This window comes from Heloderma suspectum, chromosome 3 (genome assembly GCF_057233095.1).
Source record: "Heloderma suspectum isolate Gila_16-S chromosome 3, 16-S_ref, whole genome shotgun sequence".
Lineage (NCBI taxonomy): Eukaryota > Metazoa > Chordata > Lepidosauria > Squamata > Helodermatidae > Heloderma > Heloderma suspectum.
The window spans coordinates 155,226,185-155,282,440 of record NC_139460.1 but is presented as its reverse complement, the minus strand read 5'-3'; the positions used below and the strand labels follow the sequence as shown (position 1 = coordinate 155,282,440).

The 56,256-nt window shown below is 45.1% G+C and overlaps 1 protein-coding gene across 2 annotated transcripts; it reads left to right on the top strand.

Annotated features, from left to right (window-relative positions):
* Positions 1 to 2,181: 2,181 nt before the first annotated feature.
* On the top strand, positions 2,182 to 55,091 carry SLAIN1 (SLAIN family member 1). 2 transcript variants are annotated; one of them, XM_084841831.1, is made up of 8 exons: positions 2,182 to 2,678; positions 14,179 to 14,318; positions 33,709 to 33,858; positions 36,023 to 36,172; positions 38,158 to 38,505; positions 44,048 to 44,203; positions 46,970 to 47,273; positions 55,016 to 55,091. In XM_084841831.1, exons 1-8 carry the CDS (start codon positions 2,182 to 2,184, stop codon positions 55,089 to 55,091), a joined length of 1,821 nt encoding a protein of 606 aa, XP_084697957.1. The 2 variants fall into 2 exon arrangements, with proteins under 2 accessions (XP_084697957.1, XP_084697959.1); XM_084841833.1 differs by lacking the exon at positions 33,709 to 33,858.
* The last annotated feature ends 1,165 nt before the right edge of the window (positions 55,092 to 56,256 follow it).

Here is a 56,256-nt window from a genome sequence, read left to right as displayed (position 1 = left end):
ACCTGGTGCTGGCTATGGATGATGGGAATTGTAATCCAATATATCTGGAGGGTGCTGGGTTGGGGAAGGCTAAACTAATCGTATTGCAGAGTCTGAATCAAGAAAATTCAGCGTTCTAGCATTCCATTCCTAACGTACAATGGAAAAGAAAAATGATGTTATTTTGCAAAAGCTTACAACTAATCTTTGAAACCTGTTTTAACTGTGTTGTTGGATCCATATCAAGTTAGTCACTCTTTATTCCCATGGAGATCAGCGGGACAAGTTAGTCACGACTAACTTAAGTCCCACTAGTTTCAATTAATGTATAGTGCAATGTTATACATGTCTATTCAGAGTTCAATGGGACTTACTCCCAATTCAGCAAGGACTTTCAGCCTAAGTTGGGATCCAACTCTATGTAACTTTTTTTCTGTAATTTTGTTTTTGCAGTGGCCCTGTGCATGTGCTTTCTACACAGACAAGTGTATCCATCACTTCAGGGGCTTCAAGGTGGACAGCTCCCAGTCCTACCCAGGAAAAAACATCCTGCACCTATCCCCGTCTTTTCTTCCCTAATGGATTTTTTTCTGGTAAAGAAAAAAGACAGAAAAAGCTGTGGGAGAGCACAGGAGGTTTACAAATGGAAGACATCATTGTCTGGACACTCCATAAAACTCCATGAGCAAGGCAGGGCTATTCCACCATGATAACCTGGTCTGGAAGTACCCTTTATCTTTCCCCATCACCTTGTCTCTAGGGTAGAGACAACTCTGCTCCACTTCTGAATGCCAGGCTGCTGCTAACTACACAGAAGCAAGGCAAGAAAAGAAGCTGCCAGCCTTCAACAGGTGGCTCTTCTCATAGAGGAAGTTGATCACTGTTGGCTCTAGCCACACACTGAGCCGAGAGGAAGTGCCCTGTTTGGTTGGTGGAGGACTGGCAATGCTGGGTGCCCTGCACATGACCAAGCCAACTAGCCTGTTGTTTAAACACCATTTCTAAACAGTGACCGATGGCTTGAGCAGCCCTTTTGTTTAATTCTCAGAGGAAGCAGAGGAAGGCGGCCACCTCAGGTGACAGATGCTACAGGGAGGGTGGCAGGGAGCTGCAGCGAGGGCTGTGTGCCACGTGGCCTCCCCGGCACCCCCTAAGCCTGCTGCCAAGTTCAGTGGAGGATGGTGTCCTATGGGCAGTGTTTAAACTAGATTCAGCTGCCAGCAAAGTGTCTTGGGCTGGCCCTGTATATCGCATGGCTCAGCCTTGTTTCACTAGCAATGGTCTTTGCCAGTCCTCTAGTTTTCCTGGAGTTGCTCCTACTAGGAAGGGTCAGAACGTTGTCATAATGAACAGCCCCAAGTATCATCTCCTCCATTCTATTCCCTGCCACCACCCCTATACTGGGTGATTTTGTTGTTGTTCAGTCGTTCAGTCGTGTCCGACTCTTCGTGACCCCATGGACCATAGCACGCCAGGCCTTCCTGTCCTGCGCTCTCTCCCGGAGCGTGCTCAAGTCCATATTCATTGCATCGGTGATGCTACCTAGCCATCTCCTCCTCTGCCGTCCCCTCCTCCTTTTGCCTTCAGTCTTTCCCCGCATCAGTGACTTTTCTCTTCGCATTTGGTGGCCAAAATATTTGAGCTTCAATACTGGGTGATTATCTCCAGTCTTTCCAAGCAGGTGTGGGCAACTGGTGGCCCTCGGGATGTTTTGGCCTACAACTCCCGTCAGCCGTAGCCAGCATAGCCAATGGCGAGGGATGATGGGAACTGTAGGCCAAAACATTTGGAGGGCCACCAGCTGCCCAGCCCTGGACTAAGCCTCCCTCTCTAAATCTTGTTTCCATGCCCCGTTCTCCCCCCCCCCCCGCCTCTCTCTCTCTCTCTCTCTCTTTCACACACACACACACACAGGGCAGGAGAAGCATTTTCCCCCGACGGGGCGGAGCCTCCGGGGCCCCGCCCGCGTCTCCCCGCCCCGCTTTGTTCCATTGTGTGCCCGCCTTCCGCCCGGCAGCAGAGGGGAGGGGGCCGGGGGCGCGGGCTGGCGGGAGGCGCGCCTGGGCTGGCGGCCGAGGCGAGGCGCGCGTGCAGCCCGGCGCCGGAGCCGGAGCCGGCGGAGGCAGCGTCTGCGCGTCTCCCCGGCCGAGGCGCGACGAGCCGCTCCCGCTCGGCCCGCCGCGCCGCGCCGCGCCGCCGGGGATGGAGGCGGCTCTGCTGAAGGCCGCGGTGGCCGAGGGGACGCCGGGCGCGGTGAGCGCCGAGCTGGAGGTGAAGAAGCTGCAGGAGCTGGTGCGCAAGCTGGAGAAGCAGAACGAGCAGCTGCGCAGCCGGGCGGCCGCCGCCTCGCCGTCCTCGGCGCCCGGGCCGGGCCCCGCGAGTCCGCCGCCGCCGCAGCTGCCGCTCTCCCCCGCCGCCGGCCAGCCGCCGCCGCCCGCCGCGGCCCCCGGCAGCCCCCCGCCGGCCTGCGCGCCCAGCGCGGCGCCCGCTCTCCTGTGCCAAGCCGAGCCCTTCGTCTACTTCAAGCCATCGCCCGCCGGAGGAGCCCCAGGCGGCGGCGGCGGCGGCTCCTCCGGACCCCCGGAGGCCGCCGCCACGGCCATCGTCATCCCCTCGGCCACCGTCTTGGACGAGGTGGAGGTGCTGGATCTGCGGGGGCTCAGTTGCTGCGACGGGGAAGAGGAGGAGGAGGAGACGTGGTGGGTAGCTTCCTCATCGCCCCCCCGCACGGTTTCCCCATTCCCGAAAGCCCCCCACAATCACGTCTGCAAGCCCGCCCCCCAACCGTTGGACGCGGGGGGGGGCTTCCAACCTCCCCCTGCTCATTGCCTGGGTCCCGTCCAGGAGAAGCGCCCTCCCCATCTCTTGCCTGTCTCTCCCTCTCTTCCCTCGTTCAGGGGCGCTTCGCTGCTCAAGGCTGCCTTATTAGCATTAACTCTGCAATCCCCCTAGATCCTGTTTTGCTGCATTTAAATCTGCCTTTTTTTCGCCTTCTTCCTTCCCCCTCCCTCACCTCTGTTGTCATTGGCTCCTTCAGCTGCCAAAAGGGGCCCCCTTAGGAGACCCCCTGTTGTCATCTCCTGCGTCCCAAGTCCAGCATTTGTCTTGAGCCTGCCTGTTTGGAAAGGATCTCCTGTTGCTACGTTCTTAAATGTATGTTTTTTTTAAAACTATTTTAAAAAAAAGAAGAAGAAATCCTTTAGAAACAGTAGGATACAAAGACATCTTGTGGCACCTTAAAAACTAACATTTATTCTGGCACAGCATAAATTTCGTGGACGCTGCCCACTTCATCAGATTTCAGTCTGGATGTAAAGAAATGTGGTGTTATCTTCAATACTAGATGCCTCTGATTGATGAGTAGGTCCCACTCGTAAGCGATGGGATGCACTCATTAGTACAAGATTCCAGGATTGTTTCCGAAAACAGGAAACTATCCAGTCACTTGTGCAGATTCCAAAAAGGAAATTAGAATGGAGTCAACGTCTTGGAACTGGACACATTTTTCATTCTTTGTTGCGTTCTCTTGGTTGTGCGTTTGAAATGTGTTGCTGAACTGCTGAAGATAGGGCATTTAACGCTGCTCTAAAATAAGACCATTCTGAACAGGTTGATGTGAGGATGGGGGAAAAAACAAACACAAAATCGTGGTGGTGATTCCAGATCAGCCAGCCCGATTGCAGTCAGTGAGGCTTATGGCTGAGTACTTTAGGCATGTTAATGAAAGAACAGTGGAAATCAACTGGCATGGCTTGAAAACTCTGTGGGAGGCGCCGCGTGAAATCCCCTTGCTTTCAGGACTGTGGTCAGCAACCCTGGTCTTTAAGGGATGGCATTTGCTCTTGAATAGATGCTTTCAGCTGTAAACTGGGTCTGGAAGCAGAATGAAAATAGAGGTAGTACTTGTGATTTATACAGCCGCAGCAAACTGTATAAAGGCTGACAGTCGAAATAGCTTGTGGGGTTTGGGGGGGTGTATTTTCATTGTTAAGAAAAGACTGCAGTCATTGTATCTTTTCTCAGGCAGGATCCACGTTTAACCCTAGCATGCAACAGGGAATCCATTTTTATTTTTGTTGTTGTTTTCTTTTACTATATATGTCAGCCTTTCCCCTGTGTCTTTAATTTTCCTTCTCTCTCTGGGCCAAACTACATGTTACACACACATGTTTAAATATTTTAAACCTGGCTGGCTGCTGCTTTTAGGAACAAGCAGCGTTGGGAGGGAGCAACATTCAGCAGAGGGAATGTGGGGGGAGGATGCTTCAGTCCTCCTTCACCACTTTCCCACAGCCTTTTTCCCCACCTCCCCAGATGTCCCCCCCCCATTTGAGATGCAACATTGCAAAGACAAGTGCATCTGGGATCCCATGGAGGGCGAAAGCATCTGTGGTAAGCTGTAGCCAAAAAGTGATGGATAGAAAAGCTACATATATATGCAGCAGAGTTTATTTACTGAAAATGGCTCCCTCCCAAAGCCTCTTGTCCTTTAGAAGCAGCTATCAAGGTTTAAATACAATCTTGTGTTGGTCTTTTTCTCTATCTCCTACTCTTGCCCTTCTTCTCTCTCCCTCCTCCATCTTTTTTCCTTCTCTTAGGCTGCAATCCTATACATTGCACCCCACCTGGGGGTGGGGCAAATTCTGTTGTTAAAAATCTTGACTGTGACATAGCTGAAGACTGATGCATTATAGAAAGGAAAAAATGCAGATATTTTAAGAAAAATATGGAGGGTAATATTTTATCATCATCCAGGGTAAGTTATGTTCCTTATGTGGCTTTAAAAACAACAACAATGCAAATTAGTTCTCTTTGCATGAGCACAAACCCATGTCTTCTATGGTGAATGGGAACAATCCATATAAAGTAAAATCCTATTGATTTCAATAGGAGAGAATTAAGCACTTGTTTAAGCAGTGGCATTTACATGTGCTTAATGGTGGCTGGCCCAATGTAATTTAAAAATCATGAATGTATCCATTAAATTCACTAGATGTTTTAAGGGACTGTTTATGATGGTACAAGTAAGCATCACTATAACTGGCGGTAGGACTGGAAATTGACCATCTCTAGAGCAACTGTTTTGTATGTGCATCAGTAAAGAGAGATACGAGATAGTGCCTTTTAGTTTTGCAAAAATCTAAAGGATCCATCACATGCACACACAAATGACTGAGGTTCTTTCTGTACTGTAAAGTATCTAGATTTAAGGCTGTAATTCTAAGCATACTTAATTCTAAGCAAGACTGAGTGGGGATATGATTAGAAATGGGCAAACTCGCCATGGTCCAGGTCATGTGCCACTTGCCGGCCCCCCACTGGCCAGCTGCCCCTGCTCGCTGTGTGCAGTGAGTTGCCAGGTGGTCTGTGAGCGCCTGTCTGATCCTGCACCAAGCCACCATTTTGCATAAAAATGGCAGCTCAGCCTTTTTCATAAAGGTCAATTTTAGACAAATAGCAGCCATAAAGCAGACATTTACACAACATTACAGGTGTAAATAGCCATTTACACCTGTAATCTTGCATAAATGGCTGCTTTACAGCCGCGATTTGCATAAAATTGGCCTTTACAAAAAAGGCTGAACTGCCATTCTGTGGCTTGGTGAGGGATTGTCCTGCTTCTGGGTTCCTGGTCAGCTGGTTGGCCACTGTGTGAACAGAATGCTGGACTAGATGGACCCTTAGTCTGATCCAGCACGGCTTTTCTTATGTTCTTAACTCGCATAAGCCCCATCCAGCATGATTAGGGGCCAGATATGATGGGAGTCCAGCGGCATCTGTAGAGGCAGAGGTTCCTTGCCCTGCTCTTAGCCCTATACCACATTCCCACTGAAATCAGTGGGGCTTTCTTACAAGTAAACGTGGTCAGGATTGGCCTGTGACTATGGTTGTGTAGCCACCTTCTACTTTTCCTGTACAGAGGAAAACTAGGTTGTAACTATGTTTAAACAACAGTGCCCTCCATTTGTAAACTTGGTTAGTTAGCAGTAAACCCTGCTGATATCTGTGAGTTTGGGGAAATAACTGTGCAGTGCCAGCTAATGTTCTCAATGTAGCCATTTTACAAGGTGATGCATTATTAGATAGAGGGGCTTGTACTTTCTCTGTTTATCTTATAGAACTAGAGCATGAGTAGGTGATAACTAAATCTTGGGGAAAACTGGTTGAAAATATACTCTACTGTGAAAATATCTCACAGTAAAGCTATCTTTGCTTGAAATATGGGTGCAGAATGTGTGGCCCTCCAGATGATGGACTGCAGTTTCTATCAGCCTTAGCCTGCATAGCCAATGGTGAGGGGGAATGGGAGTTGTAGTCCCAACAACATCTGTTGTTGTTGTTGTTCAGTCGTGTCCGACTCTTCGTGACCCCATGGACCATAGCACGCCAGGCCTTCCTGTCCTCCGCTCTCTCCTGGAGTGTGCTCAAGTTAACATCTGTAGGGCCACACATTTCCCATCCCTGGCTTAAAAACATTGCTATTTTGCTAGGCAAGACCCTGGCCTCAATCGGATACATGCTTACATGGGAGTCTGCCAGACTGAACTCAGTGGGACCTCTGAATAGAGATGCATAGGTTTACGTTGTGAATCCCTTTTGTTTGCTTAAGTGTATTCTTCTGGAACTGCTATCATTGAATTCTACTCTGGTTCCACATTTAGGTCTTGGCATTAAAGCTTTGAACTTGGCAGATTATCAGCAATTGTATACAGCTAATTGATGCTTGTTTACCTAAAAGGCTTATCAGTATCTCTTCATTCAGCATATCTTTAGTCTATGGCATTTATTCTTTTCTGGGCATATGTGCAGAGATCTTGGGACTCCTCTGTTGGAACTTGGCTGATATATTTCAGTGAGGCTTAGAGTGGAATAGATACATTTGTCTGAGGTAAATCTAGGGCTGCAATGTTTAGTTGACTAACCGGTGAGAATAACCCCTTTTAAAAAGTTCCCTGAGTAATCATGTAGGCGTTAATTTAAAAGTTAATTATTTTTAATGCAAGTACTAAATCTGTGGGTGGTAAGTACCACCTTAGAACCATTCCTCTCACAATCTACTAAGGGCACAATCCTATGCATGTTTAGATAGAGAAAAGGCCTACAACTCCCAGGCCTTTTTCCTGTCAAAACATGCATAGGATTGTACCCTAAGTATATTTAGGACTCCAGCCTTAATCAATCTAAATTCAGGTAATTATTCAATTAAAATGCATCTGATTAGTCAATGAAGATTTCTTTATTTGGGTGACAGGTCCAGATAAATCGGTTGTAAATTCGAGATTTACCATGATACGTAGTATAGAAGGTAATTTCACTGAGATAAAGGTGTCAGTTTCTGGGCCTATTTTTGAATATTTCCTCTCTGCCTCTCTAATTGCAGCAATTGAGATACTGAACAGAAAGTTCCTTGAATGCTGTTCCCTCTGGCAATAGCTGCCAGTTCTTGACTACCATCCTGTGGCTACTACTGGACATTGCTATTAATCCCCTGAGATATCCCAGCCCATTCTTCCCTGCCGCCCCGCTTACTAAACAATAGTTTTTTCATGCGAGGCATTTGTATCCAGTTCTGTGATAATTTCTCAGGGCTTTGTGCAAGCAGTTTTGTTTTGTTTTTAAGCCAAAATCTATATATGTTGACACTGAAATTCTGCAAACTTTATTTATGTAAAGTAGGTGTGGTCTCATATGATCATTAGTTTTTCACCATTTCTTCTGCTTCCCCTTCTAGATTCAGGCTTTCAGTGAACTTTTGGGGAGAGGGCAGGGCAAGGTCTGTGGGTAATGAAAGGAGAGGGATATGGGGATAGCGCTTGGGGATAAATGCAAGCACAGCGATGGGTGAGAGGCAAGGTGATGTACGGACCGGGCCAGCATCAAGGGTAGGCATGGTTGAGCACCTGCCAAGGACCCACAGCCCAGCAGGGTCCCACTGATAACAGCCCCCTGGACTTGCTCCTCCTCTTCACCATTGCAACTTGCTTCTTCACTTGCTTCTCGCTCTGGCCCAGACGAGGGTGGTGGGGAGAAGGGGCCACAGTCTACTTGCTCACTGGCTCTTTGCCTGTCAAGCAAGCAAGTGGGACCAATGATGAGAAAGAGGATGAGGAGCATTAGCGACTGATGACAATGTAGCGAGAAGGTAGACTCACAGAGGGAGGGCCCCCACTCAGGGTGACTTGCCCAAGGGCCTTCAAAACCTGGAGCTGGCAATGTGTGCAGACTCCTTGGTCCAGCCAGCCTAGTCCCCCAAATCTTCCTCTTCTCTGTGTTCCAGACTCCTGGAACGTCAAGGTCAGTGACACGTGTGGAAGTTGCGTCCTGTTCTTCCAGTGTCCCCCATCTTTGCAGTTGCAGCCCTTCTTACCTTGTTCTTTACAAACGTACGGAGCAAAAGTATGGAACAGGGAAAAGGCTGCAGCTGGAAAAGCCAGACAGGCTTGTATGGGTGCAGGCTGTCCCAAACGGCTTGGGATTTTAAAGGCCGAAACTGGAGCTTCAGATTAGGCCTAGAAGCAGAGATGGGCGTGGCTTTGTCACAGTTTTCTTCATTTAGCTCTTTTCCTTTGTTGATTGCTCCACTCAGTTGCATGGAAAGAGAGCTCTGATCAGAAAAGCACTTCAGAAGAAAACACAAGAATCTCCCCCCACTCCTGCCTGCCAAATATAGCAGCATAGCAGGCTGGAAGTAATTTTCTTCTAGGGCAGTAAAACAATAACTTGAGTGAGAACTGTGTGAATGAAAGACACGTATTTGGAAATGCATGTTTGGAGTTCAGATTGACAGCAGCTTCCTGTCTGGTATACGTTTAGCCACTAGACTGGATTGGTGGCTGTGTAATGTCTACAAAGTTTCTTCCGTGTCTTTTAGTGCAAGTTAAGAATGCCTCACTTTCTCTGGGTATTAACATGGGTGCCTGTTTGCTTATATTGAAATCCTTAACAGACAACTCTTTTAATATGGGAAAAGCTGAAGTGAAGAGCTATTATTAGATGGAGGAGATACTCCTTCACAGTCTGGATTTATGCCACAGACAGACTATTACTTATTGATAGAGAGTTAGGATTGGCACCCTAAATAAGACAGCAGTCCCAGAGAGGGGACTGAAAGGGCAAATGCAGAACTAAGGAGAGGATCTTCGCACAGCCACCCCCTTCCCATTGCAGCCTCTTGTGCTTCATCCCTTCCCAGCTCCTGAAGGTCAAGGATCCCTTCAGGGTGGGATCCAGCATGGTGCAAAGGATTGCAGTTGCAGAGGGAAACCGTAGCCCCCCAACCTTTTTGAACCCATGGGCACATTTGGGAATTTGAGAAACTGCTGTGGGCATCACCACGCAATTGCTCCCATGGAGGATGTGGCTAGTCACATAGTGGCTGCCATGGGGGTTAGTCAAAAGTGAGCTAAAGAGGTGGTGGTGCAGGGAGAGAAATAGTGAGACTAAAAGCTGGGAGGGAGAAATAGCAAGGCAAAGGGGCAGAGGGGAGAGAGAGAAGACTGCCTTAAAATTTCCCGAGGTTTTTCTTAAAGCGTTTTTGGGAGGGTGCAGGGAGGGGAGAGCTTTGTGGGCGCTGTTGGGGACCCCTGCCACAGCCTCTCCCTCCCAAGAGGAAGTGCTCTCCACGTGTACTATTTAGAATCCATCCTGGCCAATATTTTTTTAGGTGAACATTGAAAAATATAATGTGTGAATTGGCTCTGTGTGCTTGAATCACATTTATTTAAGTGGAAGACCTCACTTTCTGCACTGCAAGTTTGGGTTATGAAACACAATTCATTGGGGTCAAGAAACATAGGTAGTGAGGACCAAACTAATTGCATTGTTGCAGTTAATGTGTATAAGAGAGCTTCGGCTATTGGGCGGTATAGAAATGAAATAAAAATAAATAAATAAATGAGATTAACATGTCTAGTTGCATACATTTAAATAGCAGCCACAGGGGTTCATGACCACAGCACGTGGGGGATGGTAACCCTCCCCCTGTGCCACTGTCCCAATCCGGATTGCCTCCCACTATGGCTGCTATTCACCCTGGGAGCGAAGCTTCCTTTGGCTCCCAGGGCAGATAGCTGCTGGGGGAGGGGATTTTCACTGGGACTACAACAGGGGAAAAGAGGGTTTAACTTTAACCCCCTCCATGCACACTGTGGTCTCAGTACTGACCCCACCCTCCCACAGCCCTTAATTAGTTTCAAATATACAGTTAGCATCACATCTGTACTTTGACCCAGAGCCTCCTGCAATAACCAGCAGATAACATTTGCAGTCTGCAAAGCTTAAATGGTGTATCATGTGCAAGGTGACTGACTTAATAAAACTAGTGATATAGAAAGGCTTAAACTGTGAATTCTAAAAGATGTTTAAATTGATAATAAAAGATTAAGTTGAGCAGTATTATAATGTTGAGGGTACTGAACACACAAAAAGCAATATAGACTACAGGACTTTATTGATCTTAGGTTTCAGCCATCCACATCCTTGCCAGGAGGATGTCTCATTGACCACAGGGGCACTTGACTGCTGAATGAACATGCATAAGTTTTGTGCTGCCAGGATTAGACCAGTATGGTTAGGAACAGGTGCCTCTTCTGTTCTACCAACCTTGCCTGCAGGATTGTCATAAAGGCTGCAGTGAGTGCAAACTCTTAAGGCAAAAACCACACTTTAAAAAAAATAACTTATATGAAGGGTAAACAAGAAGAACACATACAGCTTGAATAATATCCAGCTTGACTGCATTTATAACAGCAACTCCCATGAACCCCAGCAGGGGGAAAACATCCTGCCATTATTTTTATTTATTTATTTATTAAATTTATTAATTGCCCATCTGACTGGTCACCCAGCTACTCTGGGCGATGTACAACCCACCATAAAACAATTTAAAACAATAAAATTTTACCATAAACATTTTTTTTAAAATACCCTAACCCACCCCAAATGCCTGCCTGAACAACCACGCTTTTAATGCACGACGGAAGCTCATTAAAGAGGGGGCATGACGGAGTTCCCTAGGGAGGGAGTTCCACAGAGTGGGGGCCACCACAGAAAAGGCCCTCTCCCTCGTCCCCACCAGTCTAGCTGTCCTGGCTGATGGGACAGAGAGAAGGCCATCCGAGGCTGATCTTGTTAAGCGGCCTGTCTGGTGCTGCTGGAGGCGCTCCTTAAGATAGGCTGGGCTGGAACCATATAGGGTTTTAAAGGTCAAAACCAACACCTTGAATTTGGCCCGGAAAACAACTGGTAACCAGTGCAACTCCTTCAGCACTGGAGTGATGTGATCTCGCCGGCGGCTGCCTTTAATCAGGCGAGCTGCCACGTTCTGTACCAGCTGCAGCTTCCGAACCGTCTTCAAGGGTAACCCCATGTAGAGTGCATTACAGTAGTCTAAACGACTACTATTATAACTCTGCTGCCAGCACTATCTTCATTTTATGAATGGTTGGTTACGGGGGGGGGGGAGAAAGAGATGCCCCACAAGAGCTGTCACCTCCAGCCCTGTCCTAGCCCTTCAGGCAGGGGTGTTGGACTCCTCTCAGTCCGAGGGCTGCATTCCCCTGCAGAGAAGCTCTCAGGAGCCGCATTCCAATGGTGGGTGGGGCTGAAGGGAAAAAAGGCAGGACCAAAGACAAAAGGGGGCTGAGCCCCGAACACCAGCCTATTGTAGTTTAAAGCTCTTATTGCCAGAAATTAAGCCTTGGGCATTTCAACCTTTCAGAATGGAGGGGGGGGGGACATCACAAAAGCTGGGAAACCAAAAGATTGGTGGGTGAGAGGAAGGGGATGGGGCCTGGGGAAGGGAAAGTGGCCCCCTGGGGAACCCTGGAGAGTTGGATTTGGCCCCGGGCATGAGGTTTTGCACCCCTGGCCTAAGGAAGCTTTCCCACTCTGCTTGTGGGGAACAGAGTGGCAGATAGCAGAGGGAATCAGGGCCCTTGAAAAATCCCTCGTGGGTTTCTGGGCATTCAAATTGAATGTTCAATGGCTCTGATTCCTTTTTGGGGGTAAGCAGCAGTTGGATGTTTGTGCGTCTCCAGATATAAGAGAATACTTCAGCATTTGGCCAGGACTGTAGCGAAACAGCAAGTTAGATCTCTAGGCCACCGTCTTTGTGCCATTTGTTTTTGAAGTTATTTGGGCTATACTCAGGAAAACAATGCAGTTGTGCCAACAAAGAACCCACTTTAAAAATGCAGAGTTATCCACAGTCCAGGCTGACCCCAAAGCTAACATGTACCTAAAAACAACTATTAGGAAAGCAGGCATTTGCCTCATCTCTGACATGGAGCAAAATAGGTACTCCATCAGCCATGTTCCAAATGGCAGAGAGTTACCCAGAATTAGGGATGTACAGATTTTGTAAAATGTGTTCTGTCTGCTTCTCGCAGATTGTCAGATGTCTTTTGTTCCGTTGTCTGCTCATTGGCGGAATTGGATTTTTTTCCAATTCCCTGAGTTTGCACAAGTTTTGTATGTATGTATGTATGTTTTATTTATTTATTTATTTATTTATTTATTTCTATACCACTCAATAGCCGAAGCTCTGTGGATGGTTCACAAAAAGTTTGCATTTGTGCAAATTCACACTTGAGAAAATGCAGATTCCCCTAAAATACACATTTCTTGCTTTAGCCTATGTGGGAAATGCCCATTTTCATCCAGTGTTTTTTTACTTTAAGTATTTTTCTATGACTACATTTTGTAAAATTCCGGAATGTAAAAAAAAATGGTACACAAGTGCACAGAATCCATGCGACACAGGAAAAGCTGGTCCGCTGTGGAATTTGTGGGTTGGATTCATAAAAATCTGAACTCATTTGATTCTATTGTGGATGTCTCTGACATCCCTACCCAGAATGAGGCCAAAGTCCTGTCAGCCAATGTCTTGGTGAGGAGAAGGGTTCCTATGTGGGACTTTCATCAGAGAGTTTGGAAGGGGCTTACACCCTCCCTTTGGGTGTTGTCCGCACCTGCAGCTCTGCCTTTCTCCACTTCTTCTGCTTCCTGGGTCCATGCCTTCTATGGGGAAGCCCTGAATGGTCCACACCTGTGTAGTGCCCTATGAATAAATCATACTTTTAATGCTGAAGCAAATAAGTAGACATAGCAGTGAAATTAAGGCAGCATCTAGGTCAGGGGTGGGGAACCTCTTTCAGCCCCAGGGCCGAATTCAATTTAGAAGCGCTCAGGAGTCACATTCTAGTGGTGGGTGGGGCCAAAGTACAAAAAATAACCGCATATTGTAGCTTAAAGCCATCACTGCCAGTAACTAAGCCTTAGAGAGGGCATTTCAACCATTCAGAATGGGTAAAAACTGAGCAAACATTGGGAAGCCACCCAACAATCAGTGGTTGGGGGAAAGGGGGTCAAGGGAATCTGGGCCATCTGGGGACCCCACAAGGGCCAGATTGGGACCCTGGGCTGGAGGTTCCCCACCCTGGGCAAGGCAGTAGCATCCCACTTGGGAAATTCTTCTGTTATTTTAGCCCAAAGCTATATGGGTGTGAAAGGCAATATTGGGAGAAAGAGATATCAAGCTGAATAGGAAATGTATGCAAGTAATCCCAGGGAATCCCACGGTTAGAACTCAGCTAGCAGTCCTGATCCCACCCCTCCAGTCTGCTGTCTGAGCTAGCAGGGATCAGAACAAGGAACAATGTACTCCCTGGTTGTCTTTCAGATATTTGGTGGGTGGGCTAAACTGTCTACGGAACAGTCCCCCAGATAAGCCAGAGGTAATAGGTAACCATCTTTACTGATACCAGATTAAGCACTCCAAATGTCTTGCAGTACCACATTCTTACTGGCTGCAGCGAGATAAAATATATATTTGACTCAGCATGTGGCTAAATGCTTTGCAGGATCTGGACCAAACTCTTAGCACCTTGCTGACATAAGTAGTATTGTAGTTTCCTCTGAAACTCCATTATTTTAATTACAGTTCCAGGTCTGCTAAGGTTTCATGTATTAGGTGATTTTAGTGCACATTATTAGCTTAGAGATTGTAATCTGCATCATTGGGAGGGAAGAAAAATAGGTGTTGTAAATGCCTCCTAATTTACAGTAACTCTAATGATGATGCCTTGGACTTTGCTGTTGTAGTGCCTTAGGGCTTGCACAGTTGGAAGCTGGAGATGGAAATTCATAGCATCAAATAAAGTATGTATTATTCTAAAGCTTTTCTTTGGCTCTTTTTAGGTTGTACGTTGTGCCTGCTAAGAGCATCATAACTCAAGAAAAATCCCTGAGCCCTCTGCAGTGGTGCCGACATGTTCTGGATAATCCAAGCCCTGAGATGGAAGCAGCAAAACGCTCCTTGTGCTTCAGGCTGGAACAAGGTCATTCTAAGTTTCATTTGTTTCATTAGATATTTCAACTAATGTTTTTCCTACTTGTTTTATGCCAGTCCAGTAACATACTGAGACAGGACTGTCCATTTGCAGGATGTTTTCTACCTAATTGTTTGTTGTGTATAGGATAGGGCTGTGCAGGGACACCCCCCCGATCTGCCTCGGAGTCCACTTTGGGGCTTCCGAGGAGGGTCTGATTTGCTTTGGCTGATTCGGAGGGCCCCTGACCCACTTCGGCCTTCAGAACTGAAGCAGGATTCGGATGGCCGAATCCCACTTCAGGTCCCCCTGATGCCCCTGCCGCACAAGCCCCCAGCTCTTTACCTCGGCCCTCAGCATGAGCCTCCAGCTCTGTACCGTATTCTGGCAGCCGTCTTCTTGTCCAGGGAGGCGCCATTTTTAAAATGACACCTCCCTGTATTTCTGGAAAACGATCTTCCACCATTTGTGCAGGGTCTATTTCTGGAAATACAGGGGGTCGACATTTTAAAAATGGTGACTCCCTGGAACAAGAAGATGGCTGCCGACGTGTGTCCCAAGGGCCCAGGTAAGTTGCTGGGTTGGGCAGCAGCATGGCTGGGCTTCTGGATCGCACCAAAGCACTTCAGAGAGACTCGGCCCACTTCGTGCCGCCTTGTGCCTCCTTGTGCCTCCTCAGGTACCTCAGAAGCAGCATGATGCAGCCCGAAGCGCTTCAGCTAGGAGTTTGGGCTTCAGGCCGAACTGGTGCACAGCCCTAGTATAGAACATATATTAGGGACCTGGGCAACCTGTTGCTGTGTTCCTGTAGAGTTTTCCCACTTTTCTGCCTCATGATCTTCAATATCTACAGAAACTCTGCAGAGTGTCATGGATAATCCATGCTTTTAAGGAATTGCAGCTGAAAATCAGCTGCACATCTAAATATGGATGTTGTCCTTTGCTTTCAGTGCACATTTGCATGGACATCTCCATGCTTAAACCCCCAGTTAATTTGTGCGAGAGTATGTACACCCACCCACCAAATGACCCCATCCCCTGAAATTAAGTTGGACAAAATCAGATAGAAGGTGGCTTCAGGATAATTGCACTGACAGAACAACAGTATTTTTAAATGTTAATTGCTGATTCCCTATATATTTTTAATTCTTTAAAATTGTAAACAGTCTTGTGAGGGCTTCCTCTAAAACAGGGGTGAGGAGCCCCAGATGTTGCTGGACTCCAGCTCCCGTCAGCTCCAGCCAAAATGGCCAATAGTCAAGGATGTTGGGTTGGAGGGCTGCAGGTTTCCCACCCCTGCTCTAAAATGTGGGATATAACTAATTCAAATTCAAACCTGAATTTACCACTGTATCCCTAATGTAAGATCTGCACAGGCCTCCAACATAGATCTACAATAAGACAAGACCCAGGATCTCAGCTAAGCACTAAGGACATGGAATAGCACCACCTGTTGGTTTGAGGTGTTGCTTATATAATCATTACAATATACATGTTCTATAATAGATGAATGATGCATATGACAACTCAGAAAAGCTAAACTTTAAGTGAATTCCTTAACCATTGGTTCAGTGGTTAGTGGAGAACCTCCATTTGGACCTGGCACATACGGCAGTGGGAGAGTGTGATGCCCTTGGCGATGGTGAGGTGGCTGCCTTCAAGCCACACTGCAGCCCAGGCCCAATCCTGGCAGCCAACTAACTGCTTGGGTCAGCTTGTGTGTGTGTCTGTGTGTGTGTGTCCTCCAGAGAGGACCAGGGGGAGAACCTATCCACTCTGGTCTGCACCTGGTGTGTATGTTAATATCCCAAACGTTTACAATATGTTCTATAACAAAGGAGCAGACTATATAGCAGTCCAGAAAAAGCTGGAACTTGAGTTCATTCGTTCTTCATTTTGTTGTTTTTTAAAAAAAATTAAAACTGCTAAACTTATCTTAGTAATATGTAACATGTAATAAAGCTTAGCAAATATATGGCCAGCTATTCATAAAACCAGGAGTTTGTGAACTAAAACCTGTCAGGCTTCCCAACAGAGAGAATCATCTTAGTGAATTGGAGATCATTTTACTTTTAAATTTCCTTTGATCTTTACATTAATTGATCTCATTTATCATTTCTTTTGTGCTTTCCAGCAATACCCGAGGGGCTGTAGCTAAACCTAGTGTGTGTTCACAGTCATTGCTTTTTCAAGGGTTCCTGTTTCCATATGTCACTTTCATTTTTATAGTTTGTATTTGACTTTCACCCCAAGACGCTGGGGTTTCAGAACCAAATACTGAGGATGAATCCATGTTACCCTTATTATGAGAACTTGACACTCAGAAAGGGGGAAATACTCTCTTCAGGGTTTTTGTTGTTTGTTTGTTCTTGCAGGTATGTTGACATGACACTGTTACCGAATCATTGGCATTTTCTTTGTCAGCAAGATAGTGTTTTAATTGAGCCACCACACCATAAAATGTTTAACTGAGCTCAAGAAGCTGCCATGAAGCATCCAATAAGAATTGGAATAGTCCTATTTGTATGAATCATATATACATGCCAGGTGATTTAACCAAGTGTCTTCACCACAGGCATAATCTAGAATGTTACCAATAACATATGTATTCCAATTCTTGGCTCTGACATGGGGTGTGGTTGTGGTGATGTTTAGGGCCAAGTATACTGTTTTTAATAAGAACCTGCTTTTAATTAATTTAATTAACATTTTAATTTAATTAACCTAATCTATCTTAGCTGTTTGCAGCTGTTATTTTATATGTTATCTTTAAATGCCTTATTTTATTGATCTTGGATGTTTTCATTGTTTTTAAATTTAGAAGTTATTGTTGCTGCTATTGTTGCTATTAGTGGGATCCCTGAGGTCTTACGGTGCCAAATGTTATACGATGCTAATAGGGCAGTGAATGGTATTGAACAGCTCAGAAATGCTGTACACAAGGAGGAACTATAAAGAGCCGGGGCTTTTGCCCAAGTCCTTGCAGGGCTCAGTTAGACCACAAGTAACAGCATAGGCTGAAATTATAGTTTTTTCCTCTAAGCTGGAGATTACATCTAAAGTAATCTGAGTAGCTTTCTGTCATAAATTTCTTGAAAACCTCAAGCTAGAAAAGCCACAACTTTTCTAGGTGCTTCTTACATTACTGGCTTGCCCTTACAGAATGCAATCCAACCATATTAAAAATCAATGGGAATGTAGCTGCTGACACCAGTGGGATGCAGCTCAAGTCAAATCTACCTCCTTCTGCGTCTGGGGTGCAGAACCTCTTTCAGCCCAAGGACCAAATTCCATTTTGGAGAAGCTCTTGCGGGCTGCATTCCAGTGGTGGGCGGGGCCAAAGGCAAAAGGGGCGGGGCAAAAATACCGACCTGTATCCGCCTGAAAGCTCTTCCTGCCAGTAACCGAGCCTCTGGAGAGGCATCTCAACCTTTTAGCATGGCTGCGGGGGGGACACGCAAATGCCAGGAAGCCACCAAGTGACCAGTGGTCAGGGGGCATCTGGGGAACCTGGAGGCCAGATTGAGACCCCAGGTGGGCTTGTTTTGGCCTGCACACTTGAGGTTCTACACCCCTGGTCTATAATGACCTGCAGCGGCTCTCCTGGATTTTGAACGTGTGTCTTTCCCAGGCTTGCCTGGAGAATGATGTGAGAGACTGAACCTGGGACCTTCTACATGCAAAGCATATGCTCTGCCACTGGCCTTGGGTAAAGGGTCTTCCCCACCTTGCTACCTGAGATAATTTTAAATGGATGTGCTGGAACCTTACGCCTACCAAGCATGTGCTCTGCTCCTGCTCTATGGGCCTAATGATTGATTAGCAAATGCTATGTTCTAATTATAAAGGCTTATTTGTCACTGTAACACAGGAGGGTTGTATTTTGCCTGGTGGTCATAATCCGCAGGGATGTGCTGAAGTGTTTGACTAAAGTTTTTGGGCCTTTGTTATGTTCTTGGTGAACCAGTAAATGAATGTCAAGACCATCTGTAGCATGTGGCCATTCTGAGGTCCATTTCATGGACTCTTATATGGCAACAACATTTTTTTAATGCATGCCCAGCATTTTGCGTATCTCTTGGTAGCCTTCCAGTAACCTGTCTGTTGCCTGCCAGCATCCCCTCCCACCCCCCCATTACTGGGTAATGGAGTGCCAGGCTTCTGAATGAATCCACCATCGGCAGAGCATGTCTGTTTTGAGGGGGGCTAAAGGGTAGCTTGGCTGGAGAAAACTCACATGGGGTCATGGGCTAGGAAAGGCTGAATGTAATGTACAGGAAGCGGGGTGCAGGAGGGTTTGTATACTGAGTGGCAAGAGGGTCTGAGAGTAAGGGAGCTAAGGAATAAGGGCCTCAACCAGCAGGCTGGCTGAAGAAAGAATGGAGAAGCAGCATACTGGGACACAAGGACCTGTGGCAAGAGTGTCAGAGTATCAGAGCGTGGGGAAGGAGACTCAAAGAGACAACTCTCTCACATCAGGTCTAGGGAGAGGAGAATTGTGTGCTATTTCTAGGACAGGGATGAAGATTCAGGGAAGCTGTGGAGGTCAGGGAAATTGATTTGAAGTCGTCACCGAGACATTTGGCTGCAGGTCTCTGTTACATGTAGTTCCCATGTCAAAGCTGTTTTGTGGAAAGTGTTATGTACTGAGGGCATTTTCAGGCACACCAAGTAAACAGCTTGAAGACCAAATTGCAGATGTTAGTGGAGGGGAAGCAGTGTGATAAAGAAACTTTTCTGGCATGTCGAGAAATCTCTTTGGTTGCTGTTAATCATCGCCAAAGATTTGATGCTGATTTTGCCAGAGTTGCTGATGATTTCTGGCTACTTTGACCCCTCCTTGTACACTCTTGGGCATCCTGAGAACTACTGTCTTGCAAATACATGCAAAATGCTTTTCGTGGGGAAGCCTTCATGGTGGCAGAGCACCTGCCTTGTATGCAGAAGGGTCTAAGTTCTGTCCCTGAAAGGAGCAGGTGATAGGAGAGATATCTGCCAGCCCGAGTAGGCAGCACTGAGCTAGATGGGCAAATAGCTTGGGATGAGGCAGCGTCCTCCGTTCCCCTGATACTTTATCAACATAAACCAGCCCCCAAATCCATCACTACAATGGCAGTTACCAGTGGAGGCTGGTGGCTCCAATTTTGGTAGGGCTGTGAATCCATTCCGGGTTTCAGTCAGGACCAGATAGAACTCTAAAGGAGCTATCCAAGGTGCTGAATCTATTTTGGGGATAGGATTCAGCACCTTGGATATCTGATGTCATACAGCCTGTGGAGGGCTGGGTAGGTGGTCACATAACCCCCCCCCAAAAAAAATCTGGTTCAGCATCACTGCTCTATTGGAAGGGCTGTCCAGTCCAACTCCAAATTAAAGATAAAGAACCATCAGAAAGGAGAGCAGAGGCTTTGAAGTTGCCCACTGACAGTTTATTAAAAATTTGCATCCATATACATCCTCATATGCACATTTTATGTAAATCGGTGTCTTTTTCCTGGGTGGCCTTGGGCAAATCATGATCTTTCAGGCTAACTTATCTCACAGGGTTATTGTGAGGATAAAATAGGGTTGGGAATGAACCATGCATGCTACTTGCAGCTCCTTGGTAGAAAAGCAGGATATAAATGAAAAAATTAAATGAAAAAAGTAATAAATGAAAAAGTAATAAAATAGATACTAGAAAAATGAAAAAAGTAATAAAATAGATACTGGACCAACTCATATCAATCCAGCCTAATCCAGGCTCCAATTCCGTCACAAGGACAAAGCAAGAACGCAAACTGCATATATACATCAAGCCACAGGTATAACTGTCACATAGGCAGCATATTAGAAGATATCCTAGAAATCTGGAAATCCTATTTTACAGATGGGAAACACTGAGGCTATGTCTTGAGTCCAAAAGGCAATCGAATGAATCTGTGGCAGAGAATTTGAAAAACACAAGGCAAAGTGGCAATTAAATGATCAAGTCTGTGGATCAGATAATGGATCACAGATGTAGTTTGGAATTTATTCAGATTAAAGTGGCAGCACACTTCAGAGAGATTTGTTTCCATTCGGATTATGTGGTCTTAAGTGTTCATCAGTTTATTTTATCTTACTGTGTTTCACTGGATCTTTTTTTTTTAATACAGAGGTTTCATAACTATGGTGATGGTTTCCTTAGCTGTCTCGCTAGCAAGGGGGACAAATGCCCTCAGCTGCTTCACACACTTTTACAGTTGCTTTGTATGTAACACTGTCATTAATTGCTCTTGGGTCTGGCTTGCTGTTTCTCTTCTGTCTCAGTCAGAAGGTGCATTCAGGCAAATGCCAGTAAGGAACATGGAACCCACTTGCCCCTGACAAGTCTGTCCAAGTTTCATCAGAGAAGCATGGTGGACAGGCAGGATAAGACAACTATTTAGCAAGTTTTGTTACCCCAGGTGCCACTTGCTCCGTGCCTCTTTCACTTCCTAGACTGGCAATAGAAGGGAGGAGGAGCACCTCTCAAAAGGCCAGATTTGGTCCCGGGTCTGCCAGTTGCTGACCCCTAACTTAAAATACATGATACAGCAGGTATTGTGAGGTTAGTTATTTGTGTGTGAAGCTGTTGCCAAATTCACATCCCATCCTAAGCTTCTTTTCTTGGTAAGTGATGAAGAGAGATGTGTGATAATAGTATTACTCAAGGATAAACTACATGCTATGTTAAATACATACTGTGCAGATGATCTTAGCTTTCTTTTTTGCCTTCAAGTAGGGATGTCGGAGAAATCCACAGCAGATTCAAATCATTGTGGATTTTGCAGCAGACTGGCTTTTCTCAAGTCACAAAGTACAAAAAAGGGCCACAGTTGTAAAAACCAATAAGAAATTAGTGAACAAGCACACAACTGTAAATGGGTCAGGTAATACTAGTATAATGTTGTATCAATATGAAAACACGTAATGAGTGGGTGTTAGTGATCTATTTAAAATAGGATTGTTGTTGGAACAATATAATTTTACATATGAAAACAATGTGAATACAATTGTACATATATTGGAAGATAACAGAAGCATCTGTATCACAGGTATATACATATTAATGTTATAGATTGTTCAAAGGATCTTAAAGTCCATCCAAAAAGTCTTTACAGAAATCCGGTGTAATCCTGTTTTGTATATGAGTTGCTTCTTCAGATAAATAATAACTGTAAAGATATTAAGATATTAAGATCTATAGTCATATGCACACATGTGCACATACATACACACGCATGTGTGTGCATGCATATGCACATACGCACACACACATTATTTATTATTTTTATATTCACATTAGTTGTCAGTTATTATCATAATATGTACATGTACAAAAACATTATTTCAAATAAACACAAATGTTCTTATTGAGAATTGTTACCATAATCTTATCAAAAATTATTTACATGAAAGCGGGGCTGTACTTTATAAGCAAGGAAAATGTTTCAACTCACTGTCCTTAAACTCAACAAAAAACACTGTGGCAGTACTGTAATCTGAGTAGTTTTTTGAATGAGGCCGCTTAATCCGCTGACATAGCTTGCATTTTATCTCATAGAGCTTCACAGAGCTAAGAAAGAACAACACTTAAAGCATATTGTATCGGTACACTACCGAAAAGTTTCTTTGAAATGAGACACAAAGTAACCAAACAAACCTCAAACCACAGGATGATAATTTCTCCTGCTCTAATGTCAGTAAATTGAGTTGGCGGCTGTGAGCATACCAATTCGTAACAGGTTTTAAATACCCAGTATTTAAGAACTCCCTCAATTTTAATTGTCATATAAGTTAAAAAAATCAACACGGTTATGAAAGGCATTATATCCGGGTGTGGGAACAAAACTCAATCCCAAATTCAAAAGTCTAATTTCATCCTGCGATAATTCCTGGGATGATAAATTAACGACTAAATCCTGTTGTGTACCTTGCGTCGTGGACAGAGGAAAAATTACTTCTAGATCGGTGTGATCTTATCAGTTGAGTGCTTCTACTGGGACCTTAATCACCTGAAGTTGCGGATGATTCCTCACCTGCGTCACTGGCATCTAAATCCGTGGGGACATTCGACAGATCAAACATTATATCGCTGATATCTTTCTAATATTTTTGAAACAAGACATTTTACATAAATTTTTGACCTGGATCAATACCATACATCCTACTATAAAATTTTCTTCTCATTTTGATGCACTGTGTGTTTGATTTTTAGATACAGAGGTATACTGCAGACAAAATCATCTATATATTAGAGGATTCAAAAAACCAACTGACAGAAATTCTCTTTTGCGTTTTGAATTTTTCCACCCAGTGCATCTGCATAGGAATTTACCATATGGACAATATTTATGTCTCAAGAGGATCTCCTAACAATATCATGAGTATGTTAATCAAAAAATACTATTTAGGCAACAATTGGTGGATAGGGGTTACCCAAGGAATATAATGATGCTGAAACACGAGCAGATGCAGTGTCTAGACCTATATTATTAAATCCACCTGATAAGGGATCTAATAATAAGATTACAATTTCTTTGGAGTATTCTAATTTATCCTTCTTTATAAAAAAAAAAATACATAAATATTGGCATATAGTAAGCCATATACCTGGATGCAGCAATGTTCCATGTATAGGATTTAGACGGGAAAAAAACCTTAGAGACTATCTAGTACACTTGGATACTGATCCATCTGCGCAACATGCAACATCACCTTATGGGCATTACAAATGTGCGGGCTGCTCTGTATGTGATCTTTTTCCAAGTCATGTCAATTCTGTGGACTTGCAGAACGGTTTTTCACTGGGGGGGGATTTGTACTAATTCGCATTAGTGTTAATGCGTATAAACTAATATCCATTTGCACAAGTGTACACTTGCCAATGTGCGAATGCACAGTTGCGCTAATCCGAATTAGTGCAAGTAGAATGAAATTCTAGTAAAAAATATGATTCCGTCAATGAGCGGACGATGGAACAAAAGATGCCTGACAATATGCAAAACACAGATGGAACTGATTTAACAAAATCCATACATCTCTACATTTATGTAAGCATGTCAGACCCTGATCTGGATTGGGACCAGCACATGTGGGTAAGGGAGGTTTAAACCTTCCCAGTCAGCCACTTCCCCTCCTGATGGTTAGGATCTAAAAAGAGGGTGGGGGAAACCTCCACTGGCACCAGAAGAGGTTTTATTTTTTATCTTTTTGGCCCCTGTGCTTGGGGTGCAGGGTGGAGATTTGTGGGGGAGGTAACTGGGTAGGAAGGTTTAAACCTCCACTACCCATGTGTGCTGGTTCTGATCCAGGCCAGGTCCCTGTGCACTTACTTGAAGGTAAAAAAGAAAGTTAGGATCATCTGCATGCATATTTAACACAGTGTGTAGTTTACCCTTCAGTCCAGAGGTAGCCCAAAACATTTTGGTGCCTCAGTATGAACCTCCAAATGGTGCCCCCCACCTAATCCCCTCTCTCAGTGGTGGTGATGTATTAAACTAAATAACTGACAGATTAGTGCCCTTTAATGATATCTCAACTGCAAAGAGAAAACTCCTTGGAAAAGACCCTGATGCTGGGAAAGATTGACGGCAAAAGGAGAAGGGGACAGCAGAGGATGAGATGACTAGATAGCATCACCAATGCAATGAATATGGAGTTGAGCACGCTCCGGGAGAGAGCGCAGGACAGGAAGGCCTGGCGTGCTATGGTCCGTGGGGTCACGAAGAGTCGGACACGACTGAACGACTGAACAACAACAATGATATCCCAAAATGTGCAACCCAAGCTTCTCCCTGCCAAATGGTAGGGCCGGGCAGTCTTAACTTTCTCAAACAGTAGATGCAGGTTATTGCAGTTTTAAAATCAATGTATTGCTTCTTGGTAAATGTATGTGCAGTACATTTTTGTCTGCATTAAAAGAATTAAATGTAGAGCTGTCCATGAATTTCAGCTAAAATGGAGGTTAATTTTGAGGTTCCTTCTCAAGTCAAGTGGGCATGGTGATTGACGCTAACTATGGTTAATTTTTAAAAGCTGGCTTCAGAAACCATAGTTTGAAGGTGGAAATTAACCATAGTTCATGTTAACCACAGTGTATTGCATCAGACAATGCAGCTCCTGGGGTTGGCATAGCTTGCATTGCAGGAAGCCCAAAGTACATCCAGACTTCATCCCCCACAGTGACTAGAATATCTCCTTTAGCTACTAAATACAGCTCTGGAGCTGGTTTAACCACTCTGCACTGTAATAATACCAGGTACCATTCTGCATTTTATACTGACTTCCCTTCAGTATGGAGTCCCAGTTTCAATAGGTGTCTCCTCCCAACATGTCCTCAGTTGCTTCTGCTCCCACTGTTGTTCTCCTTTGCTGAGCCTACCCTGTAGGCCTAGTGCAAGTTGCCACACTCATGCCTGCAGGCTACCCAGGGAGTCATGCCTGTAGGCAGCATAGACAGGTGCTGCAACGTGATTGTGTTGCCTGTGAGAAATGACTTTTTTTATAAGAAAAAAGAGAGCTTCGGCTATTGGGCGGTATAGAAATGAAATAAATAAATAAGAGCAAGATCATCCTGGACACATTAGTACAGGCTCTTGGTTTTTTTTCTCTTGTTTCTGTCTGGCCCGAGTGTCTCTGTAAGTTATATATTCATGGTTAAGCTTCCATGCTTGAGCTGTCCCATCAGTTCAGTTGACTTAGCAGAAGTCGATATGGCAAGTTTTGTGTGTGTGTTTTGAACTGTCCTATGCTCTGAGGGGAATGATTGTTTATACATTTGCCCTTTTGTCTGTGTGAGAAAAGTCACTGGAAGCTTTGAGGAAATATATTTTTGCCTTTTAACTCTTTCTTGCAAAGAATAATTGATTCACATTTCTAAAGGTTTAGAGAACAGGCATTCCTATTAGAAGTATAAAATGTAATAAACAGAACATTTTGGTATAGAGTCATTACAAGGTGTCTCAAGTCTTAGATGGATCTGGATATACCTCAGTCAGGGCCCAGGGCTCAGCAACCCAGTTAAGACATAATGCAAAACCATTGTGTGTTCAACGATGGTTTATTTTCGAACCTGAGCCTTCCTACAAACCATGCTTTGTTTGAAGCCAACAATCCAGGAACTGAACAAGTAAGAGAGAGAGAAAGGAATTAAAAGGGTCTAAAGGGTCCTTTCATGATCTTTTACTTGGAACAAAGTCAATGGAAAGCATAGTACAAAGCCCTTCTTAAAACACTTATTGTTCAACATTTATAGTCTGCTCCCACAATGGTATTTCTTCCGTGGGGGAAAAACACTTGTAAATGCTCACCATCTCACTAATGTCTCTCTTGAATAACCCACTAGTCAACAAGGTTTTCCCTGCATGTCAGGAGTGGGGAACCATATTGGCTCCAGAGGCCAGATTGCCCCCCAGAGCCCCCCGTGGACTGGATGATGTCAGGGGGCAGAGCCCCACCCTCTTGGCATCATGGGGTCCCTGGCCAGAGTGCTGCCTGGAGTTCCTCCAGCCAGCACCTCAGTCAGGGAGCTTGTTTTGTTCCACGCTGGCTTACTTTAGCTAGCTCCCCAACCAAGTGCTCCTCCAGCCGATTCCTCAGTTGGGGAGCCAGCTTCGCAAAGCCCACTGAGGTCCTGGCTTCACTTGCTTTGTGCTCCCTATGTGAGGAACGAGTAAAGTGGACTCAGCTTGCACCCTGAGGAGCTGGCTGAGTACACAGAGGTATCACTCCTGCTTTGCCTTTCCATGAGGGGAAGGCAAAGGAGGAGTGAAGCAACTGAGCTGTGACTCAGTTGCTCTTTCATTCCCTTTCCCTTCTGGGGGGCAGGGTGGAGAGGGTGCAGGGCCTCGCCTGAGGCCCCACAAGCAAGATAGGTCAGCCAGGTTTGACCCATGGGCTGGAGGTTACTCATCCCTGCCATATGTTATATCTCTGGCCAGTCAAGCCCCACCCCAACAATTGGATTTCAAGTGAGCAAAGAGTCCATGCCTGGCTCGTGCACAAACTCCTAGTGGTCTTGTGGATTTTGGGAAAGTTCACACTCCACAATTTCACTTGTGTCCCATCTGACCGTTGAACTTCCACCTATGCTCAAGTGCTTGCAGGAGCAATACCTGCCCTGCCAAGGCATTTCAGACCCCCTCCTTTTCGGGCAATGAAATCACAAGAGACTCAGCACTTCAAGGAAGTTACAGCCACGATCTGGATGGACTCTGAGACGGGTGTACCTTCAGTGATGTATGGGTCGGTGAATATGTTTAAAAGGGTATATCAGCCTTCCCCAACCTGGTGGCCTCTAGATATGTTGGTCATACTGGCTGGAAGTGATGGGAGTTGTAGTCCAACACATTTGGAGGGTTGGAAAGTTGATGTAGAGGAACAGCATAGTGGTCTACAATTGGCTCTCTTAATGATGCTAAAGAGGACCTTTGACTGCACCACATCACAGTTCAGGGAGAAGGTCATGGGCACCTATGCTGGAGCCTTTATTACTGAAGCAGAGGGATTTGTGCCTTTCACATAGATATCTAGTACATGGGCCCATTTAATTGTTTAAGGCAGTCATTCTTTTGATTACATAAAACTAGTGACGTGGCCAGGGAGTCAGGAGCTCCTGAGCTGGAAGACAGTCCATCAACTGGTCCAAGCTGCATTTATAAGGAGAGGAGTGGGCAGACACTCCCCACTCCTGTTCAAAAGACTCGTGTCAAAATTGTGCCTAGGATGGGTCTTGCACCTTTCCTAAGGACAGCTGATGAATATATCATTACCTCCCTCTCCCATTTCCTCTGCCACAAATCCCAGGTTCTTATTATTAGTGCAGTTCTTACAGCCACAGCTGCTGGCAATAACAGGCGCTTTGTTTGTGATGGGTCCTGTGACGGTAGTTGCTGTGGCAAAATAATGAATGCTGCTTAAACTTGCGTTGTTGACCGCATCTGTGGGTGAGAGCATCCAGGCCATTAATTGGCCTTGGCAAACAATCAGACTCTTACAAAACCACATCTTCTGTTAAAGAAAAATCACAAAGGCCTTTTTGAGGCCATCTTTTATGTTTTGCTATCCAGTTACGACTTTTAATGAGAAGTACAAAATGTTGGTAATCGTTTTTATTAAATTACAAGTATACCTTTTGCTTTCCTTGGTTTTTCTTCTAAGACAGGAGTTGCCTGTTTGGTCTTAAGACAGATGTTCTATTGAGGTACTTGGATAATTCATCCAGTCATTCATTAAAGCTGGTGATGTGATAGACCTGGCATGATTTCGGTAAAGCAGCAGGCCTGCACAACTTATGACCAAGATATAAAAAAAAGGCCCAGTGGACTGCCTTGCATGGCCAGTGGGCTGCATTCAGCTTGGGAGGCCACAAATTGTTTCAGTTAGAGGTAGTGTCACCCACTACCATGATTACCATGTATCTCATTGATGGGGTTGCCATATCAAAACTTCAAAAGCAAGGAACACCATAAGAATTGCATTTTGTGGCCTGTTGAGTGTAATGGGCAGTATGCAATATTGCCCGTGTGCTACCAGGACCTATCCCTAGTTCATTGGGGACCTAGTGTTTTGCGAAGCAATTGGAATGTGTGGAAATGCTCATTTCCAGAATGGCATACGTCAGTGTAGCTCGCAGAAGGGAGCACTGCGGACCTGTCCCATTCCAGAAATAAGCGTTTAAGATTTTGAAAGCTGTAAGGCTATCATATATTTCCACCCTCGGAATGTTACTTCTCTCTTTAGGGTTCATATGTACTTGAGTCCTATAACAGTGACACCATGAATGGTTGGTGGTGCTGACTTTTTTATAAAGAGAGCCCATGTGAAGGGGGGTGATTTGTATGACAAAATACACTTCTAGCTTCCAGACTACTGTCTCGAGAATAGAGTGGGCTGTGTAAATACAAACGTCACCTGTTCATACTTCATTCTAGTCATTTATTTTATGTTATTAAATTTAATCTCACCTGTCCTCCACAGAGCTCAGGGCAGTATACATGGTTCTCTTTCTTCCCCATTTTATACTCCCAACAAGCCTATTAGGTAGGTTAGGTCTAGAAATGGTGACTAGCCCAAAGTCATTCAGTGAGCTTCTTGGCTGAATGGGAATTTGAATCTTTGTCTCCCGGGTCCTAGTCCAACAGTGTAACCACTATACTGCATTGGCTCCCTTGTTTTGTGTCGTATGTGTAGTGCTTGTTTTTAATGCATAAAGTTTATCTTACCCTTAAGAAACATGTTTTGAAGGACATTTCTGTATACATGAAAATACCGTAACGGATGTGACTTTGGAGTTGTCACTGGGATGTAAATGTAAGATGCCTGTTCTGGAGTGTGCAGATATGCATTAAAAATATTCATGCTTACGTAACTTGGAATTTCATGTTGGTAAAAGGAAGAAATATTTATGTCTGGTGGCTTAAAAGCTTATGAAGGAGATTAAGTTTGTTTTTAGCACTTGATGAGTGAGTCTGTCCTTTACTGTCCTGTAGCTTAACTCTCAGCACAGTTATGTCCCAATTAACCAAACCTACTAATAATCTTTTTTTTTAATATTAGTAATCATTTAGTAAGCAGAAGAGTTCTTCTAGTGGTTGCCGCAGCTTTTCTTTTCTTTTTTACATTGACTTATACAAAAGGAATTAAAATATTACAAGTAAAAAGACAAAAACAGCCAGAAAAACGTATGATATGGCTTATCTCTTACCATATTATATACAAAGAGAAAAAAACCCAAGAAGATAATCCAGAATATTGGATAAAGATATTGTCAAACTACAGAAAATATGTAAATTGCAGTGTGAGAAATTAATTATTACAATAAGTTCAGTACCAGGGCTCTGTTTTTTAAATGTTTATATTTATTGTTCCAGTATGGAATAAACTGTTTCCATTCCATATTAAATCTATTAAATGCTTGCACATTTCCAGCTCTACTATGTACAATGAGTAGTTTTGTCCATAATCAAAAATGTTTTCATAATCTCATATGTTCTTGTGTATGTTAATTTACATTTGCATTTTTATATTTAAATATTTGTATCCTGCCTCTCCAGCCTTGAAGTGGCTAACATTATCATTACTGGAATGTATTGGATGGGAAAGATGAAAATCTAAAACATCGTACTTTAAACGTATCTCATTTCTGCAGATTCAGATCATGTCTTTCCCCTTCCTTCCTTCCTTCCTTCCTTCCTTCCTTTTTGTTTCTAAGTACCAGCTATTTTTCTCTTGCCTGCAACAATTGGCAGCACATTGCAATACAAGCACTTCAGGCTGCAATCCCATACCGACTTACCTGGGAGTAAGCCCTGCTGAACTCATTAGGACTGGACTGGACTGGAGCGGCGACTGTCAACCCTCCGGGGAATAAGAGAACACGAAGAGTTCTTGGACAGAATGGGGGAACTACAGCAGCAAAGGGCAGACCAGAAGCTTGAAGAGCAACAGCAAGATGAGGCAGAAGTGGGAAATGCTGAGGAGAAGAAAAATGGAGTAGAGGATACTCCTTGGAAAACGGTGACAGTTAGGAGAAGAAGAACTAGACGCCACTCTGCACCAGTGGAAGCGGTGGAGCTGTGGAACCGATTCCAGGTACTTGCAGATGAGACTGGAGGACAGCCTGCAGAGGAAGAATCACAGGGGAACCTGCATGAGAGTGAGCAAGAGGCTAAAGGTCAGTCAAACAGAGGCGATGAAACCCAGGCCTACAAGAAGAAGAAGAGAAGAGTGGTAGTAGTGGGAGACTCCTTGCTGCGTGGGATCGAGACCCAAGTATGTCGTGAAGACCCGTGGACTCGCCAGGTATGTTGTCTCCCGGGAGGACAGATTAGAGACGTGACTGAAAGGTTGCCTGCACTCATAAAGCCCACTGACAGGTATCCCTTTCTTCTCATCCATGTGGGAACAAATGATACCGCCAAGCGGAGCTACGAAGAGATCACGTCAGACTTTGAAGCTTTGGGAAGGAAACTCAAGAACTTTGGGGCCCAGATAGTTTTCTCATCCATCCTTCCAGTAGTTAGAAGAGGGATAGAAAGGGAACGAAAAATACTCCGGGTGAATGACTGGCTACGAAGGTGGTGCCGACGAGAGAGATTTGGATTCTGGGACCACGGGCTATACTTCCTGGAAGATGGGCTGTTGGCTAGGGATGGGTTGCACCTCACAAAGGCTGGGAAGAATGTGTTTGGCCACAGCATGAAGAACTTCATCAGGAGGGCTTTAAACTGAATCCTACGGGGAAGGGAGATGTAATGTTGGGGGTAACAATGGACGTAACAATGGACATTGCAGGCGCATGCACTGCAATGGAGAGAACAGCGCTGATAGCGCCCAATAATAGTCTTCAGAGACATGTAGGAAGAAAGCCAGACTATGAAGCACATGGTCTTCGATGTCTATATACTAATGCCCAGAGTATGGGAAACAAACAGAACGAACTTGAACTCTTAATACAGGAGGGAAATTATGACTTGATAGGTATAACTGAGACTTGGTGGGATGACTCTCATGACTGGAATACAGCAGTTGAAGGATATAACTTGTTCAAAAAGAACAGGAGGAACAGAAAGGGAGGCGGGGTTGCTCTGTATGTGAAAAATACATATCTCTGCACAGAAATACAGGAGGAGGAGCTTGGTAGCCCCATCGAGAGCATCTGGGTTGAAATAAATGGAGCAAAGAATAAAAGGAACCTGGTGGTCGGAGTCTACTACCGGCCACCCAACCAAGGAGAAGACAAGGATGAAACTTTTGAAAAGCAAATAGCCAATGTTTTAAGGAAGCATGATGTAGTAGTAATGGGGGACTTCAATTTCCCCGATATTTGTTGGGAGACAAATTCTGCAAAACATGGCCCCTCCAGGAAATTCCTGACTTGTGTGGCGGATAACTTCCTCCTACAGAAAGTAGAGGAAGGAACTAGAGGATCGGCTATCCTTGACTTGATCCTAACCAACAGAGATGACTTAGTGGATAAAGTAGCAGTTACAGGAACTCTGGGGGAAAGCGACCATGTTGTACTTGAGTTCTTGGTTCTAAGGGAAGCAAAAGCCGAGTGTACTCAAACGCGTACCCTGGATTTTAGGAAAGCTGATTTTAATAAACTCAGAACAATGATCAGTAAGGTCCCATGGCAAACAATGCTAGCGAGAAAAGGAGTCCAAGATGGGTGGGAACTTTTAAAAAAGGAAATTCTCAAGGCACAATCACAAACAATTCCAACAAGAAGAAAAGGTGGAAGACAACAGAAGAAGCCAATGTGGCTTCACAAAAAGCTTAGGGATGACCTGAAAACAAAAAAGGACACATATAGGAAGTGGAAAGAAGGCCAAGTAACAAAGGAAGAGTACAGGCAGGTAGCACAGAATTGCAGGGATGGCGTCAGGAAGGCTAAAGCGGAGAACGAGGTGAGGTTAGCGAGGGATGCTAAAAACAACAAAAAGGCTTTCTTCAGCTACGTGCATAGTAAAAGGCAGAGGAAAGAAATGGTTGTTCAGCTATTAAATAAGGATGGCAAAATGATAACAGATGACAAAGAAAAGGCAGAGGTGCTCAATTCCTACTTTGGCTCAGTCTTCTCCCAAAAGAGGGTCTATGACCCCCCTGGCAAAGGCGAAGTACAGGCTGAAGGGGCAGGATTGCAGCTTGAGATCGACAGGCATATGGTCAAGGAACACCTCATTACTTTGAATGAGTTCAAATCTCCAGGGCCAGATGAACTGCATCCTAGAGTCATAAAGGAACTGGCAGAAGAACTCTCAGAACCGCTGTCTATTCTCTTTGAGAAATCATGGAGGACCGGGGAAGTGCCAGATGACTGGAGGAGGGCTAACGTTGTCCCTATCTTCAAAAAGGGTAAAAAGGAGGAACCTGGGAACTACAGACCAGTCAGTCTGACATCAATCCCTGGGAAAATTCTGGAGCAGATCATAAAGCAATCCATCTGGAAGCACCTTGACAACAATGCCGTGATTACTCGAAGCCAACATGGATTTGTCAAAAACAAGTCCTGCCAGACAAATCTGATCTCATTTTTTGATCAAGTCACCTCCCTTGTAGACCGTGGGAATGCTGTAGACATCATATACCTCGACTTCAGCAAAGCTTTCGACAAAGTGCCCCATGATATCCTGATGAGCAAACTTGCTCGAAGTGGGCTAGATGAAACAACGAACATGTGGATCCACAGTTGGCTACAGAATCGGACTCAAAGAGTGCTTATCAATGGGACCTTCTCAAGCTGGGGAGAGGTAACGAGTGGGGTACCGCAGGGCTCAGTCCTGGGCCCAGTGCTCTTCAACATTTTTATTAATGACTTGGAGGAGGAGGTGCAGGGAATGCTGATCAAATTTGCAGATGACACAAAATTGGGAGGGATAGCTAATACTTTGGAAGACAGAAACAAAATTCAAAGTGATCTGGATAGACTGGAGTGCTGGGCAGAAAACAACAGAATGGCATTTAATAGGGACAAATGCCAAGTTCTGCACCTAGGAAAAAGAAACCAAATGCACAGTTACAAGATGGGGGATACGTGGCTCAACCACACTACGAGCGAGAAGGATCTTGGAATTGTCGTCGATCACAAGCTGAATATGAGCCAACAATGTGATGTGGCTGCAAAAAAGGCAAATGCTATTTTGGGCTGCATTAATAGAAGCATCGCTTCCAAATCCCGGGAAGTACTAGTTCCCCTCTACTCAGCACTGGTTAGGCCTCATCTGGAGTACTGTGTCCAGTTCTGGGCACCACACTTTAAGAAGGATGCAGACAAGCTGGAGAGGGTTCAAAGGAGGGCAACAAAGATGATCAGGGGACTGGAAACAAAGCCCTATGAAGAGAGACTGAAAGAACTGGGCATGTTTAGCCTTGAGAAGAGAAGACTGAGGGGAGATATGATAGCACTCTTCAAGTACTTGAAAGGTTGTCACAGAGAAGAAGGCCAGGATCTCTTCTGGATCATCCCAGAGTGCAGGACACGGAATAATGGGCTCAAGTTACAGGAAGCCAGATTCCGGCTGAACATCAGGAAAAACTTCCTGAGTGTCAGAGCAATACGGCAATGGAACCAATTACCTGGGGAGGTGGTGGGCTCTCCCACACTGGAGGCCTTTAAGACGAGGCTGGACAGCCATTTGTCAGGGATGCTCTGACTTGGATTCCTGCATTGAGCAGGGGGTTGGACTCGATGGCCTTGTAGGCCCCTTCCAACCCTACTATTCTATGATTCTATGATTCTATGACTTACTTCTGAGTAGACTTGTATAGAATTGTGCTGTTAGACACTTGTATTGTTTGATCCCTCCCCATCTCCCAGCACTTACTTCCTAATGGAAGAGTATTCTGTTGTTAAACGTAACCTGACATCTTTCTTTTCTGTGTCTGTTAACAGCTAGTCGATGGCGAAGTCTATTCTCTTCTTCTGCCTCCTTGGCTTTTCCCTATAGCCCTGTTGCAAGGCTCACTCCATATAGCAATGGCTTTAATACTCCTGCCTTCTCTAAAACCTTCAGTAAAGCAATATTAACACCTGAGAGGACAGGTAATGCTTGCTTTCTTACTAACATAGCACTGTAATAAGGCCTGTAGCCAGTTTCTGTTGATTTTTGGTCAACACTGAGATATTTGACTTGTTGGCTTACCAATGTCAACATGATGAGTTAGTCATGAGTACTTTTGCATACATTTGCCTTGTTCATGTATAAAGTGAGAGAGGGAGTACTTTTCTGTAAGTAAAAAAAACGTGGGTGAGGGGTGCTAAATAATCCCCCACCTTGTGCTTTACTTCTCTATGCTTTGTTGCTTGAGACAGGACTGGTGCAGGACCCAGCAGCATGACTGGGCAGTTGCCAAGGCTCCAGCACTCTGGGAAGGCTCATCACCATTTGAGCTGTGCCCTCTTGCCTGCCCCTGATCTTTGGCTGTGATTTACCAAGCAGCCATGATGGGCAGATTGGAAGCTGATATTTTGATGTCCCCGCAATGCCCTCAAGTGACACCATGCCGGGACATTGTGGGAACATGCAGCAGCACCTCTGGGTAATAAGCCTGCTGTTCAGGGAGGGGTTGTGCTGGAGTGTGTATATCCAGATGGCACTCTGCTGGTGGCCTCTCCAACTGGAGCCCACCTTGGCTAGAAGCACTTTTCACCCAGCTCTGATTCTGGAACCAAGCTAGGCAGGAGAGAAAAGAGGTTGAAATAATGGAGCCTGGTGAAGTAGGGCATGAGCAGGCAAGGATTTAGCTCCCCTCATCCATGTACTCCCTCAGTTTATACATCAGAAGGGAAGACATGTGCATGAGTACACATGGCTGATAACAATGACATCAGTCTAACCCTTTGGGTCTGAAGTGTACACCTTGATGTACATTTAAAATGTTGCCCACTTTGGTTCACTTAATTTTGATCACACATTAGTTGAAGGGTGCTTGGTTATGGATAGCATAGAGAATTTTATTCCCCTGGAGAATACGCACAACTCCTCTTCCTACACTGCATAATGGGCGGGGGGTGTACACCCATTATTACCTTGGGGCAAATTTCAGTGATCTGTCCTAGCATGGCCTGTGCAAACATCAGGCCAGGGTATACACTGCTAAGCAATGGCAGTACTGTAGGAAGAGTCTGTGCATTTATTAGTTGACCAACCTAAGCACTGGAGCAGTGCAGTGGTGGAAGAAGAGGGACAGGTAAGTTAAGGGTAGGAGGGATGTAAGAGTATCTGAACTTGTCTGGAAGATGTGAAAAAAGAACTGAGAGCCACAGACACTCTTAAAGTTTTTTTTTCTCCACATCCTGTCAGCATGTTTGGAATAGGGATGTATAAGAAATTAGTGTTACTTCATTTTTGACCAGAATTTATCCAGTTCACACCTCCTTGAACCAAATGTGGACCCAAATACAATCTGCAGTGGAAGTCCACACGTTTTAGAGCATGCAATAATGATTTGTGCAAGAAAAAAATGCATTCAAAAATGTGTATGTTTGTAAAAGGCGCGTGAAAGAATGTGCACTTCTGAAAAATGTGCACAAACTTTTTAATCAATGGGAAAAAATGTGTACATTTAAAAAATGTTGATGCATATATTTGGAAAAATGCACACAAAAGTATGTACGCATTTCCGTGTGTAAAGAAAAAAAGCTCTCAATCTGATACGGACACAAGTTGGAATGAGCTCCAAAGTGGAATTCGGAGAACCTGAACGAACTTGAGTTTTCCTGATTCTCACATCCCTACTTTTAAATTTGTCTTGTCCAACATGAGGACTAAAAATGTAATTGTTAAAAAGAAAAAAATAGCCATGATTTTCAAGATTACAAAATCCGCACCAGAACCTTATTGAGGCTTTTCTTCTTTGATTTGTAATGTATGTACTTTCAGGCCTACTAGTCTTCTTTCTCATCCATACCGAATTAACTAACAAAAGCACTAAAAGACCACTTTTAAATAGGCTGCAGTCCTACACATACTTTCCTGGGAGTAAGTCCCAACGACTTCCTTCTGAGGAGACAGTTGCAAGGTTTCACTTTCAACCTTAAGGAACATAATTAATTAGAAGGCAACAACAGAATGTAAAGTCATGTTGGGGGTGGGCCTCTTCAACTGCAGCTATGAATGTATGAACTTGAAATTTTGCTTTGAAAGTAGAAGCACTCACACCTTGCTTTAATGCCTAAGGGATTTTATTGTGTTGCTGTTCCACAGGTTGTATATCTAGAAGCTCCCCTCTCAGCCCCCAGTCATCCATAGACAGTGAACTGAGCACCTCAGAACTAGAAGATGATTCCATCTCCATGGGATATAAACTGCAAGACCTCACTGATGTCCAGATCATGGCTCGGCTGCAGGAAGAGAGTAGGCTGTCGCTGCCATTTCCCACCTCCTTGTTTTCTTAAAAAGCTGCTTGTCACTACTTTCACCTTGTGGGTGGGGTGGGGAAACACTTGGCCCTAACTATGTGCATGCTATTGTACGATAAGATTTTTTAAAGTATTATTAATAGACTATTCAGTTCAGACTTGGAGCTATTATATGTATTTGGTTCTTTCCAAACCTCGAGGTATGAATTATCCTCACATGTAGCTGAGTAGCATACCATGTCTGGCATTAGATGTACTGAGAAGAGAAAAAGCCTAATTTGTAGGGGGAGGGCGCTAAGTGGGTTGTGGGCTAATTGCATACATACACAGAAAATGCCATCTGTCTATTTTCATTGTAAAATTCTTCAACGGCTCATCTGAACTTCAACAAGGGGGTGTCATTCAAAAGCCATATGGAGAAACATGAAGGGGGTTAATTTAACAAAAGCTTATTCAATGGTCTTTGAATTCCAGTTCTAAGCTTTCCAATTTCCCCTTAACATTCAGCTACTTGGCCCAAGGCTGCCTAAGTCTTCTATGACATTACAGCAGCTAAGCTAAGGACAGCTACAGGGGGGTCTTCCATACCTTGGCTTCTAAAAGCACACTGTGACATCACAGCAGATCAGCCAGTGGCATCAAGCTGGAGGTAGGTTGAGCAGTAAGACATTGTGGAGGATATTTCAGGATTGAAGAGGGTGGAAGATAGAAAGGAGAATACTAAATCATTGGAGGTATTTCAAAAGGCACGCAAACATTTACTTTCTACAGTTTTGTCATTGTGACATACTGTTCACCTGATCTTTTTGCACAAAAACCCTATTTAGGCATTCTGTATCTGTAGGAAGTAAATGCATGAGGAGACGGAGTGCTCTAGCCTCGCCCCGTCCTCACACATTTCTGGCATCCTCTACTCGTGGAGGGTGACTTTCTGAAGAGGACAGCCTCCTGTTTCTGTGGAGGCTCTCCACACATTTGAGAACCCTGATTTTCCAGCATTATCAGTTGCATAGAGAGTCTCCATGGTGGGGCAAGCACTCTCTCCCCTCATGCATTTACTTTCTACAGATATAGAACATCCGACTAGGACTATAGACATGGGTGGCACTTGCATCCAGTAGTCTGTAAATCTAGTCTTATATAATAGAGTAGGTAGTGGTCAGAGAGGGGGCCAGTTAGATCTTCTTGGGCAAGGAGTTCCATAGTGTGGGTGTCACAGCAGAGAAGGCCTGCCACTGAGAATTTAGCATGCATGAACTATCTCTCATACTAGGGATGTTGGAGAAATCTGCAATGGATTCAAATGAGTTTGGATTTCTACAAATCCATCCTGTGGATTCTGCAGCGGTCCAGCTTTTTCCGAGTCATGCAGATTGGGGGGGGGGGATTTGCGCAAATGCGCATTTGCACAAGTGCACTTTGCACTAATGTGGATTAGTGCATGTGTGGATTTGCAAATGGGAACAAAAATCTCATACATCCCTTAAAAGAAATCCGATTCTGTCAATGAGCAGCCAACAAAACAAGAGACACCTGACAATCCACAAAACATAAATGGAATGCATTTAACAAAATCTGTACATCTCTACCTCATACTAACGTACTTCACAGGATTATGTTGATTAAACTGTAAATTTACACAGAACTAATTCCTTGCTTAATCATCCTACCTGAGGAACACCTGTCTTATTACACTTTAGATATGCTGGTTGCCCTCATGAGTAATTTCATATTTGGAAGATTCCAAATATAATGTGAACAGGACTAGACATACAGCTGTAGTTTCATAACTTTCCTCTCTCCTCCCCCCCCCCGCCCCAGTTGCATCTATTATCCCTTTAGCATTGTATTTTCATGTGTCTTACAGACATGTGAGCAACTCACAGAACTGCTCATGTCTTCATAATACATTGTGAAAGCCAGGATATAATTACAGATGTTGTTCATTTGGCATGCTGAACCCTCCTTTCTGTTTCACAGGTCTGAGGCAAGACTATGCTTCCACTTCAGCATCTGTGTCGAGAAACAGCTCCAGTGTGTCTCTTCACTCAGGCAAGAAAGGGACAAGCAGCGATCAGGAATTTGATCGCTACAGCCTTGAGGATGAGGAGGAAGAATTCGACCACCTGCCCCCTCCACAGCCTCGGCTCACTCGTTGCTCCCCGTTCCAAAGAGGGATTCCCCATTCACAGACTTTCTCCAGTATACGGGACTGCAGAAGAAGCCCAACGTCCCCATATTTCCCCTCAAATAACTATCAGCAGCAACAGTGTTATTCTCCTCAAGCCCAAAGTCCTTTTGAGCCACAACCAAACAGGATTAATGGAGGTAAGACTAGCCGACTCTTCTGACCTGTGGATTTCTTTTGCTCTCCCCTCAGTATGGAATCTTCCCCCTCCCTCCCCTCAGGGATGGAAAGCTTCTGTATTCTTAGGGGCCACTCAGTTCTCCAAGCAGTGGTCTGGGGCCAAAAATGAATGGCCTCCACTGCATGGTCAGGATCTGTAATAGAAATGGACCGATCATCCTATTTCCAGTCCGTGTCACCTTTGCATATATTCATTCATAAGTCTGTTCTGTCCTTTTTCCACATGAAACTGTGATTTTTAAAAAAAATCTGCATGAAAATTCATATTTAATATCTAAGTACTTTGAACATATTTTCTCACAAAATACACATTCTAAACATACTTTGTCTCAAAGTACACATTTCTGAATTTATTTTATCCTCAAATACACATTTTGCTGCAGTTTTTGAGCCAAGAACATGGCTCAAAATTCAGAGAAATATAAAAATCTAAAAGATAAGTATGTTCTGATTTACATTGGTCTGGCAGGTGCAGACGAGGTCAGTTTTCATCAGAATCTGTGAAGATCAAATTCCTCAAGCATCTCTAGTCTATGGCAATAATGGCTCCACCAAAAGGAGCAAGGATTCCATTATTATGGGGCAAAAGTCCTCAGTCATTATGACTTGGAGATGAAATATTACAGTATGGAACCTCTCACTCACAAGTTGTGTCACACTTGATTTGTTTTAAACTAATGCTAGGTTATAACCTTTGAAATTACATTTAATTTCCTTACCTTAATTTCCTTTTACCTTATCAGCATTAAAATTTAGTAGGATTGGTAGGGTCTAGCTTCTGTCCACTACCTTTCAGCCATCTTGGTTTAGCTTGTGGTTGGACTATTAATTCGCTTGTGATTGTGGTATTCATAAATCTATACATAGATACATAAATCTGTACATAGATTTATGAACTCTTTTTCGAAAAGATAGTATTCAAGATAATATACTAGGGAATGCTGTATGTACAGTAGGCTAGGCATGCTCAACTTTGGTCTCTTCTGAATGGGTTATTGGAGAAAGTGAAATCCTGCAGTGTCTCCCCGAGAACACACATCAATCTGTGCTAGTGCAGCATAGTATCCATGAGACTGAGCTGTGAACCAGCAGGTCCTCAATTCATGTTTCACTTCTGCCATTAACTGCAGGAGTGGCCTTAGGCCAGCCACTATGGCTCAACTTCAGAACACTCACACCCCCGCCCATCTGCACTATGGGGATAACAGCAACCATGTTGATACGCCCTCTATACCCCAATGTGCTGCATGGCAAGAACTGTTGGGGTGCAGCATTTTACCCAGGGTTGGTTTCCTTGGAATGAGGCCACTGGAAACTGGCTGGCATCTTGTGATATATGGCTTATTTGCAGACATATACAGGTTGAGCATAAGACATAGATTAACATCTTAAACCCACTCCATCAGACTTCTTGGGGAGCTCACCGGCACCATAGATTCTCATAGAGATCAACTCAGCTCTCTGTGTCTCTTTCAAACTCCCTCAGAACTGCCCCAAAACTTAAGCTGCTCTCTTTGTTCTCACTCAGATTCAATTAGCGCATTCCTTGGGTGAAGGAGAACAGAGGAACCTAACTCAGTCATCTTCCTGTCTTTTGAGCCCATTCACAAAAGTAGGGATGTACGAAAATCACTTACCTTTCGGAGATTATGCTGATGGTGCGGAAGGGAGGCGTTCCGTCCCTCCCCCCCCCCCCGGAATCCTGGCCGGCCGGCTGTGCTCTGCAGCGATTCTGCGGAGCCGCCAGCCGGCCCTGCCAGCAGCCGGACATCCGGCCGCTGGCTAGCAGGGACGCAAATGGCGGCGGATGTAGCCACCACCGTTTGCGTCCCTGCAGTCAGCTGTGATAGGCTACATAAATGTTTACATAGCCTATCACAGCTGACTTAAAAAAAAAACAAAAAAACGCACGTACGCAAATGGCGGCGGCCATGGCCGCCGCCATTTGTGTTCCTTATTTTGGCACATCTTAGTCTACGTAAACATTTACGTAGACTAAGACGGCGAAAATAAGGGGAACGCAAATAGCGTAGCGTCTACGCTATTTGCGTTCCCCTTATTTTCGCCGTCTTACTCTACGTAAATGTTTACGTAGACTAAGACGTGCCAAAATAAGGAACACAAATGGCGGCGCCCATGGCCGCTGCCATTTGCGTACACGCGTTGTTTTTTTTACTCAGCTGTGATAGGCTATGTAAACATTTACGTAGCTTATCATGGTGTTTTTTAAAAATCTAGCCGTGATAGGCTACGTAAATCTTTACGTAGCCTATCACGTTTTTTTTTTTTAACTGCAAATGGCAGCGGCGGCAGCAACCGGTCGGAAGACCAGCTGTCGCCTCCGCTGCCACCAGGAAGATCTGCCCCAGGTAAGTCGCGTCCCGGGGGCGGGGCGGGGGGGCAGACCGTTCCACCACCGATTTCGGGGGGCCGAATGCGCTGGCATTTGGCCTCCTCGAGATCCGTGGCGGAATTCTCTGACATCCCTACACAAAAGCAGCAGCTGAGCTGATAACTATCTGCAGACACAGGACATGCCCAGGCAAGGCCTGTCCAACAGGCTCGACCAGCCATAATGACGTAAACCTTTCCCTGTTAATGTTACAGAATCACATGGTTGGGTGGGACCCTTGAAAGGTCATCTGGGCTGATCTCAGTATGCTATAAAGTATTGTGAGGATTCCTGTGATAATGTATGCAAAGTATTTTTAATGCTCTAAGGTGTTACATACATATTAAACATGATGAGGATGAAATTATAAGATTTCATCTGGAAGTGCTTAAGAAATAATAAGTAGTAGTAGTAGTATTACTATTATTATTTACAGGCTTAATATCTTAGTGTAGAGGCAGGTCCCTGAACCTGAATTATTAATTATACATTAATAACAATGTAGAATAACCATGAATAATACGTCATAACTGATTATGGCAATCAGTGCCCAGGAGGTTTTAAACTGTTCCAAATGTTGACATTAGAAAACAGTGTTTCTCTCCCTTATCCACCAATTCTCTGTTTCCTGTTATTTCTTAACATTGGTTTCCATCAGATTCTGTCTCTTCTGTCCTATAGTTCTTGCTGTTCTTTTTGTCACTATGTTGGATTAATTCGAGATATAAACTGTCAACATTCTGGAAGCAGTTTTCCCTCTCTCTTGTCTCTGCCCCCCCCGCCCCTTGTTTCTTACTCCCTTTTTTCTTTTATGATCCCCCCCTTCCTTCCATAAGAAAAGCCCTGCTGCATTGAACCAAATGTTCATTTGGTCCAGTGTTCTATTCCCAGCAGCCAATGCTGGCTCAAGACATTTTCCTGCCAAGTGGCGTCCTCCCCTTGCTAGGGCCAACCCTTTAAAAAGACTTGCTGCATCATCCAGGCACCAATTCCTGCCTTCATCTATCTCCCCATCATGCAGCCTGAAGCAGGTTGCTTCACGTGGCTGTGTGGCAGGGCCGGTCCTGCCAGCAGTAGCCAGTCAGATGCTTCTGGAAGTGCTCAAGTGAGGCATGAAGGCAATAGTGCTGCACTCTTGTTTGTCCCCATCATCTAGTGCTCAGAGGTATACTGCCTCCGAAGATGGAGGCTTCATTTCACTATCATGGCTTTCCTTCCCCTCCTAATCTTATTCTCACCCCATCTGTTCTGCAGGTATGTGCCATTCCTTTTTTTTGTTTTTCTAGAATATATTAATTTAAACACAAGAATAAAACCTGCAGAACCTTTTCTCTTGTAGCCTTGAATAACACAGGCTGCTGCCTGGCACTCTGCTCTAGTTGGCAATGAAGTTCCTAATTGTAGAGACAAAGGTTGTCAACATCCCTTGGGAAAGAAAACATGCTGTGTTTTAAAATGGCATGCATATTTATAGTGTGCACAGTTTTGCAGTTACGCATGCCGGGCAAATAGCTTATGTCAGGGCCCTAAGACAAGCCTGTGTGCAGTTAAAGGTAACGACAGTGTGACAAATGGAAGGCTAGGTAAGAGAATGATGGGTCGTAGGGTTCATTCATATGATACTCTGAGAGGGTGTTGCTGCTTTGTGTGCAATATACACATTATTGACTTATGGTAGGCGACCCACCAAACTGAACACAGCCCTACAGCCATTTATGATGGCTCAGTAAACCTCATGTTTGTCTTGCCTGCTTGGGGCTGCAAAAACAGGCACCTGGCAAGCCCCAATCAGGGCTGACATCAAGGGTAGGCATGGCCAGGCAGCTGCTGAGGGCTGACACCCCAGGAGGGGCCTACTGATAACAGCTCCCTGGAGTTGCTCCCCTCTTCACCACTGCAACCTACTTGTTCTCCTCCCTCTCATTCTGGCCCAGATAACAGTGGTGGTGAGAAGGAGGAGCGGGAGATGCCACTGCTTACTTTCTCACTGTCTTTCTGCCTGTTGTGGAAGCAATGATGAGGAAAAGGAGGAGGAGCAATAGTAGCAGGTGACAATGATGGTGAGCAGGTAGACTCCCTGAGGGAGGGGGCCCATGGAGGTTGTGTTGCCCAGGAGCCCTCAGAAACCTGGAGCCAGCGCTGGTTCCAATACGTGTCTGGTGGGCTGCATCTGGCTTGGTCGGTCACATGTTGTGCAGGCCGCTTTTCACTGTCTTCATTGCCAAAGTTAGGGTGATGCAAGAATGAGTGTCAACATTCAAACATTTTCACTTTGACATTTTCCCCTGCCCCTCACAAGGTTAGTCTGGGGAAGGCAGGGCAGGGAGGAAAACTGGAAACAATGAAAGCTGAGGAGGTGAGCTGGTACCGAGATGAGCTAACCATGAGCTGAGCCGAACAACACCTTCTAATTGGCCCAGATTTTCTGAACTGGAAGAATTAGTTTCCAAGCCCCTTCCAGTTCTGAAATTCAGAGAAGCAATTCCTCCAGTGGCTCTGTATTTCAGAACCACGTGGCCTATGCAAATGACACAGATTTTTCCACGTGAGTAACACCTGCTTCCCTGGCCCCAGGGAGCACGATGCTAGCATGGAAAGCAACCACATAAGTGGCCTTGCCTATGTTACTGGAGTGGCACAGGAAGAAGCATAGGCATCTACCCTTAAAATAACGTAATAAGAAATTAGGAAAGAGATTCACGTTTCTGTAACATGTGCATTGGCTCTTCTCTGGAGTAAACTCTAGAGTTTTGAGGTATATTTTCTAGCTTATGTCTTCAGGGTTTTCCAACAAGTATCACTTCCACAGTTCTGGTGCTTTGGACTCCTTTGACATTGAAATAATTTTGCCCTCATTTAATTTCTTATAGATCTTATTCAGACAGTGGACCTTTTGAATATCAAATACTGGGGACAAACAGCTGTTGCCTTCATTCCTTGCTTGGCCACCCAGATCCTTATGGGAAGCTCCCACTACTGAAAACCGAATGCTCCATTCAATGGTCCTTTGGCCCAATCCAGATGGTCTTTCTTATGTTTGCAGACATTAGTGAGAGACTACTTCATCATAAGCTTTTCCTAATAATGCAAATAACTTGCTTTTGCTACAGACAAACTCCGAAGGAGCATGCCTAACTTAGCTCGAATGCCAAGCACTCCCACCATCAGCACCAATGTCGGCTGTGCAGTCACTGTGAGGAACAGTCTAAGCTTTGATTCTAATTTGCATGGAGCTGGTAATGGGATATCAAGGATACAGTCTTGTAGTAAGTGTGAAATCTTTGTCATTCACTGTGGGATAGAAAGCTATTGGAAGACTTCAGATTACAGCCTTTCCCAACCTTGGGTCCCCAGATGATGTTAGACTACCACCTCAGTCATCCCCAGCCAGCATGGACAATGATTGGGGATGATGGAAGCTGTGGTTCAACAATATCTGCGGACCCAAGGTTGGGAAAGTGATAACGCTTTAGATGGGTGGTGGTGATGCTGACATTCAAATATGATTCTACTCAATACATGTGTAAACTGGCTCACAGGGTTTGTTCGGATGTGCTCTTGCCAATACAACATTCTTCTCATGGGATTGAGGGAGAGGCAGTGAGTTGGATCCAGATTTCATCCCCATGACAGTCCCTCCATACCCCTCTCCCAAATGTTTTCCCCACATCTCTCATTCAACAGGCTCCCTCAAGCTTCTAGATAGCGTTTTTGGTGGGCTGGAGAAGCTGCTGTGGGGAGGAGGGGGTGGGGAAATCTGTTTCCACCAGCCCAGCTGCATGTGCCTAAATCTGGATCCAATCCAGTGTCAATATAATTAGGGGAAATTGGGGGGGGGGGGTCTGATTTTTTTAAAGGTAACTCAATATCATACAGTTGGGGGTTCTACTTTTTTGCCATTGTTTCCCCACTTTGGGAGAGGTAACTTTTAAACTGCTTTTTTTTTCAGGCTTAAGTAGTTCAAGCTCTTGAGGCCTTGTTATGTTTTATCTATCAACTTTGTGCCATAAAACAGGAGCCGATGCCACCAGAGAGCAGAGTTGCACATGTCTTGGGTGGTTTAGCACTGATTCCTAGAGACAATTTGTACAATGCCATATTTAGAATGTGCCACTAAATCTCTACTGCCGGTTTTTGTTAGCAGTGAAGTATAAAGCTGAGGTATGTAGTTTCTGATGTAATTTGCATTTCATGAGTGGCAGTGTTCTTCTAACTTTGCAATCTTTTTGAAGGATGTCAGAAGTCTACATCCAGTTGACTTAAAATTCTAGCTAAATTTAATATGACTCTGACCTCTTGGAACTGGCCAGATGAAACCAGAGTTTTTACAGGGATTCGTGTCAGGACTAGGATGTATGTACATTACAAATGTAAAGTGGTTTAACAATTAGTCCCTCTTCCCAGGGAAGCCAGGAAATTGTATCAAAAACAACAGAGAGTCTTGTGGTACCTTTAGGGCACAATCCTATGCAGGTTTAGACAGATAAAAGTCCTGCAGTTCCCAGCATGCCCCAGCCAGCATGCCTGACTGAGGCATGCTGGGAGTTGTAGGACTTTTTTCTGTCTAAACCTGCATAGGATTGCCCCCTCAAAGACCAACAAATGTATAGTGGGTTTATGTCTTTTAAATTGTAAGCCCTCAGGCAGGGACTATCGTGTTTTTATTGAGCTTATATAGGCCATTCTGGGAGCCTTTTCAGCTGAACAGCGGGGTACAAATGTTTGAAATTAATAAATCAGCTTTTGAGGACTAGAATCCACTTCATCAGATGCATGAAGTGAGGGAACTCAGAGTCGTTCCCTAAGGGAAGCTTAGGAACTGAAGAACTCTTACCAGATGACATTTCTCAGGATTCTTTGTGGGTAGTTTTTATTCTAGAATCCCGGAGGAGAGAGTTCTGAGCCAGTCATACTGGAGCTCTCTCCTAGCCTTCTGGCTCACATCCTGTTAGTGACCTGATCATTGGTCAGCTAAGGACAGATGAATATTTTGTGTTAGGTTTATCTCTTGTTAAAGCACACATAGTGGAGCTATGTGTGCTAGTTCTCTCTACTCTCCTGTAAGTGCACAGGCCCTGATTCAGATCAAGACCATGGTGCTTCAGGAGCAGAGGATTTAAACTTCCCCCACCTGTTTTTTTCATGAAATTCCACCCCTCCTTCGGGGTGGGGGGTGTTAAAAAAGAAAAAAGAAAAACCTTCATATACGCCAATGGAGAGGTTTTCCTTTTTTTAACCTGCTCCTGGTGGGGGAGTGGAATTTCATGGGGAAAAAAACAAGCGGGTGTGGGGAGCTTAAATCCTCCTATTCTGGAGCACCCCTGGTCTGAATCAGGGCTGCATGCCCTTACATGAGAGTAGAGAAAGCTAACAAACATTTACTTTGAACCTTCGTTTCTTCTTTTTACAATCTTAAATTCATTTTGTTCCATTTCCACATCAGTTTGAGATTTTTTTAAAAAATATTTCACATGAAATTTGTATGCACATTTTCCCCAATACATGCATTTTTGTATGCAATTTTGACCAATATACACATTTTTTGCAAGCCATTTATCCCTAATAGAATTTAAAAATAGCATTTTTAAACAGCATTTTCCCTAATGTATGCATTTTTGTGCGCACTTTCCCCTTATTTTGTACACATTTTTTGATTGGAGAACCCCATTGCAAAATTCAGAGAAGTGCAAATTTTAAAGGATAACTGAATTTCGGTTCAAAAGTGCAAAATTAGGTAAGTTCACATTAAAATGCAAACTGAATAGGTTTCTCCCCCATTCCTACTCGCAGGCTATCGTGATTCGCAGAAGTTTGGGGAAGGAGTGCCATGGAAGAAGGGCTAAGTATGAAATATAACATGGAAACGTCAACAGTATACTTGAACTAGTTCCAATGCTCAAACCAATATTTCAGGTTGGCTTTAATGCGTGTTGGTTTGCTGAACTTATGGAGTTGCCTTTAGAAGTGTGTGAATCTCTGTAGTGTTGCAGACCTGTGTAACCCTTTTTGTTTCTTATGCTCTCCCTCTCTAGTTCCTTCTCCAGGGCAACTTCAGCACCGAGTTCACAGTGTGGGACACTTTCCAGTATCTGTCAGGCAACCTCTCAAAGCCACAGCCTACGTGAGTCCGACTGTTCAAGGGAGCAATAGTAACAGCAGCAGCAGCAGCATTCCCTTGTCCAGCAACACCTTGCAGCTACACTCTAACACAGGTATCCCAATGCCAAACAAGACTACAAACGCAGGCATTGTAACTCGCAGTGGTCTTCCGAGGCCTTCGCTGGCTATAAGTGGGAGCAGCATACCCAGGAGCAAAATTGCACAGCCAATTCGAAGGTAAGTGCTGTTTTGTTCAAGGAGAAAATGAGAGAGTATCTACATGGCAAGCTACTGGCTGATGAGTGATTCCCTCTCCCAGCGAACCCTGGACACTGTGGTTCTGTGAAGAGGGCTAGGGATCTCCTAAAGGAGAAATCTCAGCATCCTTCCCAAACCACAATTCCCAGGATCCTATGGAGGAAGCCACAACCACCAAAACTGGTATAAAACTGATCTATGTTTGCAATGTAAATATAAGCTTTAATCCAGGGGTAGAGAACCTTCGCCGTGATAGGCTACGTAAGTATTTATGTAGCCTATCTTGGCAGGGGAAAAAAAACACCCAGCATACGCAAATGGCGGCGGCTACTGCCATTTGTGTGCGCTGGGGTTTTTCCCCCTGCCGTGATAGGCTACGTAAATATTTACATAGCCTATCACGGCTCAATACAGGGATGCAAATGGCAGCGGCTATGACAGCCGCCATTTGCGTCCCTGCAGGGCTGCCCAGTGGACGGATGTCCAGCTGTGGGCGGCCGGAGCTGGCCGGCGGCTCCACAGCTTGGCTGCGGAGTGGAGCCGGCCAGGCAGAATTCCGGGGGGGAGGACCAGATCGCCTCCCCTCCGTTTAGGATTCCGGGGGGAGGGACGGAGTGCCTCCCCCCCCCCACGGATTGCCCGGCACGGAGCCAGGTAGATGTTTCATACATCCCTAGCTGCAGCTCCATAAACTGGGGATAAGGGGGAGTTATTGAGCATCCATCAGCCCATAGTACAAGGCTGGTGGGCTGTATTTGGCTTGGTGGATTCACAGGTTGTGCATGCCTGCTCTCTCAGTTTTGTGGGGTTGGGTAAGTGACTGCATTGCTCTTCCATCTCAAGCCTCTCCAGAAGGGAAGATATTGAGTAAGTGGCCTCCCACCTTCCTCTTTTGACATTGGGTTGGATCCAGATTTACACTAGATCCACTGCACTGGTGGAAGTGGACTTCCCTGCCCCCTCCTTCCCACGGCAGCCCTCTCTGAATGGGGTAAGCTGTGGTGTGTGGCGGGGAGGAGACCTCCCCCTCCCCAAATCGGGCTACCGTCCACGAGCAAAACCCTTCCTCTCATGGAAGATCCCTTCCTATCATGGAAGGCAGGTCCTGGATCCAACCATATATGTTTTCAATTTAAGAGCATTTTAAGGGGGGGGGGCATGCAAGACCCAACCTGTGACCTACCAAGCAGAATGCAGCATCCAGCTGTTTACCATGGCCTGCCAGGTAGTTTACCACACTTAGCAGTAAAAATAGATTTATTAGATTCCTGGCAGGCCCCCGTACGTGGCCATTATATGGGCCGTACTGTTGGAGAGGGGCATAGTGCAGTGGTAGAACACATGCATTGCACGCAAAAGGTCCTGAGTTCAATTTGTGGCATCTCCAGTTGAAAAGGATCAAGTAGCAGGTGATAGGAAAGCCCTTTGCCCAAGACCCAGAGTAGGCAATGCTGGGCTCAATAGACTTGGTATAAGGCAGCACCCTATGGCTGGTGGGCTGTGTCTGGTTTTGTAAGTCACAGTTTGTGCCGACCAGCTCTGAATCCTTTTAATTGAGCAGCTGGCACATCGTCAGCTCCTGTCCTGCAGTGCAGTTTTTTTCCCTTGGAGTGTACCTTAAGTGATCAGTTTCATTAAGCAAAGAGCCATTTAATAATTCGACAGCCATTTTAATTGTGTTGATAGGTAGGTAATGAAGTGTGGCTGAATGTTAGATTCTTGTAATTAAAGGTTAAACCCGAAGGCACACCCCTGGGCTGCTTAAAAAAATACCATTAGCTTCAGTAGAATTTGAACAGCTTAATGGTGTGCCCAGATTGCAGTATAAAGTAGACTAAGTAGCCAGATTGCAGTCTTAGTAGCCTAAAGGACAAAGGAAAATGTTCTCTTTTCTGGAGCAAGACATACTCACCTCTACTGCTTACTTTGGACAGTCTCTCCTAGACTGCTGTCTTGAAATCTGCAAAATCATTGGAACACGGTACTTGGACATTTTAATTGAAAATCTCAGGGATTGAACCTGGGACCTTCTGCATACAAAGCACGTGGTCTACCACGGAGCTACAGTCCCTCTAGAACAGCCTGCCCCAACCTGGTGTCCTCCAAATGTTTTGGACTGCAACTCCCAAGTCTCCTGACCATTGGCCATCCTGGCTAGGGCTGATGGGAGTTGAAGTCCATAAACACTGGAGGGCACTTGGATGGGAAAGTCTGGTCTGGAATGTGAATTTGAAACTCTTTGATGTTTGGGAAAGAACTCTGCAGTTCATTTAGTTTATTTATTTATTGAATTTTTTAATCACCCATCTGGCCGGTCACCCGGCCGCTCTGGGCGATGTACAGCAATACAACTTTAAAACAATAAAATTGTACTTTAAAACATCATATTTCTAAAAATACCCTAACCCACCCCAAATGCCTGCCTGAACAACCATGTTTTTAATGTATGGCAGAAGCTCATTAAAGAGGGGGCATGGTGAAGTTCCCTAGGGAGGGAGTTCCACAGAGTGGGGGCCACCACAGAGAAGGCCCTCTCCCTTGTCCTCACCAGCCTAGCTGTCCTGGCTGATGGGACAGAGAAGGCCATCCGAGGCTGATCTTGTTGAGCGGCCTGTCTGGTGTTGCTGGAGGCGCTCCTTAAGATAGGCTGGGCCAGAACCATATAGGGTTTTGAAGGTCAAAACCAACACCTTGAATTTGGCCCGGAAAACAACTGGTAACCAGTGCAACTCCTTCAGCACCAGAGTGATGTGATCACACCAGCAGCTTCCTTTAATCAGCGAGCCACCGCATTCTGTACCAGCTGCAGCTTCCGAACCGAACCCCACGTAGAGCGCATTGCAGTAGTCTAGATGAGAGGAGACCAGGGCACGTACTACTGGTGGGAGCAGATGGTCGGGAAGGTAGGGGCGCAGCCGCAGTATCAGATGGAGTTGGTACAGCGCTGTCTGGTTCACAGCTGACACCTGAGCCTCCATGGTAGGGATGTCAGAGAGTTTCTCCATGAATCTCGGGGAGGCTGAATGCCAATGCATTCGGCCCCCCGAAATTGATGGTGAAATTCTCCGCCCCCTCACCCCCCCCTGGATGGGACTTACCTCCCTCGAATGTCCCTCTCGGCGGCGGGTCCCGGCGGGAGTTCAGTGGTGGTTCGTCGGGGGTGGGGGCGCTTCTGACCGGTCGCCGCAGCCGCCAGTACAAAATAAAGTAAAAAAAAAACCCACACCCCTGATAGGCTACGTAACGATTTATGTAGCCTATCACGGCTAGATTCCCAAAGTCAGCCGTGATAGGCTACGTAAATCGTTATGTAGCCTATCACGGGTGTTGTTTTATTTTCACTTTTGTATTTCGCGGCCGGGGAGACGGGGCGCTTCTCCCCGGCATGAATTTCGGCCGGGCGAGGTGGGGCGCCTCCCCCCCCGGCCTGAACTTCGGGGGGAGAACCGAAGCGCCTCCCCCCCACCGCAAAGCAAGCTGCAGGACCAGGTAAGTGCCTTTCGTACATCCCTACTCCATGGACAGCTGGGAGTCTAAAATGACCCCCAGGCTGTGGACCTGGTCTTTCAAGGGTAGCCATACCCCATTCAACACCAGGTCTACATCCCCCAGCCTCCTCTTGTCTCCCTCGGTCTTGTCAAGGTTCCGCTTCAGCTTATTCCTCCCCATCCAGCGATTCACCATCTCCAGACATTTGGACAGGGATTCTACGGCCAACCTTGGTGAAGATTTGAACGAGAGGTAGAGGTGCGTGTCATCTGCATATTGATGACACCGCACCCCAAACCTCCTAATGATAGCCCCCAGCGGCTTCACATAGATGTTAAATAGCATAGGGGAGAGGATGGAACCCTGTGGCACCCCACAAGTGAGCGGCCACGGGTCCAAAACCTCCTCTTCACAGCTATTAAGAAAAGCAAGCCTTTCCATCTTGGCAGCACCTCACACCTTTTGTCCTGAGCACGTACACGCCTAAACTGTTTTATGAAAGAGACTAATATGTATTCTGAAAGATGTATACATTTACCAGAGAGTGCATGATTGGTCCAACCTCCCTGCTGTGTGTGTGCAGTTTTTTAATTACTTTTGTTTAGGGTTGGCCCTAGGCCAAATGACCCCTCCACCCCCCCAAGCAAGGAGCATTTTGGGTGCCCCTTCCCCCACTTGTTCAGTTTTGAATACCTTATTTTATGGTCATTTGTAGCCCATTCTGGAACTTCTGATGCATGGTTTGCAAGCATGATTTATCCTTTTAATATGATAAATTTGCACATACAGATCTGATGTTGGCCACTTGCTTCATTTGAACAGACTGCTGTGCCTGTGTGATACATTTTCTCAAAATTTAAGTAAGCAGACATTAACACAGCAATGACCGGGCCTGTCAGCATCACCAGAGAAGATGACGTGGTTTGTACTAGTTGTTTTAGCTGTTGAGTGGACAGCTGAATAGATAACCTATGATAATGCCTCCCAACCCAAGCCCAGTGCCCAAGGCGATGACCTGGGTTGCCTGTCCTTAAATAAGGCTCTGCTTCTATTTCCCTTCATGTGTGAAGCAGCTCTTAAATGCCCAGCGTTCAGGGCTGGGCCATGGGTAGTTGTCTAGAGTGAAGCAGGAGCCTGGAGCTATGGGACCAGGTAGTAGTCAGGATCAGGGGTTGAGGAGCAGGCCCAAGTCAGGAGCAGGCCTTGTTGCTCCAGCAAGCCTCAGTTGGAACTGTTGTGAACCGCCTGGAGACCTTCAGCTATTGGGCGGTATAGAAATGAAATAAATAATAATAAAAATATTAACTTGAACAGAAAGCCATCTTCTACTTCTTCCTGTCCAGTGGGATCCAGGCTGCATGGGTGGAGTCAGTCCAGGGCCTGAAGGGGCTTCATTGAGAAGCTGCCACCTGCAGTTCAGTAGTTCACCACATGGGGGAGCGGCACACAGAGCCAGCAGCTCCTAAGGCCTGACCCAGCATGGGAAACAGAATGCAACATGTCCTAGGGCAGGGCTGGGCAGAAGGGAGAACTCCAGATGTTTTGGACTTCAACTCCCAGAAGGCCCTGCCAGCATGGCTAATGGTCAGGAATCCTGGAAGTCCCAGACATCTGGAGATCTATTTTCTGCCCACTCTTGTCCTAGGACAGAGGTTTTCAAACATTTTACCCATGGGGGTCATGACCATGGTCATTTTGTCTTCCAAAGAAATCCAAGGTTTTAGCCACAGACACTGAAGTGCATTCTAGGATGTACTCTTACACTGGCTAGACCTGTGGAGCTTACAGCATGTGGGAACAGAAACTGTGTCCTTGAGTGTCTACTCTGTAGCCACACATCATGTATTTAGCCACTATGAACTAAATAATAAATAAATAATAAAATGATGATGAAGAAGAAGAAACCTCATGCTGAGGAATCCTGGTTAGTTTCTCAGGATCCCCAGGGCTTCTAGGAAATGATGAAAAATCTGGCAAGGTTTCCCAAAAGCATTACCGTAGAATGAAATGGGAGGGAAAATGGCAGCAGAGGCAGCTCTAAACTCAGACATAAGACAATTTAGCTGAAGAAGGCCAGCAGTTGCTATTAAAAAAAAGAATCCTGAATAAAAGAATCATCACATTTTAGAGTTGGAAAGGACCCTGGTGACTTCTAGACCAACTCCCTATTCAATGCAGGATCTACAATGCAAGATGCAATGACACCATCCCTGACAAATGGCTGTCCAGCCTCCACTTAAATCAGCCTTCCCCATCCTGTTGCCCTCCAGATATTTTGGACCTGGACTCCGATCAGCTCCAGCCAGCATGGCTAATGGTTAGGGGTTATGGGAATTGCAGTTCAAAATATCTGGAGGTCAGGGACAGGTCAGGGAAGGGAAGGCTGGCTTAGATAACTATTTGGGACCTATTCCAGATCTCAACAAAGGATAGTCAGAAGACTTATTTGTCCTATGTTTGAGGAAATATCAGAAGGGGACATTTAAACATTTGCCACTAAGGCAGATGACAGTGTGTCCTCCTTCTCCTCTTTCTGGTTTTTAAAAACAAATTGTTGTAGTTATTATTAAATAGCCAGAGCTTCTTGCTGAGCTTTGTAGAGATAACAGAGGGCCTTCCAGACGAATGCCACTTTGTTGCCTGCCTTGAAGCTCTAGTTTCCATTCCTCTGAAGAAGAGGCAGTTACTTATCAGAAAAGTGGTGTCAAGTGGCCACGTGCAGTAGCATCCAGCACCAGCCACTTCACCGTGGGGTGTGGGGTGGGATGGGGAGGAAGGGAATGTTTCCACAAGGCGCAGACCAGTGGTCTTTCCTAAATTTGCATTTTGCCATTTTGTTGGTGTTTTATACATGTACCCATGCAGTTTAGAAGGGAAATTGTGGATTCTGTTCTTTATGAGCATGTACATGGTTATTCTTGCATCAGCCCTGGGCCTCAGTCCAGCTCCCAGGGGCTTCCTAGCTGGCTGTCAACAAAGCCCTTTGGTCCCAATGATATCCTTCCCTGCTGCTCCAAGACAACTCAGCTGCTTTGTCCCATGGAAGCTGTCACACAGTCAAAGAGCTCTCTTCACCACCGCCACCCTTCCTAGCATGAATGCAAGAGATGCTTGGGCAGGGCCCTTCCCTTCCTGTGTACCTCAGCTACTCATTTGGAGACCAGAACTAGACAAAAGCAAATCCTTGCATAATAATACCATAGCTGGACTGTACCATTTCAGACTGCAGGTGGACAGTGCATGTTTGTAGTTTCTCCCATGAAAAAGAATGTATCCCTGTGCCTGGGAAACCAGCACCTCATTTTCTATTTGCAGGAGATGTTCTGTTTTTTTTTATTTTATAATGGAGGAGAATTCGGGCATGCACTCCTGCCTCACCCGAAATGAGGCTCTGAAAACTGGCTCTGAAATGCAGCCTCTTCAATTCACCTGACCCAGCACTGTCAAAGCTGAGGTGCAAAATCGGAAAGGTGCAGGATAGGTAGCTGTTTGCACAGAGAGGAGAAGATTAAGGAACCTTTACCTGCATTTCAGCTTGCATGGAAGGGAGTCAGCGGGCAGAATGTTGCTGGCCCCTCGGCCCATGCTCAATTCGCAATATACTTGCTGTTTTAAAAAACTGTCATCCAGGAAGTGGAAGGGCCGTAACTCAATGGCATCGTCCATGCAGAGAGTTCCAGGTGCAGTCCCTGATATCTCCAGGTAGGGCTGGGGAAGTCTGAAACCTACACTGCCAGTCCGTGTTGACAATACTGAACTAGGTGAAGCAAAGCTCCGAACTGGAATAAAGCAGTTTCCAATGTTTCCTATATGTGAATATGTTCAGCATTAGCAACTATTTGCCTTGGCAGAGGCCTCTTTTCAGTCTCAGGGTGTTTCCAGACAAGGCTTTTATCTGGAATCTGACAGGGGGTCCAGATGTCACTGTCTACCATTTGTAACCCTCTGGTGTTTTCCCATTGCTTCTTCTGTCTTTTTTTCTCCCCCCCCCCCCCCACACACACACAAAAAAAACCACTAAGGAGGGAAAGACAGAATAGGTGCACAGTGTCTTTTGATTGGTAGTGTTAGAAGCCATATGTCTGGATGCATTGTTGTTGTTGTTGTTGTTGTTGTTATTATATGCAATAATACCTTCCACACTCATCATGTGTCTACACGGTGTTCTGCATTCTGCTCAATTAGTGTCGTCTTCTGTGCTTAGCTGACATCTAGCTTGTTTCTTAAAGCAGTTTTCTCCAGCCACCAAAGCCTCTTTCCTCGCTGAGTACTCTGCGGGATGGCAACTGGAGAGATGGCTGTTATTGATGTTGGGTGTTGACCAGAACCACGTACAAGAAATAATGCAGATCCTCCTACCCAGCTGGCTGGGTATCTGTAACTGTGGATGGGTAACATGGGGCTGTTTCTTATTCGTCTGTCATTACCGTTGGTCACTAAACATACTGCACTTAGTTGTTTGCTGGGGGTGGGGGAGAAACAGCAGTATTGTCAAACTAATGTTGCAGCAGGCTTATCTAGAGTTTTTAAATACGTGCACAAAGTACCTGACGTTTCCCACTTGGGGGAGCCAAAGTGTGACTTCTGAATTCTTTGTCATAATGAATTGTTCAGAACTTTTAAAATTTGTGTATTTCTCTCTCTCGTTCTCTCTCTCTTTTAGAAAGGCATTCTTTTAATGAGTTCTCTTGAAAATTTTCAAAAATTGTTTCCCATACTACCTGCTTCCATTTTGCTTTTATAGATTTTCCAAGGGGGCATATTTTTGCACTTAATGCATTTTTACATTTGCTTGAATCATAGAGTATTAAAGTATTTTGTACATGTGCCATAAGTCTTTATTTTCCCCTTTTAATGGCAAGGTAATATTTTAGGCACCTGGTGGAAATACATCTTGAGCATATCTGCCCCCAAACCAGTTAGGGCTATCTGCCCATGGAAGCAGACATCCATATGCATATCTCTAGAAGCACGAGGAAATATGGGTGGTTTCTGATGCTAAAAACTCCAATCCAGTTCCAGCTCCAGTAAGAATATGAGTGTTATTGCCAACCATCTGTTTGTGGGGAGGGGGTGGGAAGGAAGCAAAAACCCGGATTCAGTCAAGTTCTGACCCTACTCCAAGTGGGTCAGGACCATGGTCAGCAATATGACAGCTGCACTGTCAGTTTATGTTGCGATAGCACATACTGAAAAAAGTATTCCCTAAACTGCCATGCCTTTGCGTCAATATGAATCTTGTTTTCTCATCGCCTTGTTCCAATATTAATTTATTATCACGGTGGTATTATATTTATAAAGAGGGCATAAATTACATTGCACTTAAAAGATGCAGTGACCTCTTAAACGGTCGGGTTTCGATACTTTATTAAAAAGAATAAAATTGCATTGTTTTATGAACAATTGTGTATGGTGAAAATGAATGCGTTTTCATGGAAGTAAGACTTTTTTGATAAACCTTTTACAAAAACAA

Bases quoted from the DNA above. Each gene is read 5' to 3' on its own strand.
- SLAIN1 (XM_084841831.1), top strand. From the start codon at position 2,182: ATGGAGGCGGCTCTGCTGAAGGCCGCGGTGGCCGAGGGGACGCCGGGC. The intron at 2,679-14,178 runs GTGGGTAGCTTC...GGCTCTTTTTAG, and splicing joins GAGGAGGAGGAGGAGACGTG to GTTGTACGTTGTGCCTGCTA. The intron at 36,173-38,157 runs GTAGGCTGTCGC...TCTGTTTCACAG, and splicing joins GGCTCGGCTGCAGGAAGAGA to GTCTGAGGCAAGACTATGCT.